Below are 72089 nucleotides of genomic sequence, written 5' to 3' on the forward strand. Positions count from 1 at the left end.
GAACCCATTAGGCACCCTGTAAATTAGGCTAAACTATTTCAGTGACAATAAACTTTGGAATATGTCAATGAGATTCAAAGATTCACTGTGCATTGTACAGGGATAAGCAAAACAAAAGCTTACTTACAATTCTGAAGTAATATAATGGCAGATTGCAGTGCTGAATATTTTACCATATAGCACAGGCAATTTTGGAATGTGATAGATGTGTAGATGACACCAATCTGAGAAGTAGAAAACTAATGCAGGAGAAAGTACAGTTTTGTACACTTACCATAAATGTAGATGTTCGAGTGTATTCACTGTTGCAGTCATTACATTTGGGTTATATGCTTGCAGTAGCCCTCAGTCGGCCTGATTAACAAAGTCTTGGGTCCTGCGTTGGTTGCTGTCCCTTCTTCCATGACGTCAGGTCATCAGGGGTATAAAACATGCAGCTGACACCATTACATCAATTTTTCTTGCCCCAGATGTCAGGTGCCCCCCTAATGGGAAGCAAATAAATGTATAAATACAAGGATATACCTCCAACAAAAAAGCAAATACACCAAAAAGCTTTTTGAGCATAGTAAGTGAGAGTAGAGGTATAGCCAAAAGAAGAAAGGGGGCTGGAGGGAGGGAAATCAGGACTGCAACAGTGAATACACTCGAACATCTACATTTATGGTAAGTGTACACAACTGTACTATGTTCTTCGTGTTTCACTGTTGCAGTCATTACATTTGGGTAGATTCCCAAAGCTAAGGTTGGGAGGAGGAATTTAAATATAATTAGGACCAGATATAAGGCCTTTCAAGATTGCAGTGACAAAACCAGCTCTGGATTTAGAGAAAATTGTCAAATGATAATGCTTGGTGAAAATATGTACAGAACTCCAGGTAGCAGCTTCTAGGATGTCCCTAGTAGGGACGCCCCTGGGAAAGACCGTAGAGATAAATGCAGCCCTGGTTGAATGGGGTCTGATGCCCTGTGGGATAGGCTTTCATTGGTGCTTACAGCAGAAATTAATGCAGTGGCCTATCCATTTTGAAATGGTTTGTTTTGAAATAGCTTTCCCCTCTGTCCCTGCAGCAAATGCCACCAGCAGTTGTTCAGATTTCCTTTGAGGTTTAGTCCTGTCCAAGTAGAATCTAAGTTGTCTGTGCACATCTAAGGAGTGCAGTATCCGTTCCTCTTTGTTCTGTGGGTTAGGAAAGAAGGTAGGCAAATGAATGGACTGATTAAGAGCCACACTGGATACCACTTTGGGCATGAAGGAGGGATTGGTTCTGAGGGACACCCTGTCCGCATGAAAGATGATGAAAGGTTCCACTGCCATAAGGGCCTGTAATTCAGATACCCTTCTTGCAGAAGTGATTGCTAAAAGGAAAGCTGTTTTCCAGGAAAGAAATTTTAAATCTGCAGTAGTAGCTGGCTTGAATGGAGGAATAATGAGTTTCTCCAAGACAAAGTTATGATCCCAGGCTGGAGTTGGAGCTCTCCTGGGTGGCCTTAATTTTTTGGCCCCTCTGAGGAACTGCTTGAGCAGTGGGTGAGAGAAGAGGGGAGGCTCTGTGCTATAATGAGCTGAAATGGCTGAGGCATGAATTTTGATGGAGGAAAAGGACAAGCCCTTATGAAGCATCTCAGTCAAGTATTGTAGAATTTGAGGTAAATTGGGGACTGCTGCATTCATTCCTTGAGACTGGTTCCAGGCACAAAATCTTTTCCAGTTTTCAGTATAAGATTTTCTAGTACTAGGCCTCCTTGCCTCTAAAATGATATCCATCACTGATTGACTGAGGGATGGTGAAGGAGAGATTAGGTAATTAGCCAGGCTGCTAGGTTCAGGGTTTGCAGATGAGGGTGCAGAATCTGGTTCTCCTGCTGAGAGAACAGGGAAGGAGTCTGAGGCAGGTGCCATGGAGCCAAGCATGACATACTGCACAAGAGTGGATACCAGTGTTGGTGAGGCCAGTCTGGTGCAATTAAAATCATCCTTGGCTTGTCCTGTTTGATTTTAGTAGTACCTTAGAGAGTAGAGGAAGAGGAGGAAAGGTATAAACTGATAGTTTTTTCCAGCTGAAAGATAGAACATCCACTTTCCAAGCTAGCTTGTGGGGAATCCTTGTGCAAAATTTGTCCAGTTGATGGTTCTAGGGGGGGAGGCAAACAAGTCTATATCTGGGCTCCCCCATTTGCTTGTCAACATGTTGAAAATCCTTGGTTCCAGTTTCCACTCATGTGGGTCCATGAGATTTCTGCTTAGTCCGTCTGTCAGTGTATTTACTTTTCCTGGCAGGAATTGAGCTTGTAGATTCACTTGGTAGCTCAAGGCTGTGTTCCACAATGCCATGGCTAGTCTGCAGAGGGGGTAAGAATGTGTACCCCCCCCCTGCTTGTTTATGTACCACATGACAGTGGTGTTGTCCGTCTTTACCATTAGTTGTCCTGGAAGAATGTGGTCCTTGAAGGCTGTCAGAGCATTCTGTACAGCTAACATTTCCTTTTGATTTATGTGCAGGTGCATTTGAGTTGGGTTCCATTTGCCCTGAATGCACTTCCCTGCCAGGTGAGACCCCCCCCCCCCCATGCATAGTCTGATGTGTCTGTTGTTAGGATTTGGGTGGCAGGGGGTAATGTGAATGGTAGTCCCCTGTTTTGGTGGCAGGTCTCTGCCCACCAAAGGAACTCTAGGCATAGGCAAGGTATGATAGGAATCCTTGCTTCTAGATACTGTGAATGTTGACACCATAGGCTTTTGAGATACCATTGTAGTTTCCTCATATGCAGCTATTCATATGGAATTAGAAGAATGCAGGAGGCCATGAGCCTCAAGGCTTGCAGTATTTGCCTTGCAGATAGCTGGGTTTTTGCGGCCACTTGTTTGAAGTAGATTGTCAAATGAATCCGTTTCTCTGGCGAGAGGAAAGCCATCTGGGAAGTTGTATTCAAGCTTGCTCCCAGGAATATAATTTGTTGACAGAGTACCAGATGTGATTTCTTATAGGTTCATAGGTTCATAGGTAGATACTAGGCTATCTGCCCTAGGGCATTTATAAGCCTAGCCAGAGTGTATTTGGCTTCTGCCTCCCTATTAGATTAGCCTACTGTGCCTCTGTAAAGTAGGTCACAGAAGGTACCCTTTTAAGATTAGTTTACTGTGCCTCTGTCTAGCAGGGTCACAGGAGAGATCCCAGGGGTGAATTTGTGATTTCCCATCCACGCGTCCAAATTTTGCTTGAAGAGGGTCAGCAAGGGGCTATGTCTAACATGAATTGGGATTCTATTCCAGAGTGAGGGGAGCCTCTGGGAAATGAATCTGTCCCTCCAGCATGTCCTATTTATTTTTGTGCTGAGGTTTAGGTCTCTGGAGTGCGTAGCTCTAAGGGACCTGGATTTCTTGAGGTGGAGCATGTCCATTAATTCTGGGTTTTACATGGCTTTGTATGTCAGGCATAGATCACCTCTGAGTAGGCGGTAAGCAACTGAGTAGAGCTGGAGTTTCTTTAGTCGAGCTGCATAGGACATCTGTTTGTAGCCCATGATCCTCTTGGTGAGGTACCTTTGGGGTCTCTCCAGTTGCTGCAGGTGTCGGGTAAGGTACATCCCAAAAGGGGCATTCTATTCAATTATGGGCCAGATGAGTGACGAGTAGAGGGGCACAATGACCTCTCTTGATCTAGATGCAAACCCTTTTGTGATAAGGTGAGCTATATAGAAGGTCTTTCTAACCACTTTGGTAACGTGATTATCAAAGGAGAGATTACTATCTACGTTGGTCCCCAAATCTCTAATTATTTCTTCCGTACTTAATGGATTACCACCTATGTGGTAATTTGTGGGCACCTTGTTTTTCCCAAAGGGGATGACTATGCACTTTTTAGCATTTAGCTTGAGGCCGTGGCTCTGGCACCAAGCATCCGTCTCTGTGAGACCCTTTTGGAGGATGTTTGTGTCAGCTGGAGATTCGATTATGGCCCCCAGTTTGCAGTCATCTGCGAACTTTGTCAGCCATAATCCCCCCATGTTAGCCCGAACCTCAGAGAAGTATATACCGAACAAGAGAGGTCCCATAACTGAGCCCTGTGGGATGCCACTTGTAACTGGTTTGGATTCGGACATGGCACCTGCGATTCTGACCATGTGGGTTCTATCTCTGAGCTAGTTTGCAACCCATCTTGTGATATAGGGGTTGATATTTAAGCTGGTAAGCTTATTTATGATGCCCGAGTGGGGTATTGTGTCGAAGGCTTTTGTGAGGTCCAGGTAGGCTGTGTGGACTACCTTGCCCTCATCTATGGCTTTGGTAACTGTTTCAAAGAAATCAACTAGGTTTAAGAGGCAAGATCTGCCCTTCACAAAGCCGAATTGGGTAGGGTCCAGTGTCTGGAGGCTCCCAATGTCTTTGCTTATGAGTTCCATGATAATACGCTCCATAGCTTTACAGACCAGACTAGTCAGGCTTATGGGGCGATAGTTTCTGGGGTCCATTGTGGCACCGCCTTTGTGGAGTGGGACCACTGTAGCTGTACGCCATTCTTTGGGTACATATCCTGTAGTAAGGCTAAGTTTGAACAGTGACTTCATGTGAGGGTTCAGTTCTTCTTGGAGCTCTTGTAAGACACAGCCTGGGACACCGTCCGGTCCCATAGATGCTGTGTTTTTTGCTTTGGAGAGGGCAGCTTTCACCTGTGCATCTGTGATGTCAGGGAGGTTACATTCAGTTGGGGTAGGCATTTGCTCCTTTGGGGGGAAGGGGGGGAGACGTTTGTGCTGAATCTGTCTGCCAGGATGTTGGCTATGTCTGTCAGTTTGGTATATTTTGTACCGTTATGCAACAATTCAGAGCATATCTGGGAGTTTCTACCCATGTTCCTGACATAACTAAAGAAGGCCTTATGATTATCTTTAGTGTCTAGGGCAATTTTTCTTTCGAAACTGGCCTTTGATGATTTTATGAGCGATCAAAGTTTCTTGCTAATACTGATCAGAGATGCCTTCCCTTTTTGGGATTTTGCTCTGTCATGTAGTAGCTTCCTCCTTCTGCTGTATAGCTTATTTATGGCCGGGGTCCACCAGACCGGTCTCCTGTTTTTGGAGGAGTGAGTCTTGGTTTTATTTGGGATAGCACGATCCATGCATTCCTGCAGGTGCTCATAGAATGCATTTGTAAAGGATTCTGCGGATTGGGCTGTATTATCCTCTGGCCCAGGGGCTTTGAAGGATTCCACCTCAGTCTTAAGAAGTGCAAAGTTGGCTTTTGAGAAATTCTTTACAGTGATTTCCTTGGCAGGGGGTGGGGATGGGATATGGATGCCCAGGGAAATTTGTTTATGGTCTGATCTTACCAATGAGGGGTTTACCTCTGGTGTGGAACATACAGTCCCCATGTTGGTGATGACCAGGTCCAATATGTTGTTCCCTCTTGTGGGAGTGGTGACCAGTTGTTCCATTGCATTAGAGTTTATAAATTCAAGGAACCGTTGGGTGAGGGTGCTTGGGCTTGAGTAGTTTTCCCAGTCAATGTTTGGGTAGTTGAAGTCACCCAATAACATAGTGTTTGGAGAGACCTTCGTATTCTCCAGTGTTCTCAGGAATGCCAAGTAGGGTTCCTGTAATAGAGAGGGTGTTCTGTAGCAGGCTACAAACTGAAAGGCAGTTTTGCCCACTGTTAGTTGCACATGGATGGTTTCCGATGCTTCATGCAGTACCACTAACCTGGAGGTGTAGGTATCTTTGATGAATATAGATACTCCCCTCCTTTTGTGCTTTGGTTCGAGTTTTGGGGCCGAAACGCATGGTATGAGTTATAACCTGGTAGTGCTGGGGTGCTCTCAGGAGCCTTGAACCAGGTTTCTGTTACTGCACAGACATTGATTTTCTCCATACTGAGGAGAGCCTCGAGTGCGTGCATCTTGAGGTTTAGACTTCTGGCATTGAGTAGCATTACCTTTAGTTTTTTTATCCTTGGGTTGTCTATGGAGGTGGGTTTGTCCTTTGAGCCTTGCCTAAAAAAGGCACTATGGGGGTGGCAAGAGCCTTGGCCAGTATACGAAAGCCTAAGGGTAACAGGTGCAAGCCATCCCTAGTGAAGCAACGTGGCTTGTCGAGCATGTCATCCCAGGTTGACAGACAGTGGATCCCCTTTGAATGACACCAATACTTTAGCCAATTGTTGAAACTGATCATTTTGTCTTTATACTGTGGCATCATTCTTGGTGAGGGCAAGATGCTACTCAAGGTCAGGGTCATACCAGCCTGGGCTACATGGCCAGAGAGCTCCTCTATGTCTCTTTTCATGTAGTCCAGGGAGGTATGTCTCAGGTCATTCACACCAGCATGGACAATGACGGAGTCATACTTGTACTTGCTTTGGAGTGACCTGAGTGCTTGCATTATGTGGTGGATCCTGGCACCTGACAGGCAGCTTTCAGTGACCTTCTCCTTGTTCAGTCTGGTGAGCGGGATGTCAGTGTGCCGGACAATAGAGTCCCCTATAACAAGTGTATTTGGTGTGTTGTTTGTCCTTAAGGGCTGTGACTGTGAGGCATACTGATTTTGTGAGATATGTGATTCGTGGGTATTGTTGAGGGGTGGCTGTTGCTTGGATATTTGCTTAGGAGGTCTTTGCTGTTTAGGCAGATTTTTATTTAGAGCCTCCGAGTATGTTTTTGTATGTTTATGTGTTGGGTATGCAGATGCAATAGATCTGTGTGAGACTGGATTTGTGGTGTGGGTGGTTACCTTTTCCTCCTGACTGACTGTGCCAGTCTTGGGTTGAGATGGCTCTGCCTCCAGTTTGGCTGTGTAACTGCATCTCTCACATGTATTAGAGTTTGTTGGAAGGAGGAGAGTGTTGTCTGTGTACATAAGGCAATTGTAACATTGCCTCAAAATTCCCAGATTCACCAGCTGGACTGGAGAGTAACCTTGAAACTGACCTTTGGACATACCAGATTAAGTATAGGGAACTGTTTTTTTACTGATCAGATTAGGGAAGGGAACTGATTTTTCACTTGATCAGGAAGGACCAATCGGGAGTCTAATACTTATAAGAAGTCAAGGAGGGTGTAGTGCTTTAGTTAGTTAGTGTCTCCTTATAAGAGCTGAGCAAGTGCAGGGCTTTAGAAAGAGAATAGAGTGATTACTTTGAGAATTTGAACAGTTCTAAAGGAAAAAGTGAAGAGCAGACTTTGTGGAGCCTGGAATAGTTTAAACCTGTTTAGGCGGTGCTGCCCGACGCTGCTCAATGCGCAAAACCACGCAAAAAGAGAGTTGTAGGGTTTTAAGAGAGAGATCACGGAGTTTAGAAGTGACCCAAAATGGCCAATAAAACTACAGCTTCTAGGTAGTAACCACTCCTCCAGGGACAGGCAGGCTGTTCAGTGTTAACCACTCCCACTGGTGAACACAGAGACTTCCCTTTAGCCCAAGCAAGCACTGGCCTTCTAGAAACTTCCAAACAGTTCAGAACAGCAAATCTGTGACTGAACTTTCTTAACTTTCAGAAAGTGGGAAAAAAGCAAGATTTTTTTGTGTTTTTTTTCTTTTTGTTGTAGTTTAAAGGTAGCAGAGATACACAAATAGCAAAATAATCACAACAGTGCAATAAATGACCCCACACTTGAGTGCTAGGCCAAAATCAGGTAAAATGCAGTTTTTAGAGAAAAAAACGATTTTAAATTAAGTGCAACACAGGAAATGCAGTAAACAGGCTCTAGATGTGTTCCAAGTACTGTTACTGTTACAGATATAAACTTTAGCAAGCCGGAAAATGCCAAAAAATAGGCGGCAAAGCAGTAAAACTTAACAAAAAATCAGAAGAAAATACTTACAAATCACAAAAGTGGCTCATTTTCTTCTCTCAGCGTTTTCTCCCCTTGGTAGGTGCTTCAGCAACAACTAGCAAGCCTGAAAAGACACCAAAACCACGAGGCAGCCTGGTTTTAAGAGAGAGAGATCAAGGAGTTTAGAATTGACCCAAAATGGCCAATAAAACTACAGCTTCTAGGTAGTAACCACTCCTCCAGGGACAGGCAGGCTGTTCAGTGTTAACCACTCCCACTGGTGAACACAGAGACTTCCCTTTAGCCCAAGCAAGCACTGGCCTTCTAGAAACTTCCAAACAGTTCAGAACAGCAAATCTGTAACTGAACTTTCTTAACTTTCAGAAAGTGGGAAAAAAAGCAAGATTTTTTTCTTTTTGTTGTAATTTAAATGTAGCAGAGATGCACAAGCAGCAAAATAATCACAACAGTGCAATAAATGACCCCACACTTGAGTGCTAGGCCAAAATCAGGTAAAATGCAGTTTTTAGAGAAAAAAATGATTTTAAATTAAGTACAACACAGGAAATGCAGTAAACAGGCTCTAGATGTGTTCCAAGTACTGTTACTGTTACAGATATAAACTTTAGCAAGCTGGAAAATGCCAAAAAGTAGGTGGCAAAGCAGTAAAACTTAACAAAAAATCAGAAGAAAATACTTAAAATCACAAAAGTGGCTCATTTTCTTCTCTCAGCGTTTTCTCCCCTTGGTAGGTGCTTCAGCAACAACTAGCAAGCCTGAAAAGATGCAAAAACCACGAGGCAGCCTGGTTTTAAGAGAAACAGATCAAGGAGTTTAGAATTGACCAAAATGGCAAATAAAACTACAGCTTCTAGGTAGTAACCATTCCTCCAGGGACAGGCAGGCTGTTCAGTGTTAACCACTCCCACTGGTGAACACAGAGACTTCCCTTTAACCCAAGCAAGCACTGGCCTTCTAGAAACTTCCAAAAAGTTCAGAACAGCAAATCTGTGACTGAACTTTCTTAACTTTCAGAAAGTTGGAAAAAAGCAAGATTGTTTTGTTTTATTTTTTTCTTTTTGTTGTAGTTTAAAGGTAGCAGAGATACACAAGCAGCAAAATAATCACAACAGTGCAATAAATGACCCCACACTTGAGTGCTAGGCCAAAATCAGATAAAATGCAGTTTTTAGAGAAAAAAACGATTTTAAATTAAGTGCAACACAGGAAATGCAGTAAACAGGCTCTAGATGTGTTCCAAGTACTGTTACTGTTACAGATATAAACTTTAGCAAGCCAGAAAATGCCAAAAGTAGGCGGCAAAGCAGTAAAACTTAACAAAAATCAGAAGAAAATACTTAAAATCACAAAAGTGGCTCCTTTTCTTCTCTCAGCATTTTCTCCCCTTGGTAGGTGCTTCAGCAACAACTAGCAAGCCTGAAAGATGACAAAACCACGAGGCAGCCTGGTTTTAAGAGAGAGAGAGATCAAGGAGTTTAGAATTGACCCAAAATGGCCAATAAAACTACAGCTTCTAGGTAGTAACCACTCCTTCAGGGACAGGCAGGCTGTTCAGTGTTAACCACTCCCACTGGTGAACACAGAGACTTTCCTTTAGCCCAAGCAAGCACTGGCCTTCTAGAAACTTCCAAACAGTTCAGAACAGCAAATCTGTAACTGAACTTTCTTAACTTTCAGAAAGTTTGAAATAAGCAAGATTTTTTTGTTTTTGTTGTAATTTAAAGGTAGCAGAGATGCACAAGCAGCAAAATAATCACAACACTGCAATAAATGACCCCACACTTGAGTGCAAGGTCAAAATCAGTTAAAATGCAGTTTTTAGAGAAAAAAACAATTTTAAATTAAGTGCAACACAGGAAATGCAGTAAACAGGCTCTAGATGTGTTCCAAGTACTGTTACTGTTACAGATATAAACGTTAGCAAGCTGGAAAATGCCAAAAAGTAGGCGGCAAAGCAGTAAAACTTAACAAAAAATCAGAAGAAAATACTTAAAATCACAAAAGTGGCTCATTTTCTTCTCTAAGCGTTTTCTCCCCTTGGTAGGTGCTTCAGCAACAACTAGCAAGCCTGAAAAGATGTGAAAACCACGAGGCAGCCTGGTTTTAAGAGAAACAGATCAAGGAGTTTAGAATTGACCAAAATGGCAAATAAAACTACAGCTTCTAGGTAGTAACCACTCCTCCAGGGACAGGCAGGCTGTTCAGTGTTAACCACTCCCACTGGTGAACACAGAGACTTCCCTTTAACCCAAGCAAGCACTGGCCTTCTAGAAACTTCCAAAAAGTTCAGAACAGCAAATCTGTGACTGAACTTTCTTAACTTTCAGAAAGTTGGAAAAAAGCAAGATTGTTTTGTTTTATTTTTTTCTTTTTGTTGTAGTTTAAAGGTAGCAGAGATACACAAGCAGCAAAATAATCACAACAGTGCAATAAATGACCCCACACTTGAGTGCTAGGCCAAAATCAGATAAAATGCAGTTTTTAGAGAAAAAACGATTTTAAATTAAGTGCAACACAGGAAATGCAGTAAACAGGCTCTAGATGTGTTCCAAGTACTGTTACTGTTAGAGATATAAACTTTAGCAAGCTGGAAAATGCCAAAAAGTAGGTGGCAAAGCAGTAAAACTTAACAAAAAATCAGAAGAAAATACTTAAAATCACAAAAGTGGCTCCTTTTCTTCTCTCAGCGTTTTCTCCCCTTGGTAGGTGCTTCAGCAACAACTAGCAAGCCTGAAAAGATGCCAAAACCGTGAGGCAGCCTGGTTTTAAGAGAGACAGATCAAGGAGTTTAGAATTGACCCAAAATGGCCAATAAAACTACAGCTTCTAGGTAGTAACCACTCCTCCAGGGACAGGCAGGCTGTTCAGTGTTAACCACTCCCACTGGTGAACACAGAGACTTCTCTTTAGCCCAAGCAAGCACTGGCCTTCTAGAAACTTCCAAACAGTTCAGAACAGCAAATCTGTGACTGAACTTTCTTAACTTTCAGAAAGTCTGAAAAAAGCAAGATTTTTTTGTTTTTGTTTTTCTTTTTGTTGTAGTTTAAAGGTAGCAGAGATACGCAAGCAGCAAAATAATCACAACAGTGTAATAAATGACCCCACACTTGAGTGCTAGGCCAAAATCAGGTAAAATGCAGTTTTTAGAGAAAAAAACGATTTTAAATTCAGTGCAACACAGGAAATGCAGTAAACAGGCTCTAGATGTGTTCCAAGTACTGTTACTGTTACAGATATAAACTTTAGCAAGCCGGAAAATGCCAAAAAGTAGGCGGCAAAGCAGTAAAACAACAAAAAATCAGAAGAAAATACTTAAAATCACAAAAGTGGCTCCTTTTCTTCTCTCAGCATTTTCTCCCCTTGGTAGGTGCTTCAGCAGCAACTAGCAAGCCTGAAAAGATGCCAAAACCATGAGGCAGCCTGGTTTTAAGAGAGAGAGATCAAGGAGTTTAGAATTGACCCAAAATGGCCAATAAAGCTACAGCTTCTAGGTAGTAACCACCCCTCCAGGGACAGGCAGGCTGTTCAGTGTTAACCACTCCCACTGGTGAACACAGTGACTTCCCTTTAGCCCAAGCAAGCACTGGCCTTCTAGAAACTTCCAAACAGTTCAGAACAGCAAATCTGTGACTGAACTTTCTTAACTTTCAGAAAGTCTGAAAAAAGCAAGATTTTTTTTATTTTGTTTTTCTTTTTGTTGTAGTTTAAAGGTAGCAGAGATATGCAAGCAGCAAAACAATCACAACAGTGCAATAAATGACCTCACACTTGAGTGCTAGGACAAAATCAGGTAAAATGCAGTTTTTTAGAGTGAAAAAACAATTTTAAATTAAGTGCAACACAGAAAATGCACTAAACAGGCTCTAGATGTGTTCCAAGTACTGTTACTGCTACTGTTACAGATATAAACTTTAGCAAGCCAGAAAATGCCAAAAAATAGGTGGAAAAGCAGTAAAACTTAACAAAAAATCAGAAGAAAATACTTAAAATCACAAAAGTGGCTCCTTTTCTTCTCTCAGCATTTTCTCCCCTTGGTAGGTGCTTCAGCAACAACTAGCAAGCCTGAAAAGATGCCAAAACCATGAGGCAGCCTGGTTTTAAGAGAAACAGATGAAGGAGTTTAGAATTGACCAAAATGGCCAATAAAACTACAGCTTCTAGGTAGTAACCACTCCTCCAGGGACAAGCAGGCTGTTCAGTGTTAACCACTCCCACTGGTAAACACAGAGATTTCCCTTTAACCCAAACAAGCACTGTCCTTCTAGAAACTTCCAAACAGTTCAGAACAGCAAATCTGTAACTGAACTTTCTTAACTTTCAGAAAGTGGGAGAAAAGCAAGATTTTTTTTTTTTTTTTTTTTGTAGTTTAAAGGTAGCAGAGATACACAAGCAGCAAAATAATCACAACAGTGCAATAAATGACCTCACACTTGAGTGCTAGGCCAAAATCAGGTAAAATGCAGTTTTTTAGAGAAAAAAACAATTTTAAATTAAGTGCAACACAGGAAATGCAGTAAACAGGCTCTAGATGTGTTCCAAGTACTGTTACTGTTACAGATATAAACTTTAGCAAGCCGGAAAATGCCAAAAAATAGGTGACAAAGCAGTAAAACTTAACAAAAAATCAGAAGAAAATACTTAAAATCACAAAAGTGGCTCATTCTCTTCTCTCAGTGTTTTCTCCCCTTGGTAGGTGCTTCAGCAACAACTAGCAAGCCTGAAAAGACTTCATTTATGGTAAACCCCAGACAAGTCAGTACCCTATGAACAAAGGCCAGATGATTCAAAAGAATGTCCTGGCTTTCTGCCTGAATTAGACAATCGTCCAGGTATGGGTATATTTGAATATTTATTTGCCTGCAAAATGCAATGACTGGAGCTAGGCACTTTGTGAATACCCTGGGCACAGTAGATAAGCCAAAGGGCAGTGCAGAGAACTGATAGTGCATGTAGTCTGCTTTGAAGCATAGGTATCTTCTGCAAGACTCGCTGATAGGGATGTGCAGGTATGCTTCTTTTAAGTCTAGTGTTGCCAACCATGCATCTTTTGCCTAGCATAGGAAGCAGCTGGTGAAGAGTCAGCATTTTGAATTTTGGAATCACCAGAAAGGTGTTTAGAGTAGAAAGGTCCAGGATAGGATGCCATGTATTGCCTTTTCTGGGTACCAGGAAAAGTCTCGAATAGAAACCTTGTCCCTTTTCCTCTTCGTGTACCAACTGAATAGCCCCCATGTTTAAGAGAGACAGTACTTGATTTTGGGCCTCTGACCACTAATTTGGGGGTAGATCTGACCACTCACTTGGTGTTGGTAACGTGTGGAAGTGAAATCTGTATCCTTGGGACACTATATTTAAAACCCATTTGTCCTGGGTAATGAGTTCCCAGTTTTTGGCCTGCAGACCAATCTTTCCGCCTAAAGGAGCATTCAGTTGGGAAGTGCTTGGAAGTTTTAAAAGCAAGTCATTGAGACAGTTTTCCATAGGGGGGAGTCTTACTACTCCCAGATTTGGGTGCGGAAATCCCCCACTGCTTAGTCTTGTGTGTCCCTTGGGACTGAAACCTGGGGTTTCTGCTGTGTCTGGGTTTGGCTTGAGAAGACCTAGAAGGAGCTGGAAAGGACCAATTTTTAGAGGTCCAGTGCCTACTAAATCTAGTAGGCTGAACTTGTAAGAAATCTTTAACAGTTTGCATAGATTTAGCTTTATCTTCCATCTTTTTACGAACTTCCTCAGCCTTGTTGCCAAACAGGCAGTCCTGATTTAAGGGAGCATCCAACAATTTAGCTTTAACGTGATCAGGCAAAGATTGCTCCTTAAGCCAAGCATGCCTTCTGTGCACAGATCCAGTAACAGCAGCCCTGCAAGAGGCTTCTAATTAATCAAATCCACATTGCAAAGTATGTTTTCCAACCTGTTCAGCAAAATGCATAAATCCTGTAATTCTTTATTTTCAGCACAGTCAGGAATCAACATCATTTTCTGTTTAAGCAATCCAATAACATGTTGTTGATACTTTAACATATGAAACTGGCAGTTTAAAGCCCTAATGGCCAAGGTTGCAGAAGTGTAAACCTTCTTACCCCATCTATCCCGTGCCCTGGAGTCTCTATTAAAGGGGGTAGGATTTTTAGCAGTAGAAGCCTTAATGCCCTTAGGTCCCTGTGAAATAGTCTCTGGATCCACAATAAGATTTTTAAAAAGGAACTTGTGTGAATCAGGAACCCTGTAATATCTGTCAGGTTTTCTGGGAGCAGGAGGCAAAGAATCAGGGGCCAAACTAGATTCTGAAAAGGCATCATCAACAATGTCTAGTACTGGAGGTATAGCTAAAGGCCTATGCTGAGGCAGGAGTAAGAAATCCCTAAGCCTCTTTTTCTAATCAGAAGAATCCTGGCTTTCCCAGTGGAAATGCTCCCTTAGAGTATGCAAGGTCTCACCAAAAGAAAAATCCTCTGGAGCGGAAGCAGAGGGAATACAGTCCTCTGCATCAGAATCCTCATAAGTAGATAAGGGCAAATCCAGATCATCAGAAGAATCAGAAAAATCAGAATCCTGGTCAGAAGATTCATAAACAACTTCAGTCCTAGGTCTCAGCAAACAGAATGAAGTAGAAGTCACCATGATAGTAAAAATAATATTGTCTTTTATTATCGGAACAAGCGCTTTCACGTACTGCCAAGGTATGCTTCTTCAGGTTTATAAATCAATTCATTCTATCCAATATTTATATACAAAGTATCTTATTAAATAAATCAATTAAACAATTAATCAATTTGGTGAAGATAACTCATCAACTGTTCAACCGTTTCATTTTAAAGCTACATAGTTCATTAAGCTTCTAGAACACGTAATAAAATATGGCAGAATAGACTGATATAATGTAAATATAAATATAATAAAAATGAACATGAAAATAATACTTATCATTATAAGGTGCCTAAATACAATACTTATTTACCATATAGACTATATAGATGCAGGGATTTATGCAACCAAGTTTAGATCTTATAGTTCATATGTCGCTAAAAATTCCAGGTTAGCATAATTAAATAGCATTTGCAAAAACATATATATAAAAAATTATTGCTTTAAAACTAAAATATATACAATTCCTTGATAGTTCCAGATATAAAAACACACAGCATAAGAAATCAAGATTGCATAATACAACACAATATCCAGGATATCAAAAAACGCTCATAGAGGCTAGCTACATATGTTTAAAAACATTTCAAATATTATGGTGTATTGTTATTAATAAAAACCAATACCCATAATTCATCTGCACCTAGCCAATGCTGGCTTTATGCTTACTGCCTGATTTAACCCTGGTTCAATATGTGCTCTCAGCCTTAGAATCCAATTTAATTCAACCAGTTCTAAGTAGCCCATGTTATCACCTTCGCATTTACTTTCATTTACTATCTGTAATACCCTAAATTTAAAATCATGGTCATGGAACGCATACCTATGTTTAGCCAAAGCCTAGGTCTCTTCAAAGGGGGAGGTTGGCTTCCCCTGATTAGAGTTATAAGATCTTCAGCCATTCTTATCATTTGTTTTTAGGAATAGAGGCCTGAGCATACAGCCTGGGCATCGGTTTCTTAGGCATAGTTCGGAATTTTGGCCTAAATGAAGAAGGAAGAGTCAGTTTAATATGCAAGTCCATAGGCATGAATACACCCTCAGAAGCCAGTGCCTGCACAGCAGCTCTGGACCCATCCAAGGTAGAGACATCCGCAGGTTCCACAGTTGAAGCATCTTGTGGCATACCAGACTCCAAATGGGTCTCAGTAGAGGCCTGCAAGTCAGACATAGCAGGTATCAGGGGCTGCAAAAGCACCTCACTGAGTACCGGCGAACTGGCGACTGGCTTAGGAGAAGCGCCATCGGCAGCTTTGGACCACGGTGGCCTATCTCTGCCTTTATCTTTGCATATTTTCAGAATCCCGGTAGTCAGATGGCTAACCGATGACATTTCTGGATAATTAAACCGAGAACTGAAATATTTAGAGGCGAAAATATACCGACGACGATATTGTGCTGATTGAATAAAGCACAAAACCGACAGCAAGGTACGTCGTGGTCAGGGCCTAGACAAGGAATACAGTACAAATGAAAATCTTTGTGAGGTATTTGCTTTCCACAAGTAATGCAATTATTAACTTTTTCTGACATCAGAAAGGAGCAAGAAAAAGTTTCCCCAAAGGGGTACTTAGCTTTAGTTGAAGACTTCGGTTCTGAAATTCGAAAACGAAAATTTCAGGAGTCGGCCGACCGGCACTTGCGAACTGCTTCTGCTTCGGGCACCGCACAGCAAGAAAGACTGATGTAATGGCATCGGCTGCATGTTTTATACCCCTGATGACCTGATGTCATGGAAGAAGGGACAGCAACCAACGCAGGGCCCAAAACTTTGTTAATCAGGCTGACTGAGGGCTACTGCAAGCAGATAACCCAAATGTAATGACTGCAACAGTGAAACATGAAGAACATCTAGTACACCACCACAGTGTGTCTTATGTGGACAATTCTACCTCCACGCGTACTGTGTGGCAAGACACTATATGACCTCAGAATCAGGCAGTTGTTGGTCACCAATTGCTTTCTGTTGAAGTATGAATGTATCAGCACTGTCACTTAAGGGTCATCAAAAAAAATCATAATGTACCAATAAAGGTGTCAGACAAAAATGAGTAACACATTAATGAGAGAATATATATATGTCCTAAACAATATATAGCTAGTAACGTAGTACTCTGAAGGCATGGAGCCGTATGCCTGCACTAGGCCATAATGGTTGAGTGGGCTGCTGGCAGAGTAGTGCTAGCTGCCAGGTGTGGCATATCTGAATCATTTCAATGGCCACATGGAGACATGGTGCTGCACTGCATACTGTAAACTGTCAGATCACATTGGTGTTGATTGAGCTACAATGGAGATGATTGGGTCATATGTCCTGGCTGTAAAATAGAATACCATGGCTGTTGCCTGGGTGATAATAATGGTGTGAGTAGAATTCATAATGACAATGAAATCACAAGCGTCCCCAGTGTCTGCTATGTACAAACATGTTGCATTGAACTTCAAGTCCATATTTTGATGTCTTTGTGTGACAAAGAGTCTTGTCACGAAATCCACACATACCATTTTCAACTTGATACTGTGTGCAGAGGTGCATGTTTGCAGTGAAGACAGTGGAGCTGATAGTAGTTTAATGGGGTCCTCACTATATTCCACTGACAATATGTGAATGCCTCCAAACTCAAGTTCAAAATTAAAAGGAATGCAAGAAATAAAACATTAAGTTAGGAATTTGCACACTTATAGTCAGTTGTTACACTGGGAGGTCACCTTCCTCTCTGAGCTTTGGACTTCCCTTATAGTTTTAAATGTCCGGAAAAGACAAGATAGGCTAGATGGTGGGTGGGTAGGTAAATAGTTAGGAGGATAGGTAAAAAATAAGGAGAAGTGGAGCTAAGAAAAGATAAGACTAGGAATGATGAACTAATGCTAGTGTGAATTACATTTAGGTTTTTCAGAAGATAGGGAAGCTGACAGACTGCATGGGTCAGGCAGTCCTTTGTTATTGTCAAACACACTGTTACTAAAAACTGATTTAGTAGTTAGCACACATTCATATCTATTTTTAAGGTTTCACTACAGCTATTCACATCACCTGAGCTCTAAACAAAATTGTTTGGAAATGGCAGGTTGCATTTCACAAGCTCGAGTACTAGGAAATACACTTAAGAGTTATTCAAACTCTTTAGAAATATAGACAAGTGCTACTTTACTATTTTTTTTGGGGGGGGCAAGCATCTATGTGCCTCTTCATAAAACACACCACTCAACCCCTTAGGGAAAATTCAGGACAAAGCCTAAAGTTGTGGGGAACAAAGGCTGAAATTCAGGTACAGATTTTAAATACTGCTCTTTTAAAGTTAAAAAGTTGCTAGACTAATAGGTTTTCCATTAATATGCATTTTCTGAAGGAAACAGAGTCCAAAAACTCACATCTGACATTATTTACAGACCTTAATTCTCAATGATTTGAGAGAAAACTAAAAAGATGATCAGGAACTGACCAAAAATATGAGGCAAAAATCAGAACATTCTGTGAAACTCCAGACAGTTGAGCGGTATGCTTCCAAGCTTTATTATTCTCACTATGAGGCCCACCTAAGTAGACATGTCAGAATGTGCATCATGTTTGTACATGTCTTCAGCAACATTAACATATATAACTGAAAACTTAAACTATCATGGCAAGAGATGATATAAGATTTGCTGATCTCAGCAACTGACTGTAAGTCCTGTTCCTTCTGTCAAATCGATCTAGTTCACAGAAGTTGAGGTACACTTTGAGGCAAAGTGTGAGCAGCTCGAAATGTGGGCAGAGAGATAGAGAGAAAGAATATATGACAGAAGAATTCTTAGCTGTCAGTGTTTTCCAATTTAAAGACTTCCTGTCATATATTGTAGGCACTCCTGTGGGTCAAGATGCGACTGGCAATGCTACACAGGGATCATTCGGTCATTCTGTGAGCAATAACACAGGGATACCAACTACATCCTAATGTAGCCAGGCTCAGCTTGGGCTTGCATATACCACTAAGGTCAATTAGCAAATTATCAATAGATAAAGACTCAGGGCAGCTGTGCCGTTCTGTTTAATGAAACACTGCTGTTCAGGGCCTAAAAACTGTGAAAAGACAAATGTTCTGGATGCAAGATACTTGGAAGATGCAACATGCGTTGCTGTCATGGCTCTGCTTCAACAGATATTCCTTCTTATCGTCATGAGATTTAGGCTGCTTCTGACATCAGCCTTTAGTTTGATCAAGCAGTAATGACATTCAGATAGATATAGTGTCTATGCCTATGTTTTAAGTCATGCCAGTTCATCTGTCATCTCAGAAATACACACAATATTATAGGATAACCTATAGTGTATTGTTATGTCTTAAATAGGAGGATCAATTCACCCTGAGATTTAATTTCAAAAGGGTGTTTAACATGCAAAGTTTCCATTTGTATAACACGTGATCTATCAGACAGAAATGTGGTTGCATTCTGGTTGAATGGCCACTCACATGGTTATAGCACAGCCCCTGCACATTTGTAGTTTTGTCTGTTGAATGTTTGTTCCATGTTCCTACATACTGCAGTATATTACACAAGATACAGATCACTACTGTGTGTCTTTGAATCAGTCAGAGGACAGTTTAATGACAATAGGTACTCTAGGTTATAAAGATTTTGGTACACTGTGGACTTTTCAAAATCCCATCCTCTGTGTCTGTTAACTTCTCCGTAATAAAAGATGTTGAGAGGTAACAGTAATGTTCTGCATATGTCTGTCAAAAACAGTTGTACAGTGTTCTGTACTCTTGATGAAATGAGTATCATGGTTGATTGAAAATGGCTCTGAAACAAGTATATTGCTTTGTAATAACATTTTGTTTTACAAATTATGTTTTTGTACTGGGGTGCATTGAAGTTATGAATGATGAATATTTGAAAATTATTTTTATTTTATTTTACATTTGTTAACCGGGGTGTCTTCATGGGGCGAAAAGGCCCTTTTTCAGCAGAGGCCCGGGGAGAAAAGCTCTACACAGAAAAATTACAGATACTTTTAGATATTTAGACATGAACAGTATACACACAAATTACAAAAGACATGTTTTTACAGTGGTATGCAGCACATCAACAGTTACAGTGGAGAGAATAAACAACAAAATATTAATCTAAAAATGAAGGTAATTAATAGATTTGTGGTGTACAGCTGAAATTTGGAACATAGGTAGAATACATACACAGTACACAGGTACAGTACATACACTGTAGATTAGCTAGTGTTTGTGAGTAAGATTGAAAACTATTATCAAGTACTCTAGGTTTAGTATGTGTACCGTATCCACTTTCACTAGCCTGGGGAGCAATCATGGCAATGCCAACTTTGCTTGAGATGTTGCCTGATGAGGTTTTTAAAAACGGCTTTGGATAATGTGTTTTGAATGCTAGTGGGGACAGAGATCCATTTTTTAGCCAATGAACTACTATATAGTGCATCTTCAAAGCTATTGTAGTTGTTGGTGACTTCTAGTAGCAGTTTGCTTGGCTGAGTGATGTTGTACTAGGTTTTTGAGGGCAGGACACTTATTGGAGAGGTAATAGATCGAATGATAGAGGCAGAGCTGATTGTAGCCTAGCCAGTTTGGCATGTACTTTTTTAATAGTTAAGTTGAGATGACTATCAAATTTTAGGTGGGAGTCTATGGTTATTCCCAATAGCTTAGCCTGTGCCACTGGAGTGATTGGAGTAGCATTTGTGGAGTAGATAGTGAATTGACTGTTATCAGTGTTTTTGTTAGAATTGGTTATAATAATAAACTGAGTTTTCTTTGGATTGAGGATAAGTTGGGCTTTGGTAAGGTAGTTTTCAACATCAGAGAATGCTAGTTGAGTTGTTTGCAGGAGGGTGGGAATGTTTTGTGCAGCACAGATTATGGTAGTGTCATCTGCATACTGAATGATAGATGCATGTTGTGTGGAGGAATGGAGGTTATTTGTGAAGATTGTGAATAGTAGTGGTCCTAAGATAGAACACTGTGGGACTCCTATATTTATGGGCAGCTGAGGAGAGAAAGAATTTTCCCATTTCACAGCTTGGTACCTGTCAGTTAAGTAGCTTTGGAACCAGGTAAGAGTAGAATTTGATAGGTGATATTGGTTTAGTTTGTTTAGCAGGATTTGGTGTGAGACTGTGTCAAATGCTTTGTACATATCCAAAAAAAGAGTTGACACCTGCAGGCCTTCGTTTTTGACATGGTTTACTGTGTCTGTGAAGTAGAGGAGGGCTGTAGTGGTACTATGGGCAGGTCCGAAACCATGCTGTGTAGGTGACAAGATGTTGCTGTCTAGGAGATATTTTAGCACCTGGGTATGGATGCATTTTTTTTTATGATTTTGGCCAGGGGGAGAGTAAAGCAATGGGTCTGTAGTTATTAAGTTCAGTGGAGGTCCCGCCTTTATGTATGGGTGTAACATGGGATATTTTCCAGAGTTTGGGCACATAGTGTTCAACAATTGATCTGTTTATGAGAGTGGAGATTGGGATAGCAATAGCATCTGCTGTGAGTGTCAAGAAATAGCTGGGGAGTAGGTCGGCTGCTGTTGATGAGGTTTTTAGTTTGGAGAGCATGCTTTTGATTGAAGTGGTGGACACTGTTTTGAGGGTACAGCTTGTATTAGTGTTATTTGTGTTGGGGGGATAGTGAGGAAGGAACTGTTCTGTGATACTAAGGATAGAATTGAGTTCACAAAGTGGGAGTTGAATTGTGTTTCGATGGGAACTTTAGTATCAGGGGTGGTTGGCTTGGGGGTAGCCTTTTGGGTGGATTTTAGTAGCTGGTTTACATTTTTCCAAAATTTTTGCGGGTTGTGTTGGTATTTAGTTTGTAATGTCATGTAGTAGGACTTTTTGTCCAGCCTAATGCATTTTTTTTCATGGTTGCGCAGTTCTTGGTACTTAGTTAGGCTTTATGTTTCTTTGTTTTTTTGATAGTAAAGCCAGGCAGTGTCTCTGGACTTGAGGATTTGTTTGGTTTCTTTACTGAGCCAGGGGTTTGTAGAGGTTCTAACCTTGATTTTGTGCAATGGAGCAACAGTGTCTAGGTGTTGTAGAAATGTTTTGTTGAAATATGCAACAGCCTGGTCAAGTGGGAGGGTTTTATGGGGGTCCAGTCACAGTTACAGAGTAAAGTATTGAGTATTTTGTGTTTCTAGTGAATATATAGTTAGTGGTTTTGCATATGCTTGTTCAACTACGTATAAGGTATATTATGTTGTGGTCACTTAAGGTGTCTGGGAGGCTGCCTGCGTGGGGGTACAATGTGGGGTTGCTAGAACCCAGTCAGGGATGGATTCCCTTTTAGATTTTTATCACATCTAGTTGGAATTTGGACTAGTTGCTGGTAGCCATGGAGATTTATTAGATTACTTGGTGGTTCTGATATGCAGGTGAACCAATCTAGGTTGAAATCCCCCAGAATAAGGGTTTCTTGTGAGTATGTGGAAGAACACCAGGATAAGAAATCTTCAAGGCTAGTAGGTGTATTGCCAGGTGGAATATAGATCACAATTGTGGTGATGACCTTTTTAGGGTGAATTTGAAGTTGTGAGATAAGTATGTCCCAATTATTGGGGGAGGGGAAGGAGTTTGGTAATCGATGTACAGTTAAGTTGGACTTGTACAGTAAGGCAGTACCACCCCTTTTACAAAGTTCTGTCTTGTCTAATGATATTGTAGCTGGTAGGGAGAACTTCTGAGTTAGCTGTGTTTTTATTTAGCCAGGTTTCTGTTAAAGCAACTATGTCTGGGGAGTAGTGTGCTATTGTGGCCTGGAGTTCAGGTATTTTATTTTTGATACTTCTAAAATTAATATTTAGCATTAAAAGATGGTTGGTTTTGCTGCTGTTGTTGATTTGCCCAGGGATGAAGATAGTGAGGGTGTTATGTTCTGACATTTGTGTTGGAGCAGTTTGTGTTGGACAGGATGGATTTGGGCCTGGGTTGGGGTGGATATCCCCACTTATGGTGAGCCTGGTGTTAAAATGGTGATACAGATATTGGAGTTTGGTGATGAGTGTGAGAAAGTATTGTGTTTTTTTGGAGTAGGAATTAGAGCATATGTGTTTAGTTTTGAATTGGTCCGTTATGTAGTTCTTGAACAATTGTGGGCAGATATTATTATAATGTGTGGTGTCTGTAAATGAGAGTGCATAATGTAGTGTTGTGCTACTAAGTTTAGGGATATTGCTAGAGTAATAACTTGTGGTATTATAAAGAATTATGAGAAGACAGACCAGACTTAGTTGTGTGATAGTCATGGTTATAAAGTTTAAGTTGGTTCTAGGTGGGGATCTGGATAGGAATTATAGGGCTGCACTATATGTGGATGGGTAAGTAGTGTGGGTGATGTAAATAATGCTTAGTGGGAATGAGAGTGGTTGGGAGTATTTTGTGGTGGAGCACGTTGGTGTGGTATAATGTGATCTGACTTGAGGAGCTGTGATTGGTGGAGGTGATGTGAGGGTGAACTGTGGGTATGGCTGTGATTACTATAAATGTAGAGGTATTGGGGGGCGGGATGGAATAGGGGCAGGGCAGAGGAGCGGAGAGAGCCTGAGCAGTAGCGAGGGTGAACGGAGTAGGGCAGAGCCCACCAAGACAAGAGTAAAAAGTAAGTATTACTTTACAAATCTGAACATTTTAAACAAATTCCTGAGGTCTAATGGCTTACCAGCAAGCAGAATGCAATTGCTGAGGAGCACTGGTGGGAGACTAGAAATTTAAAGATGACTCCATGCTTAGCAGGATTCTAATATAGACTTAGTACTGGGGGAGGGAGATAGCACAAGGGGTGTAAACCAGGTGGAATGCAAAGAAACCAGTGAAACAGAGAGGCAATCAGTGGAAATCTATCAGTGAAGGCCTCAGAGGGGGTAAGTAATAATTCAATCTATCTGTAAAGTGAAGGAGAGAAGAGACAGCAAAGTTTTTTTAAGGCTGGGAGTGTGTCTTCACATTGACTTGCTTATTAGTAGCCAGTTTGTGCACAGATTAGAGTAGGGAGATACATTAGCAATGAAGGGGAATGTATAGAGATGCAAATAAACAGGTGGGCCTCCAAGTGATACAAACTAAGGCAGAAAGCACGGAGAGGGCTACTTGATGGTTAATTTAGTCATAGGGATCTGAATTAAATGTATACTGTCTATTGGACAGTTAGGATTACTGCACTAGCTGGGGGGGGGGGGCACAAAGCTACAACAGTCAGTTTTATTAGCACGCTTAGAACTACTAAGAAATACTGCTAATGTTATAGATTCACTCTCATAAAACATACAAGTAGAATGCCTGGGTGGACTGACCCTGCTATTGAGGCTCAAAATGCATATCCTTGTTTAATTTTGCAGTACTGATTCCTTCTTATACTGTATGGGTGGGATGGTAGCCACAGACTGCAGATTTGCTTGAGTGTGCTCCTGCTCTTGAAGCTCAAAATGTATATCCTTGTTTAGTCTGCAGTACTGATTCCTTCTTATACTGTATGGGTGGAGTGGTAGCCGCAGACTGCAGATTTGCTTGAGTGTGCTCCTGCTCTTGAGGCTCAAAATGTATATCCTTGTTTAGTTTTGCAGTACTGATTCCTTCTTATACTGTATGGGTGGATTGGTAGCCACAGACTGCAGATTTGCTTCAGTGTGCTCCTGCTCCTGAGGCTCAAAATGTATATCCTTGTTTGATTTTGCAGTACTGATTCCTTCTGATACTGTATGGGTGGGATGGTAGCCGCAGACTTGCTTGAGTGTGCTCCTGCTCTTGAGGCTCAAAATGTATATCCTTGTTTAATTTTGCAGTACTGATTCCTTCTGCTACTGTATAGGTGGGATGGTAGTTGCAGACTGCAGATTTGCTTGAGTGTGCTCAGCAAGCAGAATGCAATTGCTGAAGAGCACTTGTGTCCTGGTGGGAGACTAGAAATTTAAAGATGAGGCACTATTTTTTGTCTTCTGTGTTTGATTCTCATGTATTAACATTCACAGCTTGAATTACTGGATGCATATTTATTATGTACATTGTTTATCTGGAATTCCATGAATGTTTCCCATTTATCTTTTATGTTAATCTTGTAGAAATTGAATTATCTCCCTAGACCTCTGCTGAAAATAAGTTCTCACTAGTTGGACTACTCTGATTTAAAACATAAAATCATGAGCAACAGCTGAGAGGCTACAGTGTCTGTGACTTTGGGGATATTTTTAAGGGAATAATCTAAAGGTGTAGTAGTTTGAGAGGTGCTGTGTACACACATGGAAGGTTAGGCACGTGTAACTTAGAAAGGTTATTTTCACACAAGCTAGCATGCTAGTAAAGGCCACTTAAAAGAAGGACAATGCTGACTTAGGTCCATAGGTTCTTAGGTAAGTACTAAACAATTAGTCTGCAGACCAATAAATGCCTAGCAAAAAGAAAAAAAAAAAAAAAATATATATATATATATATATATATAAAATAATATTCAGTAGTTCCCTCCAGCATCACAAATCAAGATACACCAGGGAAGAATCTGAGGCTGCCCATCCCATTCAGTTATCTAGGTTTATCTTGAGGGTTGCAAGGGTACTACTCTGTTTGATATGCAGTGAAAGATCATCCCTGAGGTGTTGTTTACATTGGAATATGACTTATACCAGCATGTTTTATTTAGCTGTTGATGAATGTTTAGTTTCTTTAATCAGGTATTTGCAGTACCATTTGTTCTACAAAGGAACAGGATGTCAAAGAGAGTTGGATCTTTCATGGCTTGAAAGGCTAAGAAAAGTCACAGAGGAAACTAAACGAGACTGAGTACAGAGAGAGGGCTGTCAGTCTGTCCTAATAATTAAGAGTTTTGTGACCATTGATCTTTTTAGTTATGAATCTCTGGGGTCTCTTAAACTGCGTGATATGGTTAGAAAAATACTTGCCAAAAGGTGCATTTTATGCAATAATGAATATGATGAGCTATAAGCAAAGGGGACGTAAGATTTATTGGAGATGCTATTGGGAATTAGATGAGCTGGATAGAAGGCTTTCTAAACTACAATGTTGACATGATGGTCAAATGATACGGAAACAAGGGTGCTTAAATCTGTTACTACAGTGTCTGATTGGAGGGGTGTGTCACCTGTATGCAATGATATGTAAACATGTTCTGTTTACCAAAATGAACTATGCAACATTTCTTCACATTTTACTTTGAGACCATTGTACTTGAGTCAACTGTTAATGTTGTCTAACCCATGCTGGAGCAATTGTGAGTCAGTGAAAAGATCAAATAACAACACCCAATTTAAAGTCTTCTGCAAACTTACATAACCATAGATCAGGACCGTTGCCCTGGAGGTCTGTGAAATAGATGCCAAACAAGAGAGGGTCTAACACTGAGCCCTGTGGCACACCACTGGTAACTCTTTGCTTTCAGAAGTGATATCTGTAACCACATGGGTTCTGTCAGACAACCGGTTATCTTTCCCCCTAACAACATAATGATTTACATTCAGATTTACAAATATATCAATAATACCTGCATGAGAATTAGGGTCAGAGGACATGACCAGGTTGAAATATGCTTGTATGTACCGCATAGCAACTATCCACTGATTCAGTTATTTTTTCAAAGAAAGAAGATTAAGAGATTAAGGGTTAAGAGATTTTCAATGTCCAGATTAATGAATTCTGAGATAATACAATCCATAGATTTACATCTGAGGCTAATGCAATTAGTATGTCTATAATTACCATGGTCTGTAGCTGGCCCACCCTTGTGCAATGGTATTACAATGGCTGTTTTCCAGGTTTCAGGAATGTAGCTAACAGAGAGGCTTAATATTTGGCACTGATAATCAAGCTACCTTGTATATTCTCAGTTCCAGCGGATAAGGTGATTTTAGTTTTTGGGAGGGCTGAGAGAACTTGTCCCATAGTAATTAAAGGGGATCATTTGGATTGACGAGTCTGTCAAATAGCTGCCACTGTGGGCAGTGTAAAATTTGAGCTAAATTTGTCAGCTAGGATATTAGCTATTTTCTTTTGGATGGAGTGTGTAGCACTATTGCGAACCAGCTCTGAACAATGTTGTGTGTTAATTTTGAACTTCCTGAAATAGTAAAAGAAAGACTTGTAGGTATACAACAGTGGCTATTATAAACTGATATTGAGCTTTGAACTTACTAATGGTTCCCTTAAGTCCTTTATTATTTTGCTTGTGTATCCTCTTAAGGGAGGTAAAATGAGACCCTCATAAGCATTAAGCATTTTTTCTCTTGTTATATGATTTAATGCACCACATCACCCAAACTGTATCAGCTCATATTTGTGGTTTACTATTAGAATTCCAAATCTGCTTTGGTCAACCGGCATGTGGACAAAAGGCAGTTTTCAAGTGGGCAGAATGCCAAACCAAAATACATGAACTACACTACAGCGAATGGGTAGTATAGTTTGACTATTTGAGTTCAGCATTGTGCAGGGAGATTGTGGTTCAATAAGGAACTGGGAATTAGCCCATTTCCTCACTGTAGTGCAATCTTAGAGTTGATATATTTAATTTGCAGGGGGTGTGGCGGGCAGCGGGGGTGTAGCCCCTGCAAAATAGTACAGTTAACTTACCATTGACTGTAGAGTCAAAGCATAGCACTGAAGAGATGGAAGCATCTGTGATAAATAGCTTGAAGGTACTAGTCTCTGGACATTATATTTTGCCATCTCAAAAATGTGAATTAGGGGTCAGATTCATAACTGTCCTTTTAATATGAATAAATTATGGAATGACACTACCTGGTGAGCAATTCTTATCAAATTATGCAATGATTTCTAGGAAAATAAAAAAAATCTTTACAATTTGTACAATGTTTTTAGCAAGGAGCAGCTGCTGCATCTCTGTGGAACAGAATCACATGGTTGTAGAGCAGGCATGGACAGAGGTGTGGATAGTTTTAGAAGAGGTAACAGTGTGGCACAGGTTGAGGATGAAACATTTCAAGAAACTCTGAAACAAGCAGAGATTCAAGATAGACTGGAAAATTAGCATTATCCTTAGACATACCAAGAAAGTTAAAAAATTATTTAGGAAGCATCAACCAACATAAGTTTACTTTGCTTAATTGGTAATAGCTCTAAGAGTTATTTTCCAACTGTCATCAGCTTTGATAAGTGCAGTTTAAGGGTGGCTTAATGGCTAAGGTGTTTGCCTTACAATAACAAGGTGCAGGGTTTGAGTCTCACAAGGGATAATTGGCTAAGCTTAAAATGGCTCGCAAGGGCAGTTAGCATAGTACTAAACTATGAACTATGAACCTAATGATAATAAAATTGACTTATACTTAAGTAAAAGTAACATGGTGCATATAATGAATTGGTATAATAAAGAATGGGAAGACAAAAATGAATAATTTCTCCGTTGCACCAAATAAGTTGCTTTGTCTCTTGTTTATAAGTTAGCCTATTTTATCTGTGGGTATGCATGAATCACAGACACAAGCCAGCAGCTGTCATAGTTATCTACTCATATCCACAGCCAGCAAGTTTCTGAAGAAAAGTGAGTGTGAGTGAATACTGAAACATTTCAGTATTCATGCCTCATATTCTCTCATTTGAATGAAGGGTGGTGGCAGTTTGCATCCTATTGTGCAGAGTGGGTTGTGTTTGCTTGAGGTCTCTTGATGGGGGTGTATTGGTGACCGACAGTGACATAGAGAAAACGTGCCAGCTGCCACTCTCACACCTGCTTCTCAGATGATGCTTTCTTAGGGTATAGTGTACTCTCACAGGAGTATGGGGGGGGGGTGATGGCTCCTATGTATCAAGAGTGAGGGTTTCAGCATCTTACAGAAGCATCTTATCTTTTTCTCTGTCTGGGAAATTTATATCAGTTAAAGTATATATTATAATATTCCTCTGAAAACTGTCTTAACATCAGAGAGAGAGAGGGGGCAAGTTAAAGCAGGAGCTAAAGAAGATACAGCTATGGTGGGCCTAGCTTGCTGATGTGCCAAGTGCATTTATTGTCACAATCTTAGCATACCAATGTTGTAGAAGAGAAATTTGATAGTTTTAATAATGATGTTATATCCTTGTTTTTGGAAGATACTGATCATCAATATGCTCTTCAGACATTTAGCAGGGAACAGAGAATGTTACATATAGTTTCCTGATTACTATACAACTATCTATATCTAGTTCAAAAGGAGTTAAAAGGATGCAGTAATAAAAATCCCAGTCAGGAATTCTAGAAAATGATAAAAGCTGGGGACAAATATTGGGGGCAGAGATCCACAAAGGCACCTAATGACTTGAAAGGGGCATTATTTGAGTCTCTCTCTCTCTCTCTCTCTCTCTCTCTTTTTTTTACTATTTTCTATGATAAAAGAAGCACATACATGGTATGAGGTGCACAGACTGTCAATTCCAGCTGAAGTAAAATAATTCCAAGACATGTCATACAAAATTGCACATGAAGCTGCTAACTTTCTTTACCCCATTCCAAGTCTGAATGAGACAAATACTTTCACCCCAATACATATAGAGTACACATTCAGAAAAATAGCCTGTGTACCAGGATCTTAGAATGCAACAGAAAAGGGGGGGAATTAACAGGCAGCATTAGCAAAACACACTGGCCTCTGTCCAGTATGTTGGCACTATGGTATTCAAATTACTTAATGGCAAACAACAAATCTGTGTTTTTATTATATTTTGAGACATGATCCAGGCAGCCCACTGTATGCTTTACTTGGTCATTTCCAGTTCATAATGTGACGCCCCTACACTGGCTCAGTAATCAAGGAGCCTCAACCCTCACCACTGGCAATAGGGGTGGAGTACACAATGAGAGGATTACAAGTACACACACAGTAAAGTGCAATTTCCCTTAAAAGCACACAGAGATCACAGTCAGTCTGGGGCTGGTTTCTCCCTCTTTCTCTAGATAACCAGCAAGACTCCCCAGTGGCACAGATATAGGGCGGAGATCTCAGCTGAGTGGCCAAACCAAGCTTTTCAGTACCCTCTCTGTTCAACCAGTGCTTTATGTCCCTGGCCAAGTAGCTGACATGCACACTCTTTGACATTTGATTTACACACACAAACACACACACACACACACACACACACACACACACACACACACACACACACACACACACACACACACACACTGATGAGAAAGGCTGTCACAGATTTACTAGCTATGGTCCCTTCTGCCCAGACTATAAGGTAGTTGTGACTGCTACCAGCCACTCTTTATCAGCTCTTTTAAGGCCCTTAACAAAGGGTGCCCAGTCCTACTGTGTAATGTTACTATTAATCCAAATGGTAGTTTGATCAAGCCAGGCTGTTGGGAATGGCCTGTACAGTGTCACCAAACAGATATGCAAGTACTGTAAGAGCTTAAATATCTCTAAACAGACCAGCCACAACTGAAAGATTTAAAATATATTTAATAATAAATAATAAAAGAACAAGAACATACTCAATAAATCACCGCAGTAACTTCAGAGTTCAAAATCACAGGAAATATTTAAAACAACATTGCAGGACAGTCTCAAATAAATAAAGAAAACATCTAAGCTATACTTCAAGATATTCCTATCTTAATCTAAAAGAGTTACTATGCCCTAGAAACTTACTTACAGCAAGGCAAGGTGAAAGACAAATACAAAATGCCTAGTCACTCTCTGAGAGAGTTTGTAAATTAATATCAAATATTACTGCTGGGTTAGCTTGTATAACATCACTTTTTGTCACCTGACTTTAGTTCCCAAGCTAAACTCCCAGTGTCAGAAACTACCCACATTTAACATCTCTCTGTGAAAATACATATCTCGCCGATCTTTGCAAATGCTGGAGGACATAAAACAATACACTTACAAAACAACACAGAGAGTTCCCTAGTGTAGACATCCTGTCTCCTGTTGACTGAAACTGAAAGATAACTTTTATAGCGCAATCAAAAAATTTAGTTTCAACTTTTATTTGAAGTTTTGCAAGTTAACCCTCTGTTCTAGTCCCACTATTAAAACATATACATTTACATAATTATAATAGTTTATATACATTCATGTTCTAAGCCAGCAGGGCCTGCTATGGTTACATTTTACCTCAGTACATAACATACAGTTCTAACACAGTTGTGACACAATCATCTTACATAAAGGATGTTGGCATTCACAAATGACACATAACCACTTCCAAAATTCCAAATAGCTGGGCTGGAACTATCTCCTTCTGTGACACTTCTATATAAATCATATTAACATTCACAAATGACATATAATTATTTACAAAATTCCAGCTAGCTGGGCAGGCAGTATTTCCCTTTGTCACACTTCTTCCCCCCAATAAAAACTCAAGGTAGTTTTTTAAGTGACCCTTGAGAAATGTTGCTTGAGAGGGTGAGCCTATAGGAATACCTTACCCCATTCCCTGTCTTCAAATTCCAGCTGCCTTGGCATTGCTGACCCCAGTACAGTGCTGCACTGTCCCATCACATGCCTGCAACCCTAGGCTCCACCATAGTAATTTGGGATGTTGCTGGCTGGCTCCCTGTACCCATAGATCCCCCTCAGACTCCTCCTGTCTTGTACTGCAAATGCTTAGAACTATGGCCTCCATATCATAGTAAGATTTCATCATGTTAAAATGTACAATTTGTGCCCCTGCCTCCTGTCTAGCAGTTCCACCATGTAGTTAACATCACTGACCTTCCTTACCACCTTGAAACTTCCCTCCAAAGCTTGTTGTGTCTGACAGGAATGAGAACCATCACCTGCTGTCCTACAGCATACTCTCTAGCTCGGGCATTCCTATTATATCAGACTTTTCTCTGCTGTTGGGTTTCTGCCAGGTTCTCCTGGGCTAAGCCCTTGAGTTCTCTGAGTCTTGTCCTGAGGTTTAAGACATATGTCACAACAGACTCCTTGTGGGATTCACACTCACCCTCCCAATCACCTCAAATCAAATCTAGAGGTCCCCTTACCCTATGCCCATACAGCAACTCCAAGGGTGAAAAGCCTGTGAGGTCTTGGAGAACCTCTCTGTAAGCAAACAACAGATCAGGCAAATATTTGTCCAACTCCCTCTTAAACTGGTCTGGAAATGTCCCTAGCATGGTCTTGAGTTTAGAGTTTAATCTCTCCATAACACCATTAGTCTGGGGATGGTAGGCAATGGTCTTTAGGTTCTTTACCCCACAGTGCTTCCACAGACAAGCCAGCAGGTCTGACATGAAATTGGCACCTCTGTCAGTCAGTATTTCTTTTGGGAAACCTATCCTGCTGAAAATCTCTAACAAAGCATTTGCCACCTTCTCTGCCTCAGTGGAGGACAGAGTCAGTGCTTCTGGGTATCTGGTAACATAGTCTACTACCACTAGGATATACTTTTTCCCTGTGAAACTCAGGGTACTCACAGGCTTCACAATATCCATAGCTACCCTCTGAAATGGCTCCTCAATCACAGGTAAAGGCATCAAAGGAGCCTTCACCTTGTCTCCTGCCTTGCCTACCTTTTGGCACTGCTCACAGGTCCTGCAGGACCCTGTTACGTCTCTGGAAATCCCAGGCCAATAGAAGTTCTGCATAATATGTCTCTTTGTATGTTTTATGCCAATATGACCTGCAAAGGGACTATCATAAGCTATGGCTAGATGTGTCAGATGGTAGGCTCTGGGCATAACCAACTGCTGTATTCTCTCACCCTCTAGTCCTCCCTCAGGAGTCCACTCTCTGTACAGTAACCCTTTATCCTAGTATACAGATTCCCCTTTCCCTTGACAATCAGGTGCCTCACTAGCTACCTGTCTCAGGCCTTGTAATGTATAGTCTGAGAGCTGAGCCTGTCTCAAGTCTCTCTCTTGGTAACCCTTCCCAGCTCCCTATCCAAAGGAAGTCTGGTATCCTCTGACAGCAGTGCCTCACTGTCAGCCTGGGTACTTCTACTTACCTCTGCCCTTGCGGTCACATTGTCTAGAGGGATATCAGTACCTGCATGCAGCTGTGGCTCATCTTCAGTCTCACAGCTACAGGACAGCCCCCTACCTGAAGTAACCACCTTACCAGTTCTGTCTACAAGTGTGCAGTCTGTCTGGCTCCTCACAGGCTACCAGACCCACATACTTGTCTCCAAGCTTGACTGCATGTCATTGCATGCACACTAGGTACTGCATTATCAAAATCATTCACTATCAGGACATCTGCAGGGATATCCTCAAAAATACCTACTTGCTGGCTTCTGTTTTCACCCTCCCAGTCAAGGTGAACCCTAGCCAAAGGTGTTTGGAATGGGGTCCTTACTAAAGCTCTGACTGGAGTAGAATGCTGAAGCAAGTAGTGCTCCCCTTTAGCCATTGCAGGCTTGACAATAGTTAGGTCAGAGTCTGTCTCTTTCTTAGCAGTGGCCTCTTTCCCATCCACTAAAATAGGATATAACTTATTGTGGTAGTTTGGTGCTCTTATTGCCTCAAAACAACTTACTGCTGGCATTCTGGCATTCCCACTTACTGGCTCTCCCACCTTTTGTTCCCCACATTGCCTCCATGGACATCTATATGCTACATGGCCCCACTGGTTGCATTTAAAACATTTAACCCTTGGTCCTGGATGTGTACCTGGACTAGTGACTTCCCTGCTACTGGCAGACTCTATTGTGGTGGTCTAGGCTCCCCACCATGGGTTCCCTTAGACCCATGAGCAGCACTTGGTATCCCTTTCCTGTGCAGTGATGCCTGCTTGCTACATATTGGTCTTTCTTCTTCCCCAACTCATCTGCAGTATTGCATTGTTTATCTGCTAACCAGATTCTCATTTCCTCAGGCAAAGTGCTAAGGGCTTGTTCCCTCACCAAAAGGTCTGCCAGCCCTTCAAAAGTGATGACCTGACATACACTCACCCATCCATGAAAATAAGTGCTTAGTTCAGCAATATATTCACACACACTTTCATCTGCCTTGTGTCTATGCTCATGAAACTTTTCCCTATAAGCTACAGGTTCATAGGTTCATAGGTTCATACTAGGCTATCTGCCCTAGGGCATTTATAAGCCTAGCCAGAGTGTGTTTGGCTTTCGCCACCCATTTTAAATTAATTTTGCTATGCCTTTTTTTGAGGTTAGTATACTGTGCCTCTGTCTAACAGTGACACAGAAGTGATAGCCGGGGTAAATCTACGATCTCCCATCCACTCATCAAGATTCCTCTTGAAGAGAGTCAATGTGGGACTCTGCCTAACCTGGACTGGGATTTTATTCCAGAGTGAAGGGAGCCTCTGGGTTATGAATCTGTCCCTCCAGCATGTCCTATTTATTTCAGTGCTGAGGTTCAAGTCTCTCGAGCATAGCTCGATGGGATTTGGATTTTCTGAGGTGCAGCATGTCCATTAATTCTGGGTTGGACATGGCTTTATACATCAGGCACAGATCACCTCTGAGCAGGCGGTATGCCACTGAGTAGAGCTGGAGTTTCTTTAACCGGGCAGCATATGGCATCTGTTTGAGCCCTTTGATCCTCTTGGTGAGGTACTTTTGGGGTCTTTCCAGTTGCTGCAGGTGTCTGGTAAGGTACATCCCAAAAGGGGCATTGTACTCAATTATGGGCCTGATGAGGGATGAGTAAAGAGGTACGATGACCTCCCCTGATCTAGATGTGAATCCCTTCATGATTAGGTGGGCTATATAAAATGTTTTTCTAACCACTTTGGCCATGTGGTTGTCAAATGGGAGATTGCTATCAACTTGGGTCCCCAGGTCCCTAATGACTTCTTCTGTACTTAATGGATTACCACCTATGTGGTAATTTGTGGGCACTTTGTTTTTGCCAAAGGGATGACTATACACTTTTTGGCATTTAGCTTGAGGCCATGGCTCTGGCACCAGTTGTCTGTTTCTATGAGGCCCTTTTGGAGGATGCTTGTGTCGGCTGGAGAGTTGATTATGGCGCCCAGTTTGCAGTCATCTGCAACTTGGTCAGCCACAGTCCTTCCGTGTTGGCCTGTACCGAGAAATATATACCGAACAACAGAGGTCCCAGGACTGAGCCTTGTGGGACGCCACTTGTAACTGGTTTGGAGTCTGACATGGCTCCAGCAATTCTAACCATGTGGGTTCTGTCCTTGAGCCAGTTTGCAACCCATCTAGTGACATAGGGGTTTATATTTAACCTGGTGAGCTTATCTATAATGCCCGAGTGGGGTATTGTATCGAAGGCTTTTGCGAGGTCCAGGTAGGCTGTGTGGACCACCTTCCCCTCGTCAATGGCCTTGGTGACTGTTTCAAAGAAATCAACCAGGTTTAAGAGGCAGGATCTGCCCTTAACAAAGCCAAACTGGGTAGGATCCAGTGTCTGTAGGTCCCCAATATCTTTATTTATGAGGTCCATGATGATCCTTTCCATAGCTTTGCAGACCAAGCTGGTCAGGCTTATGGGGAGATAGTTTCCAGGATCCGTTGAGGCACCACCTTTGTGGAGAGGGACCACTGTTGCTGTACGCCACTCTTTGGGTACATATCCTGTAGTAAGGCTAAGATTGAACAGTAGTTTTATGTTTGGGTTTAGCTCTTCTTGGAGTTCATGTAGGACGCAGCCCGGGACACCATCTGGTCCCATTGATGCTGTGTTTTTGCTTTGGAGAGGGCGGCTCTTACCTGAGCATCTGAGATGTCAGGGGGGCAGCACTCTGTTGGGATAGATATTTGCCCTTTTGGTGGGGAGAGGGGGGAGAAGTTTGCACTGAACCTGTCAGCTAGGATGTTGGCAATGTCTGTGGGCTCGGTGTATTTTTGTCATTTTGGACTAATTCTGAGCATATCTGGGAATTCCCACCCAGGTTCCTAACATAACTAAAGAAAGCCTTGTGATTATCCTTAGTGTCCTGTGCAATTTTTCTCTCGAAGCTGGCCTTAGACGATTTTATGAGTGCCCGTAGTTTTTTGCTAATACTGATCAGAGATGCCTTCCCTTTTTGGGATTTTGCTCTATCATGTAGTAGCTTCCTCCTTCTATTGTATAGTTTGTTTATGGCTGGGGTCCACCAGACAGGAAGTCTGCCTTTGGAGGATTGGGTCTTGGTTTTATTTGGGATTGCATGATCCATGCATTCCTGAAGGTGTTCATAGAATGCGTTTATAAAGGATTCTGTGGTCTGGGCCGTATTTTCCACAGGCCCGGGGGCTTTGAAGGATTTTGCCTCGGTTTTGAGGCGTGTGAAATTTGCTTTAGAGAAGTTTCTCACTGTGGTTTTCTGGGCAGGGGGTGGGGTCGGGATGTGAATATCCAATGAGATTAGTTTATGGTCTGATCTTACCAGTGAGGGATACACTTCTGGTCTGGAGCATAGTGTCCCCATGTTGGTGATGATCAGGTCCAGTATGTTTTCCCCTCTTGTGGGAGTGGTAACAAGTTGTTCCATAGCATTTGAGTTTATAAATTCTAGGAACCTTTGGGCTAGAGTGTTGGAGCTAGAGTAATGCTCCCAGTCTATGTTTGGGTAGTTGAATTTGCCCAATATAATGGTGTTTGGAGAGACCTTCATATTTTCCAGTATTCTCAGGAAGGCCAAGTGGGGTTCCTGTGTTTGGGAGGGTGGTCTGTAGCAGGCTATAAACTGGAAGGCAGTTTTACCCACAGTTAGTTGCACATGGATAGTCTCTGATGCTTTGTGCTGTGCCACCAACCTGGAGGTGTGGGTATCTTTGACGAATATTGATACTCCCCCTCCTTTTGTGGTTCGGTCCAAGTTTTGGGGCCGAAAAGCATGGTATGAGGTATAACCTGGTAGTGCTGGGGTGCTCTCGGGAGCCTTGAACCAAGTTTCTGTTACTGCACAGATACCAATGTTCTCCATGCTAAGGAGAGTTTCGAGTGCGTGCATCTTGAGGTTTAGACTTCTGGCGTTGAGTAGCATTACTCTTAGTTTCTCATTCCTTGTGATACCTATGGAGGTGGGTTTGTCTTTTGAGCCTTGCCTAAAAAAGGCACTATGGGGGTAGCAAGAGCCTTTGCCAATATCCGAAAGCCCAGGGGTGACAGGTGCAAGCCGTCCCTAGCGAAGCATCGTGGCTTGTCGAGCATGTCATCCCAGGCTGACAGGCATTGGATTCCCTTTGAATGACACCAACACTTAAGCCAATTGTTGAAATTGATCATCTTGTCTTCATATTGTGGCATCATTCTTGGTGAGGGTAAGATGCTACTCAAGGTCAGGGTCATACCGGCCTGGGCTACATGCTCAGAGAGCTCCTCTATGTCTCTTTTCATGTAGTCCATGGAGGTACGTCTCAAGTCATTCACACCAGCATGGACAATGACTGAGTTATATTTGTACTTGCCTTGGAGTGACCTGAGTGCTTGTGTTATGTGGCGGATCCTAGCGCCCGACAGGCAGCTCACCGTGACCTTCTCCTTGTTCAGCCTGGTGAGCGGGACGTCAGTGTGCCTGACGATAGAGTCACCTATTACAAGTGTATCAGGTGTGTTGTTTAGCCTTAAGGGCTGTGACTGTTCGGCACACTGGCTTTGTGAGTTATGTGTTGCACGTGTTTTGTTTTGGGGTAGCGGTTGCTTGGGTGTCTGCTTTGGAGGTCTCTGCTGCTTAGGCAGATTTTTATTTAGAGCCTCCGAGTATGTTTTTGTGTGTTTATGTGTTTGGTTTGTTGTCGTGGTAGGTCTATGTAAGACTGGAATTGTAGTGAGTGTGGTTTCCTTCTCCTCCTGACTGGTTACACCAGTACTGAGTTGAGAGAGCTTAGCCTCCAGTTTGGCTATATGGTTGCATCTCTCACATGTGTTGGAATTTGTTGGGAGGAGGAGAGGGTTGTCTGTGTACATGAGGCAGTTGTAACATTGCCTCAAGATTCCCAGATTCACCTGCTGGACCGGAGAGGAGATTGACAACTGACCTTTGGACATGCTAGAATAGTATTGGGAATTCCTTTATAATTGAAAAATAGGGACAATGGGGAACAAGGTACTCAAGGGGAGTTTGTGAGGGTGTAGTGCTTTTAATTTTTTAGAGCTGACTTATATAATTGCTTTAGTGAGCAAGTGCCAGGTAACTTAAATGCAATGTGTTACAGGTAACTTAAATGCAAAAACGACAAACAGTAACTTTCTTTCAAGTGAAACAAGGAAATAAGTACAGTAAGCAATGCAGATATCACTAGGGATCCACAGAAGTGCTAAAAGGCCGTGTTTTAGGTGGAATTAGCGTTTCAGGGAAATAAACAAGCAACAAGCATACAAATAAAGCTAGATTCAGCAGGCCTGGATCTAGTCTATGCTACAGCAAACAAGGTGTACCAATTTCAGTAAGAAACAGAATATGCAGGCACTATAAGCCTTAAACCAGAAATTCCCTGCTCAGAAGGGCAGAGTCCAGCCTCTCCTCCCACAAGAGTGCAGACCGCAATCCTTCTTAACGTAAAATAACTGGCCTGAAGCCCAAGTGCTTAAACCAGAACTAATACACTTTTAGAATAACAGACACTGAGCTCTCAATCAGCAGTTCCTAACTTAGAAGGATGTAAGCTACCTGTCTTGCCACCACAGTGCAGGCCACAAACCTTCCTAATGTAAAACAACTGGTCTGAAGCCCAAGTGCTTAATCCAAAAGACTTAGAAATGATAGCTACACTTTAATCAAGTTACTACCAGCAGTAATAAATACAACTGAATACTTTAAAGAATGCCTGGATTAGTGCTCAAGTTATACAAACAAAGCTAGATTCAGCAGGTCTGGATCTAGTCTATGCTACAGCAAACGAGGTGTACCAATTTCAGTAAGAAGCAGTTCAAATATGCAGGCACTATAAGCTTTAACCAGAAATTCCCAGCTCAGAAGGACAGAGTCCAGCCTCCCCTCCCACAAGAGTGCAGAACACGAACCCTCTTAATGTAAAATAACTGGCCTCAAGCCCAAGTGCTTAAACCAGAATTAATACACTTAGAATAACAGACACTGAGCCCTCAATCAGCAGTTCCCAACTTAGAAGGATGTAAGCTACCTGTTCTGCCACTACAGTGCAGACCACAAACCTTCCTAATGTAAAACTGGTCTGAAGCCCAGGTGCTTAAACTAAAAGGCTTACAATGAGTTACACCAAGCAGTAATAAATACAACTGAGTACTTTTAAGATGATGCAAAAGCAAAATAAAGTAAGAAAAAACACAAATACAGTAAAAGCAGATATTTTTTTTTTTTGGAAAGAGAGAAAGGAAAGAGAGAAAGGAGTAGCAGAAACTAAGCTGATTGGCCTTCTCAAATGCTCTCCCTGTACTGGGTAGAATGAGGTAATGACACTAGACTGGGAGGAGGGTCCCAGATCAAATTTACACTAGGGGCGGGCAACTGCAAAGACACCAGCTATAAAAACACTATACCAACAGGGAGAGAGGGTGGGAAACAAACTGCAGAAATGTTACTCCCAGCTGAAAAGCAGCAGTGAACCTTTAAATGAAAGTTTTAAACAGCTAAAGGAGCCACTAGAAAAAAAGAGTTTAACTGCAACAAGTTATCATAAACAAACAACCCAACAGATGCTTAATAAGAGTGGACAATTTCCAGTTAATACCTCACACACAGTGAAACTAGCTAGAAAAAATACACAGTACACAAAGTGCTATAAACAACAAAGAAATAAAGAACAAAATAAACAAAAAAACAGGATACTTAATGTTATATATTGTAGCTCCGAGTTTGCTGAGTGTCCTTCCTTCGATAAGCTCACTGCAAAATGGCTGAACACTCACAACTGAGCTTCTTAGGTAACAGAAAGTTGAAACCTGAGACAGCTTTTAAGAAAGAAATCTCAAAAGAACTAATGAAGTGCTTAGTCTAAGCTATAGTCCAGGAGACCTCAGTCAGCCAATGACCTCAAACAATTCTCTCTCACTGAAATGCATGATGGCTTTGGCTAAAACAAGATGTCCCTGAATTATGTGCTCAGTGTTAACTTAAAACATTCTAACAGACAAGTTTTGACTCTATTATCATTTAAGCAATCAGTATCAGACAATTTAGAAATAACAGTTACAGCTTTACCATGGAATAAGTGGGCCAGGAACCATAACCACAGCCCTTGGTCAACATTATACTGTTTATATACCCTTTCAAACATATGAATGAAACTATCAAAATTATCCCCCTCTGTAAATTGTGGAAGAAATTTACTGACCTTTGTTGCTTCTGGGGTCCAGTTACTCCCTTTCTCATTACCTCCATGATCCTGGTGAAGAGTCAGCATCTCCTTTTCATGTTGCCTCTGCCTCTGATTCTCTTCAGCATGAAGACATTTCAGTCTCCCTGCTGCTTCTAATTCCATTTGTTTCTCCTGCCACAGTCTCTCTGCTGATTCTATTTGCAAACGTTTGGTCTCCAGTTCAAGTCTCTTTAACTCCAGATGGATTTTTAAGTCCTTTGTGGAAAGGCTGAACTGTCCATTTTATGAGAGTTGTACATCTCCAAGGTCAGGCTGGTTGTCCTCCTGATTGCTGGTTGTGATGCAGCTGTGTCCAAAGCTGCAATAATTTCTGCTTTTGTCAGGTTAGCATGCAGCAGTCCTTTAGCTTGGCACATCTCAGCCAACTGGCTCCTTGTCAGCTTGCCATTATCCTCTGCTGACATGCTTGCCTGCTCTCTCTGACTAACTAAGCTAACAAAAAAATAAAACAATTGTGATATGAAACTCTGAATGTTCACTGTGCGGCTGATTGAGAGTACAAACACCTTCCTTAGTGACCACTGTTTACAGGCTACATGAATTCAATATCCACACCATGAATCCTAATATGTGGATATTCCACTACTACAAGCCAATTAATATGTGATATGGATATCCCATCGCTCTCAACCAATTAATATGTGATGCCTCTGCACTGGCCCAAGTAATCAAGGAACCTCAATCCTCACCACTGACAGCAGTGGGGGATGTACACACTAGGAGGATTACAAGTACACACACAGTAAAGTGCAATTTCCCTTAAGATCACACAGAGATCACAGTCAGTCTGGGGCTGGTTTCTCTCTCTTTCTCCAGATTCCCAATAAGACTTCCCACTAGCACAGCTATAGAATTGAGATCGCAGCTGAGTGGCCAAACCAAGATAACCAGTACCCTCTCTGTCCAACCAGTGCTTTGTGTCCCTGCCCAAGTAGCTGACACACATACTCTTTGAAATTTGATTTATATATATATATATATATATATATATATATATATACACACACACACACACACACACACACACACACACACTCCTGGGAAAGGCTGGGACAGGTTTACAAGCTATGCCCCCTTCTCCCCAGACTATAAGGTAGTTCTGACTGTCACCAGCCACTCTTTATCAGCTACTTTAATGCCCTTAACAAAGGTTGTCCAATCCTACTGTGTAAAGTTACTATTAATCCACATGATAGTTTGACCAAGCCAGGCTATTAGTAGTGACATGTACAGTGTCACCAAATAGATATATAAGTACTCTAAGAGCTTACATATATCTATCTAAACAGACCAGCCACAAATAAAAGGTTTAAATATATTTAATAATAAATAAAGAACAAAAAAATAATAAATCATCACAGTATCTTCAGAGTTCAAAATCACAGAAAATATTTAAAACAACATTGCAGGACAGTTCAAATAAATAAAGAAACATCTAATCTGTACTTCTCTATATTCCTAGCTTGAATATAAAAGAGTTACTGTGCCCTAGAAACTAATTTACAGCAAGGCAAAGTGAGTGGATATTTCCCAGCTGATGCTCTCAGGTCAAAGACAAATACAAAATGCCCAGTTTCTGAGAGAGTTCTTAAATTGATATCAAATATTACTACTGGGTTACCTTGTATGGCATCCCTTTTTGCCAGCTGACTTTACTTCCCAAGCTAAACCCCCAGTGTCAGAAACTACCCACATTTAACATCTCTTTGTGAAAATATATATATCTCAGATCTTTGCAAATGCTGGAGGACATAAAACAATAAAACACTTGCAAAACAACACAGAGAGTCCCTTAGTGTGGACATCCTGTCTCAATTTGACTGAACCTGAAAGATAACTTTTATAGCACAATCATAAAACATTTTTTCGACTATTTTCTTGAAGTTTTGCAAGCTAACCCTCTATGTTCTAGTTCCCACTATTAAAACATATACAATTAGACAATTACAACAGTTTATATACATTTCTGTTCTAAGCTAGCAGGGTATGCTGTAGTTACATTTTACCTCAGTACATGACATACAATTCTAACAGAGTTGTAGCACAAGCATCTTACATGAAGCATAGTGGCATTCACAAATGACACATAACCACTTCCAAAATTCCAGCTAGCTGGGCTGGCAGTATTTCCCTTTGTCACACATAACATAAAGTGTACAGGGGTTGTCAAAACTCTAATCAGAAATAAACTATAACCACATAGTCCAACTTCTGCTTTGTGTAGCTTGTCCCAGCATGCTGGGGACAATAAACACTGGTTTCTGAGTTTGATTAAAAGGAAACACACACACACACACACACACACACACACACACACACACACACACATATACACAGCCAATACACTGCATACACATACACACACACACACACACACACACACACACACACACACACACACACACACACACACAGACATGCGCATGTGCACACACACACACACACACACACACACACACACACACACACACACACACACACACACGCAGTCATTGATTTTTGCTACCTAAACCTGCATTATGAGTTTTCAGTCTTACTAATATTTCTGACGTGCAATGCAATAATGAAATATAATGCAAAATTGCGTCAATATATTAAGGGTTATAGAAACAAGACAAGCTTTGGATAATCAAAAATGCAGCTAGAGAAACCATGCCATTATCACAGTTTCACTTAAAATACAGCTTAAGAAACAGTAGTGTCATTGCAATTCCATCTGATAGTATTTATAAAGGTTTCAGTGCTGTTACTCCAAAGAAAACATGGCAGCACATAGAAGGACATAGAACTAATCCAAATATGCAGTTAACTACTAACTAATCTTACAAAGATACTGGATTTGGGTGACAAAAACAGCATTATGTTGATAATCACTTAACACCAGGAGAACCTTCTCCAGATTTCTAAGCCTGCTTGCTCTTTTCAAGGATAAGTGACTATCTAGTGGCCTGAAGAATTTGGATTTCATTAAACCTTCTGGCATCTGTTACATATCATCATTGAAGAGCCATGACTTGTTGGGTGCTTGCATTAGAGGAGAGAGTTATGCCCAACATCGTGACTATTTTTACAAGTATGCTAGGATACCAAAGACATCGGATGTGAATGCCTCTTTTATTGATTATCGCTTGTGGATATCTGTGTTTGGTGGAAAGGTTAGGAGTTGTGTAATTGGTAATGCTGTCATAGGATGCTCTCTCAAACACATGCATAAAGACACCTATAGACAATTGGGAGGATCATTAGTTGATATATGGCATGTCTTTAGGATGCAGAAAAAAGAGGAGCAGCTGGCAGAAACTCATACAGAGGGAGGATTTGCAAGCTCTCCACAGAAGGCTCCTCAGCAGAGAACTGAAATGAAGTGGATGCATCAAGCACTGTGAGGCAACAATGCTAAGTAGGGAACAGTAAATGGCAATTAAGGAGAAATGGTGTTACTAGGTATTTTGGGCAGGTATACGAGGTTAATTGTTCTACATAATCATCATAAAGTGAACAAAACATTTACCTAAGTAATTTATTTCAATGTCTTGTTCTTGGACACATACTCACATACCTCCATCTCCCAAAATAGCCATATTAATCATTGTTTTGCATGAGTCATATTACTGTCCTTTGTTTTCATCCAAAAACTTCTCCCCAGACAGACAGCCACTTCTGTCAATCCTTATTGTGTATAATTGCCAAAAGTGGTGATATAATAGACACAGTAATTTATTTTCACTTGCTTCTACAGAGTACTCCACCCAACACTGATTGTCATAAAAATAAATAAATAAAACATACAGTTTTATTGAGCTGTGTGACGTATTTCATGCTAGAAAAGATGAAAGAACCATCACAATAATGTAATTCATCCTGGAGTTTCCACACCACCACACTAAGCCGTAGATTGCCTTACTGTGATCTAATTGTCCTCTGCTTTCATCCATTAGTTGCTCCCCCACCATAGCTCTTAACCTCAGGGTACAAAACGCTGGGATAAATTCAAAATAATGAGAGTCAAAGGCTCAAAATTAGGGACAGTGTTTAAATATTACTCTTATATACTTAAGAGGTAGTTGAAACAACATGTTTCTCATTATCAGGTATTTTCTGAAGGTTATGAATTCTGAAACTCAAATGTTAATCATTTTGTGATTGCAGTCCACTACAATTTACCAGAAAAAAAAAACACACATTTTACAAGGAATGGACCAAAACTATAAAGAAACATCAGGGGCATTATATAACATCATGGACAGCTGACAATTATGCTGCCCACAGTTCTGTTTGGTTCCCTGTCAGAAATTAAAATAAATTACATACCTAGAACCTTCCCTGATGATTCGTGTTTCTGCATCTCCCAGTGGTCTCTAGTCATATGAGTAGAAGCTGCTAAGAAAGCAATGTGATCAGTTGTGATAACAGATGCTTAGACTGCATAGTAATGGGACGTGGATTGGCTACCCATTCCCTATTGCTATGTTTGGGGGGTAGAAGAGAGAAGTCACGTTAATAAAGAGCATAACCTCTCAACTTCATATTTTGACACTTTGATTGAATTATCATTTAAGATATAGGCAAAAATAAAAAGAAAAACATATTAACATGTTCACAGTTGCAAACATTATACACCACATATACTGTTTATAGAATTATCATCAATCCAACATTACACAAATTGATCAATTTTTGCCTTCCATTATACCTGACTCCTCTTCTTCCAAAACATCATTCCACATGCATTGCTCCCACAATTTCCATTTATTTCCATGTAATTTGCTCCCATCATTCTCCAAAGATCTCACCTCCAGTTCTACCACTTCTGTTGCAATATTGACTACTTCAAAAACAGCTGGTCTAGACCTTGACTTCCACTTTCCAACAGCTGTTTGCTTGGCAGACACCAGAATCAAAGTCAAGGCCTCACCATGTCCATGCAAACTAGATTTCCATATCTCAGCCCAAAAAATCACCCCCCAGCCACACCCATTCACTCACTCAACACCTCAGACAAAGCACTTGGTAGGGAACTTCCAAAGTCTGCCAAACCATCAAACTCCCAAAACACATTTCCAGAGACCTCTTTCACCTCCAAAATATGCCATTCATCTGAAGGAAAATTTTCTGGAGTTCACATGTGGTACAAAAACACCCATATAAACTCCTCCAAGCAAAAATCCCAAACTTTCTATACCCCACCACACACCGGATAGACAAACTCATTTCCTCCCGTTGCTTCCCTGTGTAATCTCTCTTCCCAATCCCTTTCAACTTCCTCTGACTGATTAGTTATCATGCAATATTTTATATGCCCTACTTATGGTCCCTTTTAAACACCAGCTTCTGTTTTAGATTCAGCTAAAAACTCTATGAGAGCAGGTCTTTCACTTAAGATTCCCCATTCCCTTTCTCTTTGTCTATACTGTGATATCAATCCCTGATAGGGATGGCAGTCTTTAGTCTGCACTCTAAATGTATTTTTGGCCTCTTTCCACTCTATTTCCTTTTTGGTTTTAGTTATTTTCTCCTAGTTCCTTGGATTCTTTGACAGTTTTTTCCAGTAAATTCCAGCCCCATTTTTTGCCTATTTTCTGTATCCCTAATTGCAGTCATCCCTATTGGCAGAATGTCCTTTCGCCATTCTTCTGTTGGCTTAGTTCTTAACATATTTTCGGCTACCTTATGGATATAATATTCTACATGGGGCTCATTATTTTCCTTAAGGATATGCATCAAAAATCCATTTTCTCCTTATTCCTTGAATTTCCTCCAATTTCATCATCATCCTTTTCCACTTTGAATAATAGTTTTCTGCTTGGGTTATGTATATGACCCTTAACTGTGTAGTTCTAAAATATCCCTTCAAATCAAGTAATCCTATAATACTTTGTTCTACTGGAAGGGTAAACTTATCCAACTCGACCCTTGTCCTCTTCCCCTCCCAGATAAAATGTTTCAATTCTTTATTAATTACTGTCCACAACATCTCCTCTGGCTGATAAAAGTATGTCTAACCTGTATATAAAACTAAATGGACTAAAAACAATTTCAGTGCCTGTATCTTGCTATCCACATCCACAAACAAGAGCTTCCAGTTTCTCAGCCTTTATATATTTTTTTTGTGTAGGCTCTTCTCACATATCCTTTGTTGCCACAACTGAACCCTTTTTGATCCATACTCCTAAATACTTCATTTTATCATGTCCACATAAATATGGGTATTACTGAATTCATTTGTTGGTGCATAGTTTACAGCTATAGGCTTTATTTTCTCTTCATTCATTTTATATCCCGAAAAGACTTGAAACTGTCTCACAATGTTAAACAGTACTGAAATGTCCTTTTCCGGTTTTACCAGGTACAAAATAATATCATCTGGAAATAAAACCAACTTTTCTTAAATATCATACCTATTATATCATTGAAATTCTGACTCCCTTATTTTCTTTGCTAAAGGCTCTAAATATAATACAAATAACAAAGGGAAATAAGGACACCCCTGGCTGGTTCCTCTGTTCAGTCACAACTTATCAGAAAGGAACTCTCCCACTTTAATTTTTGCATTCAATCTCTAATATATTCTCCTAATTAACCTTATTATTGTATCAGGGAAAGCAAACGACTGGATTGCCCTACTCATAAAATCTTAACTTACTCTGTCAAATGTTTTCAGTATATCAAGTCCCACCAGCAACAGTAGTATTTTCTTACATTCTGCTTCCCTATGGATTATCAATGTTTTATTAATGCTATTAAATGTTTGCCTCCCCTTGATAAAACCACATTGATAAACATATATATGTATATATATATATATATATATATATATATATATATATATATATATATATATATATATATTCTATTTTGGCAACATCTTTGCCTTTCTTTTAGCTATTATAGAAATAAACAGTTTATAATTGTGGTTTAAAATTGAAATGTGTCCATATGTAGTGGGCCTGATGGGTCTTTACTATCTTTAGGTATTAAAGTCACCACAGCTTTCTTCCAGGATATTTGAGAAGTGAGCAAACGCTTACGGAAAACCCAAGAAATGCTGCAAATATGTTTTCAAAGAATGGTGCTTTCCTCCTTGGCTACTGCTGTTAAAATTCTTGTTAAGACGCTTCTCCTTGTTTCTTCCTTAAAAGAACTTTTATTAAAATGATTTAAAACAAAAAACAAAATAAAAGCTACAACCTAACCATTTGAAAGTTAGCATTGTAACACAAAAAAGAGAGATGAGCACTTTCGGTTTATCAACCTTCTTCAGATCTGCTTAACATTTGCAGCTGCTTCTATTTATATTCATGCTGCTTACTTAGAGTCATCCCCCACAACCAATGGGAGGCTCTATGCTAAATCTTGATGTACTTGTAATCCAATCCAATGTTCTGGTTCTTATTTCTTGGAAGCCAATTACATTCTTCCATGCAAATAAGTTTTAATAAATCTACCAATGTTTATTCATTCCTTTCTCTCACCTAATTTTTTTGCTCCAATGGCTTGTGTGTATCCTGTTGCAAGATGCAGGCTCCACTTTTTATGTCATGTTCTTATTTGCCTTTTCTAAAAACTAATCACTCCCCCTGCATAGCATTTTTCATGTATTTCACCTCTATCCTATAACAGAGTTACAACCTCTTCTCTTTCTCAGGTTGTCTTCATTAGGTAAACCACACGTATAGTGGCTTCCTCCTTTGTTTCAAAACATAGGATCAAACACTTTCTTGTAAATGCTCTTACTTCCATGTCATCAGGTCTCTTTCAAACTGATAGCGCTTACTTAACTACATAAATGCACTTGCTAACTCACATCATAAATCAAAAACTTTTTTTATTTTGTGTTTTGCTTCTTTATATCAAGTCTCTTTCTGACTAGGAGCGCTTGCTTATATTCGAAGATGTACTGCTGATTCCTGTTATTCTATCCGAGTTTAACTTTGTACAGAACTCTTTATTCAGTCTTATTAAGAAGCTATCCTAAGTTGTTTTTTAATGTTATGTAATCCATTGGTTGGCAAATTACACTTCTCCTTTTTCTCCCATACTAATTCCAAACTCTCTACTAATTCAATGCCTTTTCTTCATTTGCTGACAAATTTCCACTAACAAATATCTTTGATCTCCATAACACATAATTTCTCCTTTCTAATTGATGTAAATGATGGATAAACAACACTCTTTCTATTCCTTTAGCACTCTAAATTTCAATATTTTCCAGACATCTACATGCACAATGAACTTGATTTCAATTTATTTATAGTTTGGAGTTTACTCTACTTCCATCATAATATTCAAACCGGGGCTAGAACCCAGAACCCTTTGTTTAAGGGTCTAATGCTCTACCGAATGAGCTACATTGGTAGATGCATAGCTCAACTCCCGCTTAGTTTTCTTTTCTTTCTAAACAAGCTCGAGGAGGACTATTTCATATAGGCCAAAAAAGTAATAGGCAAACTACACTCTTTTTATTCCTTTGATGCTCTTGGTTTCAATGTTTTCCAAACTTCTTCTTGCACAGTAAACTTAAAGTTAACTGTTTTCATTTATGATTAGGAATTTCTTCTCCTTTCACCATGATGCCCAGACTAGGGCTCGAGCCCTGGACCCTCTGGATAAGGGTCTGATGCTCAGCTGACTGAGATACATTGGCAGATGTATAATTCATTTCCCTCGTAGTTTCCTCTCTTTTAAAACAGGTTTAAGTGGGACTATAGCATTTAGTCCGGGGAATTGGTTGGATCGTAAATTAATTATCCATTACAACTCAATTTTTTCTGTTCTATTTACTATATCACCTCTTCTTTCCATAGGCTTAATCTGTGCCATAACCATAAATCTAAAGTTATGCTCTGGATTTTCTTTAATATGTGCATAAAGAGCATTAGTCTCTATTTTATTATGAATGTCCCATATATGTCTTAATACTCGTTCTTTGAATTTTCTGTTAGTCTTACCTATATAGAATGCTTTACATACTATGCAACTTGCTACATAGATCACATTCTCACCATTACAAGTTGCTCTTTCTTGAAAGATGTAAACCTTATTTGTCATTGGATGCTGAAACCTATCTGTGCTCATAATGTACTGACATGCTTTGCATTTTGCACATTTGAATATTCCTGTTGGCATAGATACATTATTTTCTTCTTGCCTATCTATGTCACATAGAAGCCTCTTTAAGTTCTTCTTATTTTTATAAGTATAACTAGGATGTTCTCCTACTATGTCTTTTATCTTCTGGTCCATTGTTAGTATAGGCCAGCATTTCTTAATAGTTTCTCTTATGATAACATTATCTGTACCGTGAGTCAAAGGACATCTTACTATTTCCTTTCTTCTGTTTGGCTCCTTTTCTTTGTTCTCTTTATCAATTTTAGCTGAATAGTATGGTCTCCCTTTCTTCCTTCGGATATCTCTAAGCTTGTCTTCATCCATTTTTTCTCCCTTATACCCTCTGGCTGTAAAGTTGTTCATTAATCCTTGTATTTCTTCTCGAAATATATTATCATTGGTACACAATCTGGAGACCCTTTGCACCTGGTTGTCCTTAATATTTTTAAAAATATGGCCTGGATGCATGCTAGATCTATGTAAAAGATGGTTTTTCCAAGTTGTTTTTCTATACAGGGCTGTTTCCAATCCTTTGATCTCATCCATACTAATATTAACATCCAGAAATTCTATTTTCTTCCGTGACATTTTGATTTCAAACTTTAGGAAATCCGCTGTTGTTGTTAGAAATTGAATGAATTGCTGCAACGAACTTTCATGCCCTCTCCATATAAGAAGAATGTCATCAACAAAGCATCCATAGAATTGTATATGTTGTTGCCAGATATTATTTTCATATTTGCTCCATTGGCATTCCCATTGGGCTAATACTATATTTGCATAACTATTGGCACATGGAGTGCCCATGGCTACTCCCCATTTCTGCCAATAGACTTCATGCTCATATAGAAATACATTGTTTTGTAATATAATTTCTAGTAGCCCACATATCCTTTCCACATCCTTATTTGGTTGGTTAGCTAGTATAAAGTTTCTAACTGCTTCTATACCATATCCATTGGGTATGCTAGTAAATAAGCTATTCACATCCATTGTTGCCAATACCATCTGCCTATAGTTGTCACACTTGTGAGCTTCAGCATACAATTTCTCTAATAATTGTGCTGTATCTTTTAACACTGTAGATGCTTTCTCTAACAGATTTTTAAGCTCATCTTCTACGTATATGGAAAGAGGCTCCGTGATCCACCCTCTTCCTGAAACTATAGGTCTTAATGGCGGATCATTTAAATTCTTGTGTACCTTCGGTATGCCTTTTATTTCTGGTATAAGTGGATGTAAGGTTTCAAGAAACGCATACAAGTCTTCATCTATTATTCTACACATTCATTTTTCATACAGATCTTCTTTGACTTCCTTTACCAATCTTTCTATTTGTTTAATACCTATCTTAATATATGTAGTTGTATCTCTAAGAAGCTCCTTCGTCTTGTTGTCATATTGTTCCTTTTTCATGATGACCAGTGCACCTCATTTGTCAGCTGGTTTTATCACTATTTCTTTGTTAAGTTGCAGTTCTTTCAATGCCTTGTGCTCTCTATAGTTCAAATTGTGGAATTGTTTTGTACCTATAAATCATTCTCAGGTGGAAACATTCATCAAACTTTGTGAGAATGAAATAGCACAACACAAAGATGAAGGAAAAGGAAAACAATTCCACAATTCTTAGAGATACACCTACATATATTAAATTAGAGAAAGCACCTACAGTGTTAAAAGATACAGCGCAATTATTAGAGAAATTGTATGCTGAAGCTCACAAGTGTGACAACTATAGGCAGGTGGTATTGGCAACAATGGATGTGAATAGCTTATTTACTAGCATACCCAATGGATATGGTATAGAAGCAGTTAGAAACTTTATACTAGCTAGCCAACCAAGTAAGGATGTGGAAAGGATATGTGGGCTACTAGAAATTATATTACAAAACAATGTATTTCTATATGAGCATGAAGTCTATTGACAGAAATGGGGAGTAGCCATGGGCACTCCATGTGCCAATAGTTATGCAAATATAGTATTAGCCCAATGGGAATGCCAGTGGAGCAAAGATGAAAATAATGTCTGGCAACAACATATACAATTCTATGGACACTTTGTTGATGACATTCTTCTTATATGGAGAGGGCATGAAAGTTCGTTGCAGCAATTCATTCAATTTCTAACAACAACAATGGATTTCTTAAAGTTTGAAATCAAAATGTCACGGAAGAAAATAGAATTTCTGGATGTTAATATTATTATGGATGAGATCAAAGGATTGGAAACAGCCCTGTATAGAAAAACAACTTGGAAAAACCATCTTTTACATAGATCTAGCATGCATCCAGGCTATATTTTTAAAAATATTAAGGACAACCAGGTGCAAAGGGTCTCCAGATTGTGTACCAATGATAATATATTTCGAGAAGAAATACAAGGATTAATGAACAACTTTACAGCCAGAGGGTATAAGGAAGAAAAAATGGATGAAGACAAGCTTAGAGATATCCGAAGGAAGAAAGGGAGACCATACTATTTAGCTAAAATTGATAAAGAGAACAAAGAAAAGGAGCCAAACAGAAGAAAGGAAATAGTAAGATGTCCTTTGACTCACAGTACAGATAATGTTATCATAAGAGAAACTATTAAGAAATACTGGCCTATACTAACAATGGACCAGAAGATAAAAGACATAGTAGGAGAACATCCTAGTTATACTTATAAAAATAAGAAGAACTTAAAGAGGCTTCTATGTGACATAGATAAGCAAGAAGCAAATAATGTATCTATGCCAACAGGAACATTCAAATGTGGAAAATGCAAAGCATGTCAGTACATTATGAGCACAGATAGGTTTCAGCATCCAATGACAAATAAGGTTTACATCTTTCAAGAAAGAGCAACTTGTAACAGTGAGAATGTGATCTATGTAGCAAGTTGCATAGTATGTAAAGCATTCTATATAGGTAAGACTAACAGAAAATTCAAAGAACAAGTATTAAGACATATACGGGACATTCATAATAAAATAGAGACTAATGCTCTTTATGCACATATTAAAGAAAATCCAGAGCATAACTTTAGATTTATGGTTATGGCACAGATTAAGCCTATGGAAAGAGGAGGTGATATAGTAAATAGAACAGAAAAAAATGAGTTGCAATGGATAATTAATTTATGATCCAACCAATTCCCCGGACTAAATGCTATAGTCACGCTTAAACCTGTTTTAAAAGAGAGGAAACTACAAGGGAAATGAATTATACATCTGCCAATGTAGCTCAGTCGGTTGAGCATCAGACCCTTATTCAGAGGATCCAGGGCTTGAGTCCTAGTCTGGGCACCATGGTGAAAGGAGAAGAAATTCCTAATCATAAATGAAAACAGTTGAATTTAAGTTTACTGTGCAAGAAGAAGTTTGGAAAACATTGAAACCAAGAGCATCAAAGGAATAAAAAGAGTGTAGTTTGCCTATTATTTTTTTGGCCTATATGATATAGCCCTCCTCAAGCTTGTTTAGAAAGAAAAGAAAACTAAGAGGGAGTTGAACTATGCATCTACCAACGTAGCTAAGTCGGTAGAGCAATAGACCCTTAAACAAAGGGTTCAGGGTTCTAGCCCCGGTTTGAATATTATGATGGAAGGAGAGTAAACTCCAAACTATAAATAAATTGAAATCAAGTTCATTGTGCATGTAGAAGTCTGAAAATATTGAAATTTAGAGTGCTAAAGGAATAGAAAGAGTGTTGTTCATCCATCATTTAAATCAATTAGAAAGGAGAAATGATGTGTTACGGAGATCAAAGATATTTGTTAGTGGAAATTTGTCAGCAAATAAAGAAAAGGCATTGAATTAGTAGAGAGTTTGGAATTACTATGGGAGAAAAAGGAGAAGTGTAATTTGCCAACCAATGGATTACATAGCATTAAAAAACAACTAGGACAGCTTCTTAATAAGACTGAATAAAGAGCTCTGTACAAAGTAAAACTCGGATAGAATAACAGGAATCAGCAGTACATCTTCGAATATAAGCAAGCACTCCTAGTCAGAAAGAGACTTGATATAAAGAAGCAAGACACAAAATAAAAAAAGTTTTTGATTTATGATGTGAGTTAGCAAGTGCATTTATGTAGTTAAGTAAGCGCTATCAGTTTGAAAGAGACCTAATGACATGGAAGTAAGAGCATTTACAAGAAAGTGTTTGATCCTATGTTTTAAAACAAAGGAGAAAGCCACTGTACTTGTGGTTTACCTAATGAAGACACCCCAAGAAAGAGAAGAGGTTGTAGCTCTGTTATAGGCAGACAGACGCCTCCAATATAGAGGCGAAATACATGAAAAATGCTATGCAGGGAGAGTGATTAGTTTTTAGAAAAGGCAAATAAGAACATGACATAAAAAGGTGGAGCTTGCATCTTGCAACAGGATACACAAAAGCCATTGGAGCAAAAGAAAAAGAATAGCAAATTAGGTGAGAGAAAGGAATGAATAAACATTGGTAGATTTATTAAAACTTATTTGCATGGAAGAATGTAATTGGCTTCCAAGAAATAAGAACCAGAGCATCGGATTGGATTACAAGTACATCAAGAAGTAGCATAGAGGCTCCCATTGGTTGTGGGGGATGACTCTAAGTAAGCAGCATGAATATAAATAGAAGCAGCTGCAAATGTTAAGCAGATCTGAAGAAGGTTGATAAACCGAAAGCGCTCATCTCTCTTTTTTGCGTTACAACGCTAACTTTCAAATGGTTAGGTTGTAGCTTTTATTTTGTCTTTTGTTTTAAATCATTTTAATAAAAGTTCTTTTAAAGAAAAAACAAGGAGAAGCGTCTTAACAAGAATTTTAACAGCAGTAGCCAAGGAGGAAAGCACCATTCTTTGAAAACACATTCTTCCAGGATATTGGTGCCCCCTCCCCCTTTTAAAATATTGTCAAAAAAAAACTTCCAGACCTGTATCACTTTATTCCTTTCTTGCTTCCAAATTTCCACAGGAATGCCATCTGTTCCAGGAGACTTTCTTGCAGACTGATTATGCATCACCATTTTATCTCCATGCCTTTGACCTTAACTGTTAACTGTTGAGCCTCATCTATCTCTAACCTTGGCACACTCAAATCTTCCATAAATATTTCCATTTGTGATTTTTCTTGATGTTGACCTTCCTCTGATTCATACAATTTTTTTATAAAATTTCTGAAATAACTCTAATACCTCTACGGAATCTCTGATTAGTTTTCTTGTTAGAAGACCCTTTACACTTTCTGTTGACTAACTCATTGTGCTAAAAGTCTTTGTGCTCTTTAGTTATTATCAAAAAGCAATTGCCTAACAGTAATCTTTCCAAACCCATCCATATTATCCAGATGTTCTCCCATTTTCTCTCCAGCACCTTGCACTTGTGTCTCTTTGAATGGTGGAGTCAGCACCTACAAATAATACCCACTACCTGTCTCTCTTTTACTTCCACCCTATTTCAAAGCTCCACTATTATCCCACCCCACTTACTAGCTACAACTTTTGAATAAATTTCCGTCCTCCCTAACAACTTTCAAATAATTTACACTAACTACTCCTCAAACTCCTCTCTTCAACAGGCAGGTGGGGAAGCACTAGTGTCTCATCTGTATCCCACCACTCTGCATTTTCATTCCAGTTGTTATTGGCTCATGATATGAAACGGCTATTGGATGTGTGTTGAAGCCTTCAATTAAATGTTGATGTTCCTGTGAAATATAATTTCTGTCCGGTCTAGCTCAGTCACTGCACCCTGGGTAACAATATGCAAACTCTTTGAGCTTCCACCATTGAATTCATGTACTCCACAACAAACATCTTCATACATTTCTTCATAAATCCACCCTCTCCTGCTACATCTTTCCAGCTACATCCCACTGAAACAAATCAAGGCCCAGTCCCCACCTAAAAGTAATATTCCCTGCTGAAAGCTGAATGCCTCTGCCAAAATTTTCTTAAGCTCCATAATTACATTAGTTTTAGATGGAATATAAATACATGGTAGTGCAATCATCCTCCCCTGCCAGCAGCCCCACCACCACCACCTCTTCCATCACTATTGGAGCCCCTCTAGCAGCCACCATAAGTACTCCCCTTTTCCTTTATTCCTGATACTTTGCTGACATCCCCTCTTGAAATCCATTCTTTATCAAGTTAACACACTAATTTCTTTCCAAATGTGTACCCTCAGCATCACCACATGCACTCTACATCAGTATGTTTACTGTAGCCATTATGATAAGAAGTTATTATTCCCAACTATTATATGTGACAGCTTTTTAAATGTCTGTTTCCAGCTTCTGTGTTACATACACTCACTAATCTTTGGCAGGTTAATCTTTTATACATTTGTTCCTTGCCATCTCCATTTGAGCCCATATCACATTTACAAGACTTTTTGTTTGAATGATAGCATTCAAACAAGAAAAACACACACACCCAGAATACCCATATAACCTACCAACTTAAAATAAAAACTTAAAATAAATACTGAAAGCCATGTACATCTTCAAATAATGAAGTTTAACCCTCTGGAACAATGGTCCCAAATCAACAGCTACACACACAGGAAAACCTAACCTAAAATTAAGGTTATCCATGTTAAGACACGTGTTACAGCCTGTGCATCTACTTACACTAACTGCTGTCTGTTTTTGTCTTATCTTTATTCCCATCCCAGATGTGAAAGCAGCTTGTATGTTTTCAGAAAACATTAACTTTTAGTCTTAAGAAAAAGTGCTCTGGCTATCTTTAAATAAAACTAAATTATACACTGTTCTAGTGAATGCAATAAAGTAGTTAGCTACCAGAAAAGCTACTGTTATTCATTTCCAATAATTTCAAATTTTACTTTTTACTGAAGTACTTGACCTTGTATTTTTTACTTGTACATTACTTTCAGTAAACAATGTCCACACCTTTTGATTTATTGCCTTCACCTTTAATCAGCTTATGTCCATGGAAACATAAGAACAAAATGTAGACCCCAACTCCAGATTTCTCAGCCAGCACTGAACATTTACTTGCTTAAAGAAAACTATTTATTACATTTTTAAAACCCTCTTGCATTCACAAAACACTTGCCATTAGATTAAGCCAAGGACGTTAATCTAGGCATTCACCTTTGTAAAATTATTTCAATTCCACATTTATTATAATCAGTGTAGTTTTACACTCCATCCCCCACCCCAACAGCACAAGATTACAACCTATTGATTTAAACGGGTCTATATTACGTGATCAAATGATCACAATAGCGAATGCTCTAAAGAGCGAAAATGCCGGACCTCGAAGTGTTTTTTTGTGGGATCGCGGTACAGTGAAGATCGGAATATTTGCCCTTTCCTCACTGTAGTGCAATCTTGGATTTGGTATATATATTTAGTGGGGGGTATGGGGGCACAGCCCCCCACAATAATGGTTTCAAGGTCCACATTTTTGCTCTTTAGAACGTTCAGTATTGTGATCATTTGATCACATAATATAGACCCGATTTAAACATATTACTACCACAAAAATGAGAACCAGTACCAACGTTTGTAGAAGGAGACTCGGAGGGAGAGATTCACCAACACTGTTTTATTAAACCACAGAATATTATAAAATCCCACATTTTATACTTTTGAACACGCCTTCAAAAACATAAGAACCAATCACCGGAACTCAACAGATGAGCATTCTTTTTACATTAACCTTTTCTTTCCCATATTAAAGTAGCAAACAACCAAGTCAAAAAGCCACAACTGAGAATTACATTTCTCTCAAAAGGACAGTTAAAACAATGAATGTCACATGTGTAAAAATGTATAACTATTTGTATATAAAACCATAAATATGTATATAAAATTTTAAATTGTGTATATTAAAATATATTAAGTTGAACATAATAAATATAATCTAACCATGAAGAAAGATATATCAGTGTTTATTTGTCTGTTTGTGTCTTTCGGCTTTTCCTGGTTAGGGGTCGCCACAGCGGTCCGCTAATGATTGGCAGTAGATTTTTACATGCTGGCTTGCCGTAATCATGTATTGTGTTATCATTATCTTTCTAATGCCTTTAATCTTAAAAAACACGTGATTGAGAATGAATCATTTATACCAGGCCACTGGGTGGCATTTGTTCTATGTTGCCACAAAGCTTCCTGCTTTTCTAGCTGGAGCATCCATGGCCCTTTTCTCATCGCTACCTCTAACACTTCTATTTTAAAAAAACTTAAAACTATGATGAAAAAATTCCATACCATGTTTTGCAAGAGCATTTGAGTCTTTTCTAATTTTATATCTCTTAGATGCTCATAAATCCAATTTTTTTAGTTTCCTTTCAGTTTTGCCAATATAGAAACAACATGATGCACAGCAAGCACAATAAACAACCTTTTCCATGTTGCATGTACATTTACTATTTAATCTATTTAATCTCACCTCAACATTGTTAATATTAAATATGGAACCTTCAAAAATATAATGACAGTAGTTACAAGACCCACATTTTTTCATACTACCAATACTTGGTCCTTTGTAACTTGTTTCTAAAATGTTTTTTAAAGATCTACCCCTCTGATAAACAATACTCAATTTTTCACCCACACACTGTTTAATATCTCTATTGTTTGAAAAAAAAAAAAAAACAATTTTTATATAATATATCCCCAACTTTCCTACTTGATTTATTAAAAGATGTAATAAAGGCACTTGTAAAATTGTTATTCAAATTTTCGATATTACCCTGTTCAAGATTATTTATGTTGACTGTATCATGATTCACAATAAAAAATGGTGTGGGACCACCAGTCTGAACACTGTTCTCTTTTACTTGGGAAAGTATAGGTTTAAAATAACCTCTCTCTCTCTTGTTGATCACTTCTAACATAATTTCATTAATTAATGGGCTGGGATATCCTCTCTTGGAAAACATACTCTTTAATAGGTCACATTCATTCAAAAAGGCTTCAAAGGTTGTCACCATATGTGCAGCCCTTACAAACTGACCCTTTACTACAGCTCTTTTCTGCTGTTTCATTAAAACCATTCTTAAAGGCAAGACCACTTAAACACTGACATTTTAAATGTTTTGTATTTTTGTCAGTTTTTATTTCACATATGAGCTTTTTCTTAAAGTTTTACTGATGTTCATCTAAGTTAAATTATTTGGAGACTATTTCTTTAAAATGTTTTTAGTGATTATGTTAATTGATTTTATGCTAGCTATTTAAACTTAGTGTGCACTTTTAAGAATCAGTCTGATGAAGTGGTTTGATACACCGTGAAAGCGCTTACTGTTCTGAATTAAAGTTTTCATTTTATTTTATTTTGCCAGTCTGCCGTGTTGGATTTTGGTACTTTTGTTGTTTTTTACCACAGTAGCAAGCTGTTTGTTGTACATATAGCAATCAGATTTTTTATACTTACAGGAAGGGAGAATTTGTAAGTAACTGTAGTAGCAAGCTCTTTGTTGTATGTGTAGCAATCAGTTTTTTACACTTACAGGAAGGGAGAATTTGTAACGGTAGCAAGCTCTTTGTTGTATGTGTAGTAGTCAGCTTTTTATACTTACGGGAAGGAAGAATTTTTTCTTTTTGGTCTTCAGCTTTAAGAATTCTTTTTTTTTTTGAGTTGAGGGGTGGTTTGGAGACCTGCACAGAGTGAAAGATGACCTAGCTATGTTTCTGAATGGCATCTTCCTATAGAGCGACCAGCCATGTATACATCAACTAAGTTCTTTCTCTAATTTGAAAACTTGATAAAAGTTGACTGTTGTAATTAGAGTATAGTATCTGTAAAGCAATTTGTCATGCAAAGAAATAAAGAAATGAGGGGGACTTAGTGCATAGATGGAAGTGTAAGGGCTCTTAACAGTACAGTGCAAATGTAAATTAGATCACAAGTGAAAAGTGCCCCATGAAGGTAATGTAAGGTGACCATTTTGTTACGGGACCTAAACTGGGATACTTGAGGGCCACCCTGGGGAGCCAGGTCTGCAAACCCATTCTCCCAGCCCCCATGAGAGTGGAGCTAGGGCAGCCATGTCATCTCACACCAGGGCAGGCAGATTGGCCTCTTGTCCTTCACCAGTCACTGTGGGGATGTCACTCTGTGAATAGCACCACCCAGGAGGTAAGAGGCCACATGCCAGGAGGCTTGAAGCGCTGAACATTTGTTGGTACCTGGCACTGTGGGGTGAGAGACTGAGGTTTGCTGCAAAAAGTGCAGAGATGAGGGGACCCAGGGCCATCTCCCCTGGGAGTTTGAAAGCCCTAGGTGCAAGGCAAAGTGGAGAACCAGTGTCACGGAAGTCAGAATGAGGCACTGTTTGAGGCTTCAATCATCTCACACCAGGCAGGCAGGTTGGTCTCCTGTCCTTCACCAGGCACTGTGGGGATGCCACTCTGTGAATAGCACCACCTAGGAGGTAAGAGGCCACATGCCAGGAGGCTTGAAATTCTGAACATTTGTTGGTGCCTGGCACTGTGGGGGTGAGAGACTGAGGTGTGCTGCAAAAATCGCAGAGATGGGGGGACCCAGGGCCATCTCCCTTGCATGTTTGAAAGCCCTAGGTGCAAGGCAAAGTGGAGAACCAGTGTCATGGAAGTCTGAATGAGGGACTGTCTGAGGCTTCGTAGCCCAGCAGAGTTCCATGAGGCTGGGAAGATGCCCTGAGAGGCTGCAAGAGCATGCAAAACACTGCATGATTTGGCAGCAGTTAGGAATTCTGTAACCCTGGAAAAACCTCTCTCTCCTGGGTAGAAGTGGAACCCCAGAGGGGGTCAGTCTCGATGGAAGTCTGGAAGGGAGGGAGACTAGGAAAGTGATTGGTACAGGACAGCTCTCACCTGGGTGAGGGGGTATGGACCATGCCCCCCCCCTGGGACAGACATCTGGAAGGGGGAGAGAGGCAGACAGTGGCAGGGCTGGTGAGCTCCTGCCTGTGTGAGGGGGGGGGGGTCAGACAGAGCTCCCCACAATGGAAGTCCTTAAGGGAGCACTAGGGTGGACAGCAGCAAGGCCTGGAAAGCTCATGCCTGGATGAGTGAGGTCAGGCATAGCCCCCCCCCCCCATGATGGAAGTCCTTAAGTGAGCAACTGGCGGACAGTGGTGGGGCCTGGGGAGCTCCTGCCTGGGTGAGTGGGGTCAGGCAGAGGTTCCCATGATGGATGTCCTTGAGGAAGTGGCAGGGTGGATGGCAGAGGGGCCTGGAGAGCTCCTGCTGGGGTGAAGGCATCCAACTTCACCCCATAACCGACAGCATTCTTGAAAAATCTCAAAGTCCCCAGAGCTGCTCTGGATGGGAAAGCAGGTGGATTCTGAAGCCTTCATGAGACTGGATCTGCCCCTCAGTGACCGAGTGGAGTTCTGGAGGAGCAGACGGGCTCAGAGGAAAGCTCCCCTGAGAGGGTCTGAGGGCATGCACTCCAGCATGATTTGGCAGCCTGCAGGAGACATGCAGGTGGTGGAGTCCCCTGACATGGGGGGCCATGGCTGGGGAAGGTCTCTTGGCCAGGTCAAAGGGGACAACTGTAGGGTTTGGCCCTGACAGAAGTCAGTATGGGAGTGCCAGGCAGATAGATATAGGGCCTGGTGAGCTCCTGCCTGGGTGAGTTGGGTCAAGCAGACCCCCCCCCCCCCATGATGGAAGTCCTTGAAGGAGTGACTGACTGATGATGGCAGGGCCTGGAAGGCTCCTGCCAGGGTGAAGGCATCTGACCTTACCCCATACCCAATGGCATCCCTGAAAAATTACAAAGTCGCCAGAGCTGCTTAGGATGGGAAAGCAGGGGGACTGGCCACCCTGGGAAGCCAAGTCACCATTCAGACTGAGCAGTCTAAACTGGGACATTTCTGTGTCCCAAAGACAATGTTTGGGATTCCAGGACAGAGACTTCCAAACTGGGACTGTCCTGGAAAAACTGGTACTGTTGGTCACCTTCAGGTAATGAGAGGTGGGCTAACCTACTCATTATAAAAGATTGAAGGATTCTTATACTGAATATAGGAAAAACATGGGTTAGAATTATAAGTTCAGAGTGGATTTAGTTCTCTCTCTCTCTCTTAGCTACAGCCATATTCACATGTGTTAAATGTTTGTAAAACAATTACAAGAACCTATCTAACATATAATATGATTTAGAATAGATAAAGTAGCTGGGTTGTCACTAGAAAGTAAGAAATATTTACAGTAGTTGACTTGGACTCCAATTGCAATTACATTTGTCATAAAATAAAGGCAGTAATACAAAATTATGAAGACACTTATTGATGCCACTGAGTATTTGTTAATAATCAAACTTTTCAGGTCCTAAAATTATTGGCCCTAGACAGAGGGCCAGATTCAAAGAGTTGCTGAAGCTACACATGTAAGTGCCATGAAAATAAATAATTGTTGTGATGGATATGGCTGCTTTCATCATATATATGAGAAAGAGAAAAAGAACATGAAGAAAAAAAAAAGAAAATAAAGAGGGCTAGAGAGGAAGAGGGGAAAGTATAAGAGAAAAAAGGAAACTATATCTGGATATGGTATAGACTATAGAATGGTCAGCTGCACCAACTTATCTAGAGGTCTGCCCTGATTCTGAAAGACTTGCTCTCAGTGTTAAGTGAATAACTTTGGTATAAGGTCTATGTATAAACAGTCTTATACCGGCGGCCAGATTCCAATGCACCTGCTGTTAGTTTAAGTGATCACTTACACTAAGAAAAAGTCTTTCGGAATCAGGACCAGAGTACAACAGGGCAGTGTGACATTTAAAGACAGATATATGATGAGTGAGTACAGCATCTGCTCACTGTGTACTTTAGGTAATATACAGATGTAGTCTGCTGTATAAATGGTAGTCACTATAAGAAGCACCGAGATTAGGCTTATAGGATTAGAATTGCGACTGACTAAAGGGCAGTGGTGGTATCCGCCCCCCAAAAAAAAACAAAACACTGGATTAGAGTAGGCAGTTGGAATTGTTCCTAGTGTCAGGTGCAGTACAAGTTCATAGGAGTTGATAGGAGCTGAGGCTACACATGTAAGTGCCTTGAAAATAAATAATTGTTGTGATGGATTTGACAATTTCCATCATGTATATTACAGGAGAAAGAGAGAAAGTAAAGAAAAGGGAAGATGAAGAAAAAAAAAATAAATAAAGATGGATAGAAAGGAAGGAGAACGTAAAAGAGAAAAAAGAGAGCTACATATGTTAATGGTACAGATTATAGAATGGTTGGCTATACCAACTAATCTACAAGTTGGTATGTGCCATCATGGGCGTGTATCTAGATGCTAGTTAACATGTCATTTAGCCTAAGATGGAAATAGAGATACTTAATGAGTTTCTTTGGTTGTAAAGATTTATACATTTTTATGGAACTCAATACAACAGTGATACACATAAGGGCTAGGAGTGTCACTGGGGACTACAGGTAATTGCCTGACATCATTATAAGAAGATAACAGTACATGAAATCCTGCATGTTGGGTAATGGGAGTGAATATGATGTGGAGTAGCATCATGTTTTCATGGGGATGATTTTTATTGCATGAAATATTTTTGCTATATTTTTAAATTCTCTTAATCATTTTTTAAAGAGTATTTTTTAAACAAAAGAACATTGAACCATTAGCTGCAGGCATTATTAAATTGATTGTTTTGAATTGATTATAGCAATTATGTTTGCAAATTTTCTTGATTGAAATATGTATATAAAGTTGTTTTGTGTTCTTCTCATTCAGTCTGAAGAAGTCTAACTGTAGACAACAGTGCTTACTGGGTGTTTTTGGATCATTAAAGGCTGCAAGCTCTTGTTGGTTGATAGTTTTATTTTAAAACGTATGCATCCATTTGTTTTGACCTTGGTTCAGCTTAAGACTATATTGATAAATAGTAAAATAGACAAGCACTCAGTCACAGCTGTATTGTAACGTGCTACCAGAAACCTAAATTTGTCAGCCTTATCTGGGCTTGTAAGGTGTTTTTAACATGTATGTACTTGATGAGTAGTGGGTTGGGCAAGTGTGTGAAAATAAGTTGTGGCAGCCTATACTTTCAAATTTTGTTCTGTAGTGACCATTTTCTAAGATATGCTTTCTGGAATTCATAACTTCCAAATTCCTAGATCAACTTATCCACACCCCCACCAGGGGCAACAATATCCTAGACTTAGTCATTACCAACATGAGTGACCAGTGTTCCACACCTGAAGTCAACTCCTCATTGGTCAGATCTGACCATAAGCTAATCACCCTAGATATCCACATTCTGCCCTCACCCACCATTAAGGAAACCACTGTAAAAAATTTCTCCAAAGCCAACTTCATGCTTCTTAAGGCAGAAGTGATGAACTTCATGACACCCTTGCAGATGGACAATACAGTTGCGACTGCCAAATCATACATAAATGCACTCTATAAGCACTTACACGAGTGCATGGATTGTGCTATCCCAAACAGAACCAAGATGCTATCCTCCAAAAAAAGGAAGCCAATCTGGTGGTCCCCTGCCATAAACACTCTACAACAGAAGAAACTGTTGCAAAAGAGAGTAAAATCCCATGAGTGGAGGAGCTCCCTGGTCAGCCTCAGTAAGAAGCTGAGATCCCTTATAAGATCCTCCAAAGCTAGCTACGAAACCAAAATCACCACTGATTCTAAGGGCAACCACAAATCATTCTATAGCTATGTCAAGAATCTCAATGGCAGCACACAGATTTGCTCTGAGTTACAGCACAATGGCACGAAAATTACAAAACCAACTGATATTGCCAACATCCTGGCAGATAGGTTCAGTGCTAACTTTACCCCCCTCTCACCCCTTAAAGGGCCCATATATATACAGGTAGAATGCAGAGTCCCTATAATCACATCTATGCATGTAAAAGCTGCACTCTCTAAAACAAAACACAGCATCCATGGGACAGGAAAGCACCCCAGGCTGCGTTTTACACAAACTGCAGAACGAACTGGCTCCCCACCTAAGCACCATGTTCAATCATAGTCTCACATCAGGCTTTGTGCCCACTGAATGACACATAGCAACAGTTATCCCACTCCATAAAGGGGGAGCCACCACTGATCCTGGGAACTATTGCCCTATTAGCCTGACGAGCCTGGTCTGCAAGGCCATGGAATATATCATCATGGAACTCATAAATAAAGACATTGGTAACCTCCAAACTCAGGACCCCACCCAGTTCGGGTTTGTGAAAGGCAGATCATGCCTTCTGAACCTGATCAACTTCTTTGAGGCAGTTACCAAAGCTGTAGACAAGGGTAAGGTGGTTCACACAGCCTATCTTGACCTCACCAAGGCTTCAACACCATCCCCCATTCTGGAATTATAGCTAAACTCACTAAACTAGGTATAAATCCCTACATCACAAGATGGGTTGTCAACTGGCTCACTGACAGAACCCACAATGTAAAAGTTGCAGACTCCAAATCTGACTTCAAACCAGTGACAAGTGGAGTACCACAGGGTTCAGTTCTGGGACCTCTCCTGTTTGGTATCTACTTCTCTGAAGTACAGGCTAACACAGAAGGCCTCTGGCTAATGAAGTTTGCAGATGACTACAAACTAGGAGCTATAGTTGAGTCCCCAAATGATGTGGACATCCTACAGAAGGGTCTCACTGAGACAGATGCCTGGTGTCAGAGGCATGGCCTCAAGCTCAATGCCAAAAAGTGCATTGTCATCCCCTTTGGTAAAAACTCTGTACCCATGAACTACCACATAAACAGCAGTCTACATACTGCCAAATGTGTGATAAGAGACCTTGGGACCCAGGTGGACAGTAGTCTCTCCTTTGATAATCACATCGCCACAGTAGTTAGCAAATCCTTCTATGTGGCACACCTCATCATAAAAGGGTTCTCATCCAGGAAAAAAGAGGTAATTGTTTCCCTCTACTCGGCACTCATTAGACCCATTATAGAGTACAATGCCCCTTTTGGAATGTACCTCACAAGACATCTGCAGCAGCTGGAAAGGCCACAGAAGTACCTCACAAAGAGGATTACTGGCCTCAAACAGATGCCCTACATTGACTGTTTCAAAAAACTCCAGCTTTACTCTGTAGCATATCACCTACTCTGAGGAGATCTCTGCCTAACATATAAAGCTATGTTAAACCCAGAGCTGTTGGACATGCTACACCTAATGAATTCCCAATCCCTCCAAGCTATACAGTCTAGGGACCTAAACCTTGTCACCACAACAAACAGGACATGCTGGAGGGATAGTTTCCTGTCCCAGAGACTTCCTATACTGTGGAACAAGCTACCCATCTATGTCAAGCAAAGTTCCTAATTAGCACTCTTCAAGAAAAATCTTGATGAGTGGATGAAAAATAGGAACTACACCCCGGGGATCACTTCTGTGGCTCTGCTCAACAGGGGCACTGGAAATTAACTTTCTTGGGTGGCATAAGCAAGGAAACCTTGTTGCCTAGGCTTACTTAGGCCCTTGGGCCGATATCCTAGTACCTACCTATGAATCTAAGAACCTATATAACATGAAAGCAAACACCCCTACTTTCTTCTACTAACAAAAATGGACTTTTTCCTGCCTTGGAAAAAAAGTATTAGAAAGTAAATTTCCAGCAGTTGGTACATATGCAATATACATGCCAATTAAAACAAATGCAACTTTAAAGAAGATGTCAAATGAACTGTTAAGGTCAACAATAACTTCATGCAACACAGTTCAGCAGAGTAGAATAGTCCCCTTTATTACAAAAAACACACATACATGGGAGACAAAACAATTCTCCTTGAACACAAGAAGTGTAACTTTTTTACAATATTAATACTTCTAGGCAGAATATTTTGCATCCATTAAACTATAGCAACTGAATAAAAACTTGATACATTTGTATTATTTTGTTTGCTAAGAATGTGCAACTCCTTTATTTATGACTTTCCATATTAGGCACAAGTTCTTATCTTCCATGTTAGAATTTTGTACGCTGACAATAATCATAGTTGGCAGTATCCATGCTGGCAGGAAAAAGAAATAGATCCAGCATATCAGCATCCATCATGAAACATGATGCATTCCAAAAACAGAAAACATTATGTATACACTAAACATTTTTCCTGTCTTATACTCCTTCCTTTACAATCCCCCATTTGATGCTATGAAACATCACTCAAAATCATACATTTTTTATGACTGGAAAGTGACAAGTTTTTAAATTGGTAAATACTTTTTCACATGCTATCAGACATTCATCACATTCTATTTCTTTCTGTCCTTGACAAGCACAATGCTTATATAGCTATTTAGCAAAAATTAGCAATAAAATATGGTTTAGATGGAATAAAAAGACAGTTGAAATATTTTTCAGTTGAAACTCCTGTCTCAAACAAGGTATCATAAATCTGTCTAAAATTTCTTAATACGCTTTCCTCACTATCCTTTTCTTCATTATGAATTTCTTCAATTATAGTCAGTGGCAGTTTTTCTACTCTATTTTTATTATGAGCATTTTGTAATTTGATACTTTTTCTTGATTCAAGAAGCTTCACGATTAACATTTTCAACACGAATAAACTGATACCTAAAATATGGCAATCAGCATAATGAATTTCAAAATACTTCCTCTGCAACCATGAAACAAGTTAGTTAAACATGCCACTGACAGGCATCAGCTTCTTTTCACATGAGACTACTCCACAACCTTCTGTATAATTTCTTGGTGACTGTGAATGGCATTATCATGGAAAAATGGGCAGCACTCTGTTTTGATGAATGTGCATGTTCCACCCTTAAAAGCAAGGAGATTGAGTGTCATCCTTTTCTGCATCAACACACTGCAAATGGTATTCATTTCTATTGTAATCTGATTTATTGATTCAAATGTAGCATTAGTTAATATTTCTAACAGTTTAGGCAGCTTTCTGAACTCCCAGATTGACTTCACTGTCCTATAAGTGTTCAGGATTCCTGCTCCTGAAATAACAATATCACCCAAATCCTTGTGTGCTAGTTCTTTAAATGCAGTTATTTCTATGGCATGATGATAAGAAGCATCTATTTTTCCAACTGGATTTTTAATGTTCTTTGCCTCCCTCTTATGGCGAGCATTATAAGGTCTATGCATGTCAAACAGCTAGAATTACACAGACTATGTAACAACATCATGACAAGTCTATTGGTAAGCATGGATAAGTTTGATCTTTACAAATTGAATAAAATTCATGTAATGCTGCCATAACCAACCCTCCAGCCCCATCATATATTTTTGAGTAAAATTGTAGTTGTTCAATCTGACATAAAGTGCCCCATTTTTAATGTAACAGGTATGTCCCTTCATTGTCATTGATATCAAAGTAGAACCAGTCTAAAGGGGGTAATGTTCTGTAAAGAATTATGTTTAGGTTTCTGATTTTTAGTTAAAAAGTTTGTATGAAATGCTGCTCCAAATTCTACCTCAGTTGATATTGGAAACAAAGCACTACATCCATTGTTTGACACTGGTATATGTACACACACCCAACAGTTACTGACATTCATAGTCTTTGCATAAACGTACAGTGCAGCAGAGAAAATGTTATCAAATTACAAAATGTCATATGAAAAATGGAGTAGAAACATTGTCGCTGACCACAATTGAAGAAATTCACAATGAAGAAGAGAACAGTGAGGACAGTGTGTGTGTGCTTACTAAGAATCTGCAGACGCTTTATCTGTGCCTTTCCATCTTTGGTATAAGTTCTGCTCTCCCATGTTGGGACTTTCAATCTTGGCAATATTCATGTTGGAAGTACCCATGTTAGCAGGAAAAAGAAACTAAAGACATGGCCAGCCTGTCAGCATACATCTTGAAACAAGATGGATTCCAAAAAGAGAAAACATTATGCATACATTAAACACTTTTTGCATCTTTTTACTTCTCCATTCACAGGCCTTATAGGCAAAGCAGACTGTCTTGAAATATTTTAATTATTTACCAATTTTCATTAACATTTGTGTTATGATTTGATTTCTTAGTAAATATTAAGTATTTATTTCAAATTTTGTTTTAATTTCAGATTTTCTTGGATCTGTGAAGTAATACTATTACTTGACTAGTAATCAGCCATTTTTGGAAGTCTGGGCTGCCCTAATGTCAAACATGCTTTTTCAAATGCATGTCAAAGGCTGACTCTGTTGTCTGTCACTAGTAAATGTCACGAATAAGCAAGTAGGTTCAGTGAAGATCAAGATTATGCTTTCAGTGCTGCAACTGATGCTTCTGTCACACTTTTTGACTTCATAACTTAATATGAATGTGAAAGCTGTACTGTGATTGCTGTTTAGGCAGTACAGGTATATTACTGTGCTGGATATAGTACAGGTATATTATTGTGCTGGATATAATGAATAGTTATAGTGATGTCTGTGTAAGGGCAGTACCATTTTTCACTTACAGTTTATTCACAAAAACATTTTATGTAGTTGTGGTATTAGGTAACAGTACTGGCAAAATAAAGGAAACAGACTGCAGAGTGTGTGTATGTGTGTGAGTGTGTGTTTGTTTTATTTATTTATTTTTAAAGCACTGTGGTCATTTCATGGTTCCTCTTGTCCAAGCTAAAATATGACCATGTCACTCATAAAATCAAATCTCTTTAACAGCAACAATTGTTTCTTCTACTTTGACTTACAATATCCTTCAAAAGGGAAGAAGCCTAATAGAAAAAGAATGGTTTGTGGTGCAGTGGAGGTGCTTTTAATCATTTTTGAGAGATAGAATTTAGTGGCAAAGGGCTGTTGTTTTTTCCACTCCAATATCTTTGACCTCTGACCTTTCATAAAGTAAAAAAAAAAAAAATCTGAAAGGAACACTGTGAAACAGCTTGTCCTGCTGTTTCACAACGTTCTTTTTGAATTTTTGTTCGTGTGTGGTTGGACACTGCGGTTGCTTTGTGACTGTTTCTTGACCTTTCATAAAGTATCCTGTTGTCCTCTTCTGTATTTACATAGTATATGTTGCACTTCAAATAATCACATAACCAATACAGGCTGAGTTTTAACTGCTATGCAGGTAATAACTCAGGCATACCACCATTATAGACTTGCAGATATACACCCTATTTCTCTCTTTAATGCTGACATGTCAGAACTTCAAAGAGCTATATTGCAGACAACCTTCTAAAGCTGAACTTGGATAAAGCAGATTCCCTAACTATGGGAAAAGAAAAAAGGAAGGGAGTCATAAAGGCTAAGGGTAGCCAGTTCACTCTAGTGATTTGGATTCATTTGTTGAAACCTCACCTAAAATATGAAGTCTTATTTTTCCTAGATATGGACCTGTATATAAAAAACTGATTTCTGCAGTGCTCACATCTTAATGCTTCCAGCTTGAAAGTATCATCATGACTGAGCACATGAAGATGTTGGAATGCTGATTCTAACATTCCTGCCTTCTATGTGACTATAATGTTGCTCTTTTGTAGCTATAGGACACTAAGTCTTGTAAGCACACTTTGAGCATAACATGGTGAAAGGGCATTTATCTGGGTGATCAGGGTCTTATCCCACCATTTCTGTGCTACGTGAACTCATCTGAGGATCACCTTATTTAGTAATGCTCTTTATAACAAAGGACCAGATTGCCTAAGAAGCTACTTCAAAGTTAGTTAGTTTTTATTTATTTACATTTTATTTATTTATTTTTCAGCCATGTAGTGAAATGGTCCTAGCTGGACTCCTTTTTTTACAACACAGTCTGGGCTGCAGTGGTAATGATTAATATATTTTAGTGAACCCAATTGACCACCTTACTTTGGTGCAGGTGTAAACTGGAATTCCTGAAAAAAGTCCATACAGACACTTGCAATTGTGCAAGTTTGGACAAAGCTGGTGGTTTAGTTATCTAGTTATGTATGGTATCTAGATGCCTTTTGATGTATTTTATAGTTTTTCCCAATCTTTTGATCAAATACAATTATGGTGTGAGCAACAATCATGATAAAGGAATGAAAGCTGGTCTTATTTTGCATCCAAGGTTTAATATTCAGGGTTGACAAAATAGTACTCCTTAATAAATTGAGAAGACAGACACTTGACAGAACAAAGCATGACTCATATCAAGGGAAGTGCAAAGAAAGTATAAATGATACAATGCAGTGGCCAGGAATTTCAACACAATCAGAGCAAGTTATCAACAAGGTGTGTCATCTGCAATATATATCAAAACAATCCGAATGAAAAACTATAGCACTCCTATTACTAAAGCTTGTCTGAAGCAGAGTGAGCACAAATCTGTTTTGGTTAAAAGAAGCAAAGTATCTCATATATGTTGATTATCCCAAGTCTATAAATTAAAAAAAAATATTCTGTGATGTAATTTATATAGATTTAAAATCATAAACATTGACAGCTGTATGTCTTATAAATAGGACATGACAAGTATCATACAGCAATTAGACTGGTAAAATTCTAGGGTACAGTCAGGATGTCCCACAGGGTTTGCCCTAGGTCCATACTTGTTTGTGATGTAGCTTTCAGATTTGCCTTTTTTATGTGAGGTGTTCTAGTGTCTGTATGCAGATGACTTGAAAATGGGTAAACAGATTACATGTGTTACAGGTAGGGCATGTCTGCAAAAAAACTTGACTAAATTGACCATTTGGGCACAGGAGAATAATATGTAGATAAGTACATCAAAAACCAAGCATACAAGGTTTGGGAGACAAAGATTGAAGAGTGAATATTTAATACAGTACACAGTGATTGAAACTGTAGATTGTAGATTGAAACTATAGATTCATTTAAGGACCTGGGTATATGGGTGGATCCAGGTTTGAGTTTTCTAATTATATCAACCAGTTGGTTGTACAAAAACAACTATAGGTCGTATAGAAAGATTTATAAAGTCTAGGAAATCAGAAATTATGAAATCTTTGTTTGTAAATTACTTTAGATCCAAACTAGACTATAGAATAATGATATGGAAACCTTATAAGAAAACATACATGAGTACATTGGAAAGAGTGTAGCAGAAATATATCAAGGGCATCCATGAATGTGAACATTTAAGTTTTATTATTAAAGACTACAATCTCTTTACTTGTACATTGTCTCATATAAATATTTTAGGAGCGACTTTATTCATGTATATATGAGACAACTGCCTCTGGGAATGTTTTGGGTTATCAAAAAGTATTAGAAAATCATCAGTTAGCAAGCAAAAGAGAGTAGCAGTGCTGAAAGTGAATTCATCCTCAAGTCTTGGTGAGTACCTTCACGAGGTGGACCCTGTTTTCTGCAAAATCGCACAAAGGCGACACTGATATATAGACTGTATTTATGTAGCATATATCATGGACAGAAGCAGGTCAAAAATTAAAAGAGATAGCTGGGTGCACAAGACCCAGGATAAAAATATGGCTAATCCTGGTAGGCGAACTGGTGCCAGGACTGGAAAAAATGACAGTGTAGAATCCTCAAAATATGGAAACATTCCTACAATGAGGCCAGGACAGGCCCAGGGGGAGGATGGCCCCCCTGTTTTAGAAGGAAGTAGCAGTCCACAAAAATCACAAAAACTGATATGCCAAAGAAGAGCCATAAAGATGATAGACTGGACTATTGAGGATAAGAAAGAAATCATGTATTGTTACTATTATGCAAAAAAAAACAGAATTTCCAGACAAGAGATATAGAAAATAATTATGAGAGAAATTAGTGGAAAGAAAAATACTTCCACAAGAAAAACTGTCAGACGCTTCAAATGAAAACTTGCTTTCATTAATACAACAGATTTGTGAAAAACAATATATAGAGCAAGAAACTTTGATCTGTTTGGAAAAATAAGCATCTGAAGAAATGCAAAAATATAAACAATAAAACCAAGAGATATTTGAAAAGTATAAAAAAGAAATATGGACATGGGAAAGAGAGATTTGATATGGTGCAATATTTATGCAAAGAAGAAAGCCAAATTGATCAGTATAAAGAAGGCAGCCCCAAAGATATTCGAAGAGAAATACAGGCAAAGACATCTGGATATGGAAAATTTCACAATAAAAAAATAGTATCACAAAGATGGAATGCAGGAAAGAATATTAGTAAAGTAGAAGTTAAAAAAATAGAAGTTGAAGTTATGGAGTGCTTGCGAAGTAAACAATATGGTGTAGAAGGTCTAACCCAAGGTTACATCACAGCATGATGGAGTAAGTCCCCAAAGTAAGGAGAAGCAGGAAGATCAGGAAACATTTGAAGAAGAAATATGGACAAGGGAAAGAAAAAGAGATCTAATATGGTGTAATATTTATGCAAAATAGAAAGCAAAACTAACCAATATAAAAAGAGCAGCACCAAAGATATTTGAAGAGAAATACAGGCAAAGGAATCTGGACATGGAAAACTTTACAATACAAAAAATAAGAAAGCAAAGAGGAAAAGTAGACTAGGAGATTAGTAATGGAGAA

The sequence above is a fragment of the Protopterus annectens genome, chromosome 7.part0 (genome assembly GCF_019279795.1).
Source record: "Protopterus annectens isolate FY-2018-M chromosome 7.part0, PAN1.0, whole genome shotgun sequence".
In the NCBI taxonomy this organism is placed as follows: Eukaryota; Metazoa; Chordata; order Ceratodontiformes; family Protopteridae; genus Protopterus; species Protopterus annectens.